This window comes from Dendrobium catenatum, unplaced genomic scaffold (assembly GCF_001605985.2).
Source record: "Dendrobium catenatum unplaced genomic scaffold, ASM160598v2 fragScaff_scaffold_1250, whole genome shotgun sequence".
In the NCBI taxonomy this organism is placed as follows: Eukaryota; Viridiplantae; Streptophyta; class Magnoliopsida; order Asparagales; family Orchidaceae; genus Dendrobium; species Dendrobium catenatum.
The window spans coordinates 179,351-251,439 of NW_021319712.1; the positions used below are offsets into that span (position 1 = coordinate 179,351).

At 34.2% G+C, this 72,089-nt stretch overlaps 3 protein-coding genes across 12 annotated transcripts in view; 2 read left to right on the forward strand and 1 right to left on the reverse strand.

The window, feature by feature from the left end:
- Nucleotides 1–9,337, forward strand: part of LOC110110715 (sorting and assembly machinery component 50 homolog) — a 14,099-nt gene extending 4,762 nt beyond the window's left edge. The window contains exons 2-4 of the mRNA XM_020842318.2: nt 4,786–5,271; nt 8,109–8,627; nt 8,959–9,337. Of these exons, the coding sequence (XP_020697977.2) occupies nt 4,786–5,271; nt 8,109–8,627; nt 8,959–9,042 (1,089 nt within the window). The 3' untranslated portion in view covers nt 9,043–9,337. The remainder of the gene's footprint in view (nt 1–4,785; nt 5,272–8,108; nt 8,628–8,958) is intronic.
- Nucleotides 9,338–15,018: 5,681 nt separating this feature from the next.
- LOC110110710 lies at nt 15,019–49,201 on the forward strand. 10 transcript variants are annotated; one of them, XM_028699333.1, is made up of 8 exons: nt 15,019–15,259; nt 15,679–15,811; nt 27,816–27,891; nt 29,915–29,976; nt 33,603–34,436; nt 46,982–47,275; nt 47,701–47,757; nt 48,865–49,201. In XM_028699333.1, exons 2-8 carry the CDS (start codon nt 15,707–15,709, stop codon nt 49,027–49,029), a joined length of 1,593 nt encoding a protein of 530 aa, XP_028555166.1. In that variant the 5' UTR covers nt 15,019–15,259; nt 15,679–15,706; the 3' UTR covers nt 49,030–49,201. The 10 variants fall into 10 exon arrangements, with proteins under 10 accessions (XP_028555166.1, XP_028555167.1, XP_028555165.1 ...); XM_028699334.1 differs by having other exon boundaries at nt 15,069–15,259; nt 15,687–15,811; nt 33,603–34,394; XM_028699332.1 differs by having other exon boundaries at nt 15,072–15,259; nt 15,659–15,811.
- Nucleotides 49,202–50,390: 1,189 nt separating this feature from the next.
- Nucleotides 50,391–64,266, reverse strand: LOC110110706 (transcription factor TT2-like). Its single transcript, XM_020842301.1, has 2 exons — nt 64,181–64,266; nt 50,391–50,919 (listed from the first exon to the last, which is right to left on the reverse strand). Exons 1-2 carry the CDS (start codon nt 64,264–64,266, stop codon nt 50,391–50,393), a joined length of 615 nt encoding a protein of 204 aa, XP_020697960.1.
- Nucleotides 64,267–72,089: the final 7,823 nt, after the last annotated feature.

Consider the following 72,089-nt stretch of genomic DNA (forward strand, 5'->3'; position numbering starts at 1 on the left):
GTTGATTTAGAAAGGTTATATGTTTGATAGTATAATAAAAAATGTGGTCGAGAAATTAGCTTTGAAAAATTTCTAATACCAAAAATAGAAATGCATAAGACACACTAAATAAATAAATAATATTAGAACTTAAACCACTTTGATTTAATGTTCCAATCATTATTTCAAAATGAAGGGCTGCTAGTACTAACGTGAGGTCTGATAGTAATATTGATCACTATTTTTTTACCTTATTTATCCCAACTTTCTACATTAATGAAGTTTCCCGTAATTGTTTAGAAGAGAATTAAATTCGAGTTCAGATCAATTTAATTTTTCATTATTAACTTTTTGTCCATTATTATCATTCTCTTCTCATTTTCAGAATTTATTTCCATCCTTTTCTTTTTAATATAGTTGATATTAAAATCGTCCTGATGTAAGATTGTCAACCTCCACCATAGCGCTCTTGGTTCAACCTAGCCATAATGGCATAGCGAGCTCAAATGGATTTCTACCACCGTAGGGTATGTTATCCAGCTCATAATCCATTTCACTCTAAACTCCCAGATGACCTCATATTACTAGGCCTAACTTATCATATTGATTATTTCATTTCAGCATGCACCACTATAACCCTACATTGGTAGACCAACATGATAGTATAGGTCATAAGATCATTGCCTCATAATCGCATGGCTTGTCAACCCATGCTCAAGCCATCTTGACCCCATACCTGGCTAACTATGCATCTAAGTATATCATTACATTATTCCGGGCATGTTTTTCTTTTTTATCTTGCTTATCATGTTATATCTATTCTTGTAATGCGTCCTCATATAACTAGCATGCTTACAAAAAAAATTCCATGACTAAGCATAATTAAGCATACCACCATTTCATCATAACATTAGGTTCATCAATCATAGAAATATTCATGCTTTATCATGACGTCTTATCATTTGTATCACTATAGCATAATATATGAAGTCCTAAGAAAAAGTTAAGCTGGTAGCATGATTCATGTTATTGCATGTACTAACTCATGATAGCATACAAAGGCAAGCAAAGTTATAAATAAAGGATAAATTATCTACTTTGTGGCATAAGGGTTTTATAAGCCAAGGTCATATAATATACATAATAGATCATCCTAATGTTATGATCTCTGGATTATCTTTCTACCACAAAATTCCATACATGTTCGTTAAGCTACATATTACTTGCACATGACATGTGGCATTTTCCATATGAAATATTAAGAGCCTCCTACCTCAAGCCTTTAAAGAACTTAACTTGAATTCCACACTTAACTTTCTAACTCAGCCCTACTCCATTCTTTTATCACCAACACTTATATTAAATAATTAAATTCAGGTTAAATTTTAATCATAAACCGTAACTTCTTAGGCCCTCATGTCAATAACCCAATCATGCCCTTAGGGATACAGAACACTTAGTCAAACTGTACATAACCCTTAGGTTAATAGATTTCTTTAACAATTATGTTGTTAACCCTTAGTCTTATAAATCTCCTTTCTTATGACACAAGATTAATTAATCAACATAAATTTAATTCAGGTTCTTATGCTAATGATTATGCCTTTTAGAAGCATCAATCAGAACTTTGCTTTTCACAAATTGTTCTTGAATGGAATCTTAATATTCTAGCTGATGCAATACAAAAGTCTCCTTATTTGGAAGGGTGCAGATGCCATGTTAAATAATTTTCCACCCAAAGATAGGTGGATGATGCTATCAATCAGTTTAAAAAGGTTTGATGTCGCAAATGTCAAGGCAAGGTTGTCAAAGGTTGTTTGGGGTGCAAACAACAAAAGCATGAGTGATGCTAGGTGAATGGTATATGATTTTGCAGGGATAATAATTGAATGTACTCAAAACATTAATACAATATGGAAATGCAAGGTAGAAATCACAGCAGAGGCATGTGGAAGAAAGATAGGACTTCATGTGGAACTTATCTGTAGATATTAGGCCTCTAATACTAAATTGGTGCAACGTGCAAGTAGGAGGAATCACAATGATGATATAAATGTAATTGGGTATTGTTTTTAGGTTTTGGCAATGTTAAAAATGGGCAATTTTCATGTAACAAAGAGTGAAATGAGGCTTGAACTACATCAATATAGCCGACCAAAATTAGATGTGTACTTCAGATTTTTGAATTATGGTTTATCAGTATTGGTGGGAGTTTTATGTGAAGGAAAAGAAGAGAATTTGCATGAATTAGAATATAGTAAGAGGGGGAGCGATGAGATAGAAGAAGATGGGAGAGAATAAAGTCTAGAGAGAAGTAGAGTGGGAAGAAAGTTATGAGAGAGAAATTATGAGAGGGACAAAAGGTGATATAGAGCACTAAAGAGAGCGGGGAGATGAGCGATAGAGGGAAGAGTAGATAGAAATTGCATAAGAGATGGAGCTTTGTGAGTGGCATAATTCAAGAGAGGTGATACGGGAGGGAGTTTGAGTAAGATCGAGAGTGTCAAAGAATTCTTAAAGAAACTTGTAAAGGACATGAAAACAATCCAATATGCATCCTATCCATCATAATAAATTTAAGAATCCTTTTTGTTACTGAACAAAGGGCTCTAGCACTACATAAAATTTCCCTAGTCAAGGTAAGTTTTGAATAATTTAAATGATGAACAATTTTAGGAAAATATTTACATGACCTTAAAAACATAAACTAAATGTTTTTTTTATCACATCAACTAATTAAACCAAAACTATAATCAATCATGGTGGAATCACCGCACCTTGATTGTGACCATCTGATTCAAATGCATGTGCAGTGCAGTGATTCCAACATGTGAAAGTAATTTTATTCAAGCTCTTAAAGATCCATAGTATGCCTCTTTTGTTATGTTTGCAGAATTTAATTTAATTCATTCTTATTTTTTACCAAAAGCTTTTAATGAAACAAATATTTATAATAGAATAATCCAAAGGCCAATACTATTTGGCTACAAATTCTAACCTTAGAAAATATTCAAATACATTACTGTTACCTTGGTTAAAATTTTAAATTACTAATGTAGTTGGTCTCTATAATTGAAGAATGTAAAATATTATTCTTTTAAGTACATGTTTTATATCAAATATTGCAGAATGTCTTAGGTCTAGGGTTCTCTAATGTAGAGTTACAATGAGATGCACAAAATCATATATATAAATTAAATTAATAGTTCATAAATTCTTAATTTTTATCAGTAAAATTAGAAGATAAGATCAACAGCCACATTCCAAGTTGGTAAGAATCATTGAAATTTAATAAAAGGTAATCATTGTAGAAAGCCAATTGTTGCAAGTCTAATCACAACATCAAAGTCCATATAAGTCAAACATAGATTTTCATTATTAAATCTAATATTGTATTATAGATTCATCATCAGATACTTACACATAGAGACACTAAATCTTTGGGACTTTTATGTTAACATCCAAAAACATGTGGAAGTCTAATAATGCTTCCAAATACACATATTTTATTGAATAAATTTGTATAATGTAGAAGCCAAAAAATATCGTAACACCTCTATCTTCAATACATATTATATTACTCTACTGCTATACTCTTCTACAACACTTTTAACAGCTTTGAAGTAACAAATGCAAATACATATTTTGGTGAGCAATAAGCCAAGTAGAACATCAATACTTTAGCATAGTATTCATATATACGCAAGCAAAGTAGCATGCATGCCAAGGAACCATATTCACTCACTCTTATCACATGATATAGGCAAAGTATAAATTGATGAATTATAAGTAGAGTGTCATTGGTGTTATTTATTGTACTATGATATGCCATGTTATGTCATCTCAGTCTTGGTATTATATCACTATGATAATGCCATGCTTGATTTTTCTTTCACAATCACAAGTTCATTCATTTAAATCATATAATATTTACATATCAAAATTATGTAATCATTTTAGCTCATGTAGCCGTCCAAGTATGGCATGTAAGGGAATTTATATTAACTCATAAATTCTCGTTCATTCCATTTGCATTTATGAATTATTTCATTTAATATTTGAATATCAAATAGCATATGGTCATTAGTCATTCATATCATTTAATGCCCATCAACCCATTTTATTTGCAAAATTTGAACCAAAATCATCATTGCGGTGCCCGTCAGCCACTCTCTCCTAGAAAAAGTGCAATTATATAATTCATATTTAAGCACCCTCTCTAAAAAGAGAGCTTAATTTCTTTGAACCACCCTCCCTTAAAAGAGAAGTTGATCATATCTTATCATATGACCATGCATGATACTATACTATAAATGCTCTTGCCACTTGTGTTTTCTCTCTCAATCACTTAAGATCATCAACTTCCCTCGTTTAGAGCATTTCAAATTCAACACCCTCAGACTCCACTTATGGATACGCATATAGCTTTCTTTCCATATATAGTGGAGAACATGACCACAAGAGCCCCCAGCATTATACATGGAGCCAATTGGAGTCTTGACGCTTGAACTGGGTGAATTTCTTTGGGAGGTCTAGAAGCTTTCTTTGGGAGATGCTTGTAAGATGCAACTCTAATAACATAGAAAGATTCCCTAATTATCATCTTCATCAACCAATCCACCTATACAGAGCCACCTTTTTACCATCTGGTTAACATTCCACATAAAGTGTGAGCTATTTTAACTTCGAAAAAGTCTATATATTAAATCTTATATTTTAATTAATTAATATTTACATAAGGAGTGGTTTGGCTTATTCTGGATGTGTTTTACTATCTGAATTTGTTTAGTTGATATGATTTTGCAGACAAGAGGTTGGTCAATTGAAGGATTACTTAAGTTAAGGAACGTGTTTGGCTATGGTGACATCTGGAATGCTGCAGGTGCATACAGTTTGGACCATACAACTGAGATGAGTGCTGGGCTGTCCTTACCCAGATTTAAGGCACTATCTACTCCTATAACTGCCCGTGTGACACTCCTTACTCAAGATTGGTTGAAGTTTTCATCCTATAAAGAGCGTCTGCTTGGCCTTTCATTTGGGTTGGTTTCTACAATACGTCATGAATTGGCTTATAATCTCACATGGCGTCACTTAACGGACCCCTTACGCATGTCATCTGTATCAGTAAGAAGGCAGCTAGGACATAGTCTTCTTTCCTCGCTAAAGTATTCATATAAGCTCGACAGGAGAAATTCAAGTATCAGGCCTATGAAAGGATATGCTTTTCTCTCTACATCCCAAATTGGCGGTCTTGGACATGATAGTAATCTTTTGAGGTTTATAAGACAGGTATGACCACTTTCTAGTTGGCATGTGCTTGACTCTTTATTCTGTAAAAGCAGTTTAAATGTGTTTTTTATTTCAATAACCCCTTACGTTGCAGTAAAAAAAGAGCTTACTATGATAGCATTAATTTTGATAATGGAGAGCTGAGGAGCTTTCGAAACATATATGTTTTGTTACTAATTTTTCTTTATATTCTGTGATGTCTTAAATTTAGAAACTACTTATGATACTTTATGTCCTGATAACTCTACTAAAATTTTAACCTATTGTTCCTTAAATATTAGACTGCTTAGAGTTCTCTGAATAGTTTTATAATGATGAAAGGAAGTGCTTTTTATTAAAAAAATTGTTGAGTAGCCTTAGCAAGGGTTGTATATGAAGTTAATGATGATGAATGACAAGAGACTTTGATATCCAACAAATGCAAGGTTTTCGGAGAAAATGTTACTGAATGGAATGTGACAGAATAGCATTCTACAAATGAACCTTGACTTCTGTAAAGTCTTTTTCAAAGGCTGATATATAACGCCAGTTTTTAGGCCCATCCACCTCCTCACTTGAATGTTGTGGAATCTTCTTCAAAGGCATGCTGTAGAATTGTATTTGGTCAGGCTTCCTCCCATTGAATAACTGGCCTGTGGTTGGCAGCATGTTGAGCCACAACCCTGGTCAGAAGCCCCCAAACTCCTTTTGTCAACGCCTGGTAGAATTTTCTATGTGATAACTTTATGGGCTTTATGCATACCTGATCATAAGAAAATATATATGACGTATAGGTTTTATGAGTTCTAATGATTAAGTGCCCTAACTCATCTGATTTGCACCACACTGTATACTATCGGTTTTTACAGTTAGGAACAATTGGCATTAAAAATAATCAAACATTTAATTTCAAGCTATTTTGGATAAATACATGTCTTATGGGATTAATGTAATAATATTCAGTTTTTGTTAGTAGGTGTATGTAAGTTAGTGGCCTTACACCATACTTATTCTTAAAGTCTCAGTTTTAATTCTAACAATAATACTGCTTTTAGTTTTATCCTTAATCATACTGAGTTTAAGAAATTTTATCCATCTTCCTATTTGGGTCTTTTAAGTTTATGGAATACATATATATGAGTGGACATTTTCCTCCTATGAACATAGTCACCATTCTCCTCCTAATTTTATTGGTACATGTTTCACTCCATGTGCTCTTCAAACACATGATCACATTCTATATTGTTACCTGTAACATAAAATTACTTAGAAATTTAGCTTCATTAATTTTCATAATAGTTTAATCATTCATCAACAACAACAACAACAACATCAAGCCTTTGTCCCACTATGTGCGGTCGGCTACATGAGTTCTTTTTCTCCATTGTGTCCTGTTAAAAGTCAAATTCTCGTTTAAATTTAATAAAGAAAGATCATTTCTAATATTTTCCAACCAAGTCTTTTTAGGTCTACCTCTGCTTTTTTTAACATAAGTCAAATCTAATACCTCTACTTTCCTAATCGTGTCATCGGAAGGCCGCCGTTTTATGTGACCAAATCATCTAAGGCGACTCTCTCTAATCTTATTCCATCAAACTGTGAATAAAATGATTGGATGACGTATATATCCGCTTGTGCAAAAGTTTAGTTTTATCTTATATTTCACAAATTAAAATCATCAGAAGCACTCAAAGTATTGCCAACGACCCACATATTTAGTTATAAGAATGGAATTCTATGCTTTAAAATCTCATTTATCTTCTCATGCAATCATGAACTTTTTAATGCATTCAATTGTATATTAGAGGGAAGGAGAGAGGGAGATGCTTTGGATCAGTGTTAAGGAAAAGACCATTAAATGTGTTGGTTTTCTTAAAATATTTTTTATGCTTCACATCTGAATTAATATCAAAACTTGAACCAAAATATATATGATTCTATAGTTTTTTTATCATTGTTCAAGCATGCTCGTATTTTTCATTGGAGATCGTTTATGCAATCTAAGTAGTTGTGGTGCTACCATATTTCATATTTCGTATCAAGTTACTTATATTGAACTAAATTTTCATGTTCACTTGAAATACGAGTTCTTGGCATCCTTTGAGTGAGTCATTATTTTCTTTAGCCTAAGATCCAACTAAAAACCATCATATTTTAGAAAGTTACGTTCTCCATTTTTTATGTTGTAGATGAAAATGATAGGAAACACTTGTAGATCTCAAATATTTCCTATCAATCTTCGGAAAAGAGCGAGAATTCTCCACAAAAATCCACACCAAAACAGGAAAAACAGTAGATATTTTGTATTATTTGATGAAATAGAAACGGGAAATAGCAAGATAAAGTTGATCCTCAATTTGAGAGGAGGACCGATCTCTCCCAAATCTCTAGACGCCGATAGAGCCCAAAAGAAAACCTAAAACTTAGAGATCTCAAAATTCAGCCAAATTCAAGATGTCCTAACCCTAGGGAAACAAACTATTTAATGCATACAAATCAAAATGAAATCTCTAAACAATCCCTACATTCAAATTTCCCTCCTAACTCCTTCAAGAAATCTCTCTAAAACAGCCTACGCACGTCGTGCGTGCGTTCGGTGCCTACAGGAGGCGGAGAAACCCGCCTCTGTGTTCGCATATGCCGGTCCCGTCGGACTGGCTGGACCGGTGTAACAGAAAATCAATAGTTGATAATATTTTATGGCCAAATTAAATTCTTATCGGGTGGAAAAGAAACTTTGAAATTCTGATAGGATTGAACCATATGCGCCATATGCCTATATGCATTCAAATCTATATATTTGTCCGTCTGTACCTTAAGAAGCTAATTTATTCTGCCGTGCTGTCCATTTCTAACAGGAGTTCGATCTCCGTGCTGCTATTCCCTTGGGATTCTTTCATACTGCTCTAAATATTGGAGTTGCTGCTGGTGTAATAATGCCATGGGGGAATGGATTCATGACCTTGCCCACGCCTTTGACAGAGAGGTTCCATATCGGTGGAAACTCTTCTCCCCTGTGTTTGTTGGGCAGCCCCACTTCATTGTTAGGCTTCAATATGAGAGGGCTTGGCCCCACTGACTTACGGAGGATGATTCCAAGCCGAACTGATCAGACCAGTGATCCCCCAGCAAGCCCTGGATGGGATGCACTAGGGGGAGACTTAGCTGTAACTGCGTTTGCTGATATTTCTTTCAACTTGCCTCTCAAGGTGCTTAGAGATTCTGGGATTTATGGTCACGCATTCATTTCTGCCGGGAATCTGGCAAAACTATCAGAGGGTTCTATCAAAGATTTTTCAATTCGCCAGTTCGCTAAGAACTTTCGGAGCTCTGCTGGGATTGGTGTAATAGTTCCTACCAAGCTTTTCCGCATGGAGGTCTTCTCAACCTACTTCTCTGCAATTTCCTTTTCTAATATATGAAAATGTGTATCTTTGATAGCCATCGTAATGACTACGATTTAGGCCTCATTTGGGATGACTTTCTTACTGCTTCTTAAAGCAGTTTTTTAGTACTATAAAGTTGTTTTAAGAAGCAGTAAGAAAGTCATCCCAACACAGCTCACCTTGGCCTGTCGGTTGTGAGCTTAGGCTTCTAGTTAAGAGGTTTTGGATTCGAGTCTCTGTATATGCTTTGTGTGTAAGTTTGCCTTAAATGACCTAAATGTCCCAAAAGAAGCCTTATTTTGACATGTGTTTCTTGTTTCAGGTAAACTATTGTTACATCCTGCGGCAATTTGAGCATGACAGAGCAAAGACAGGTATTCAGTTCAGCATCTCTGCTCTAACCTAGAGGCTCTATCCGAGTGTTTTTTAGATAGAATCATTTCTTGGTTGATGAGATCAGCAAAATAACTTCTATTTCTTAGAAAAAAAAACCTGCACATATGTGCTTGAAAATAGCCTGGAGCAGTAAACTATTCAGTTTTTGTTCAAAATTCTCGTGGATATTTTTTTTTCCACCTATTGTACCGGTGATTGTTGATCTAAGCTGCTTCTGTTTCACCAATTATATTGGCGTTACTAGAAGCTTGGAGAGATTATTAATAACACGGTTATTATTTTTTAATTTTTAAGAAAATTTGTAACTTTTTTGCGGAACGAGTATCCACCTTCTACCATTCTCAAAAGGGTGCTTGGCGGTGTGACTAATCATCGGCCGACCTAGAAGACGTGCCCATCTCAGAAATCTCTTGGCCCGCACTTGATTGGGCCCCATTGAAGAGGCTGCCGCGAATCGTACTCGCCCACCAACCAAGCTAAGCAATGATGGGTAATTTGTAAAATTTTAAATCAATATTAACCTATAATTATAATTTAAAGGTTTAATAAATTTAGCTCTTTCAAATTATGATTTTATTTTCAAGAAATTGAATGAGCGACCAAATAGATTTAAAAAGTGTTTTCAATATGAAAAGCTTCAAACATTCTTAATATTTTAAAATGGTATCAAAATACAGAGTTATGGCTTTAACGCTTATAGCATCTCAGAACCTCAAATTAATAATAAAATTCATTACGGAGCTAATCAGGTTATATGAACTTATAAAGCTCTTGAACATGAATTGCTCTAATACCACCAATTAGTTATGCACTTGCTTAATCGCAATTGCAGAAGCCATTTTATATTGGACTGCTCCTTACTTTCATAAGACAGCTTGTTTCCCGTTCTTTACTTCATATTTTACCCCTTAGTTCTGTGGTTTTCATCCTCTGAAGGATGTAGGAATTCAACATGGTATCAGAGTGCTCAGGTTGATTTTTTTTTTTCTTTTTTATCTCTGTATGGCATCATGGTTGGCTCTTCTTCAACTACTTCGATTCAAACCCTTATCGAAAAATATATAATAGAATGCAAAGCTTATAATTTTTATTTAATGATTATAATGCAATATAAGTATTTGTTTAGAATTTTATCTTATATATTGTTATTTTCTTATGTGTTTGGCCTTCAAGGAACCCAAATCAACCCGTTGAAGCATATTTAAAAGTTTCAAGGCATTTATTAGACCAAACAATATCCAAATCTAAATCAAACATTTGAAGCATATTTAAAAGTTTCAAGGTATTAATTAGACCAAACGATCTCCGAATATCGCATGTTTACAATCAAATAGTGGCTTTATGAGATAAGTCTAACAAGCCTAAGATCATTTGATAATGATATTATTAAGACACTCAATTATTGGACAAATAATAGACGATGGAGGATATCAATAGATATCATTTGATAGAGTATTTTGGATTACAAGAAAATTTATCAAAATAGTAGCTCCTCTCATGAAAAAATTAATTAGGGCTCCATTTTCTACTTGAGGGGGAATTTGATAGTTGAAAGAGCTAAATAACTCTATTATATTTCCTAGCGATCACCATCAATAATCACTGTTATTGTCTCCTGACTTACATCATCATACTCTTACCACGTATACTAACATATAACTACGTTATTGGACTTCCATTGTCTTCATGTGGACATTCCATTTATAAAATCCTTACAACAAAAATAAGAGAATTATTTTTAATTTGTGCAAGCTCGTGTTCTTCAATTATGGAGAAGACTAGATTCTTATTCCTATAATTATATAGTGGATTATTACAACTAGGTCAGACCCTCTGATTTTTCCATGAATTTTCCACATAAAAAAAATTATTGTCTTTAAAACTTCTAATGTGTGAATGTTTCCATTCATTTAAAAAACCTATTATAAACACAAGATATATCCATATTCTATAATTGTAAGAAACACTATATATAGAATTTATTATGAATGTGTTCTAACAAATTACAACTATAAATAACAAACCGAAAAAAATATTACCAATCTTAAACACTTAAATCAATCTATCCCACCTATTATAAATTCCATATGGAAAAGTAAAACACTAAAAATTAATCTATAAATTATAAAATTTTGACCCAAAAGCCAAAACACTTTAATAAAAAAGATGCTTTGCAATACCCTAATTAGAAATATATGAATTTACTTTATTTTAATTTTTTAATTAAGTGGCCTAGCGTCACAACGCTTAGAACTAGTGCCATAGTGTTGCATGTTAAATACATAATTTCTATAGAATAGAGACTCAAGCGTCACAACAGTATTTTCTGGTGCCACTGTGCTACAGAGCACAGTGCCACTATATTATAGTTCAAACAATAATTCAATTTTTTAACACCTTTGATATTTTTGTGTTGTTACACTTAGTTTAGTAAATCTTAACCCAATTTTAATCTAATAAGCTTTAGGGTACACCACTAAATCTTTTTCAAAACAAAATTGGGAATGCCATAAATCATTTCACCTAAATTACACTATGAACCTCATAGTTTAGTAAGTCAGTGAACTCACACATTTCCCTTACATAGCCCAATTGGTTAAGTTTTTTGTCTTCATAGTGTGCCTTTAGATGGTTTCACATTACACTACCCTTAACTAAGCCCTATGACAATTCAAGATGACTTTGGAGAACCCAAGGGAAAATGATCTTACTTTGACCAATTAGGTATTTATGTCTATAATATTCTTATAATACAATATATACATTATTATACTAATTTCATATCATTTGTTTGTTCAAACCTAAAATGACCTCCAATAATTTAAAGTTTGATGGGATAATGCAAATTTTATCTTATCTTCAACAAATATCAAATAATTTTAATGGTTTCAATATCAATATTGGTACTTTGTACTATCAATATTAACATTATACATTAATATAAAGCTGAAAGCCTAACTTTATGGTTTGAAGTACTTTCATCAATAGCATTTTTACATCATTACCGTTGTAATAAATTTTGATAATAATTACCTCCCCATAGAAACAGAATTGGAGTTTCAAAATAAGGTTAAAATTTTTTAGTCATATTCTCTTGAAATAGAGATAGTCAACCCTCTTTAAAGACCAAGATCATAGCTCCATCATAAAAATTGAAAATCTTGGGTCTTACCCACAACTCTACCTATAAGATAATTCGATACTAATGACAAAAAGATACTAATGCTTGTAAATAAAAGACTATTTTGCCCATGCATGACAATGTTGAATCTCTTTTAGGAGGTGAAACCAAAACTTATAAAAAAGAATTTGAGATATATGAAATTTTTCCACAAATCAGAAGGAAAAAATTCATTACTCTTGGGGGAGGAACACTATAACATGTATGAGGGATATGCAACATATATCATGGATATTATTTTGCTAGAGACACTGAAGGGAAAATTACACAATATATACAATATCAATATAGTAAAAAACCTCTCATAAAAGAAAGAATTGGAGCTTACAAAGAGGAGAGGATAAAAAAAGTTTTCCCCTATGAGGGGCATTTATATTTGAAAGGAAGAGAGAGGAAAGTTACAAATTTTTGTGATTTTTCTACAAAAAAAAGGGAGAAAAAACATTCAAAAACATGAAAAACTATAAAAAAAATGTTTTAAAAAATGTAAAAACATTCTAAACTTTATTTTTTATAAGAAAAGAGTCATGTGCCTATGAAAGAGGTGCAAATGACACCTTTGTTTATGAGGCAATGCACCCTTTATGCCAACAGGGGCTTGCGAGTTTGGTGTCACTAATAAATGATGGTTGGTCGTTCAAGCTAGCTCGGCCTAATATTAGCCAAATTTTGGGCTTGAATAAGTTTATTTAAATATTTTTGGGGTCCTTGAGACTAGTTTTTGGCATCTTAGACTAAATTTAAATACTTTTGGATCTTAAACAAATGTCTTTACGATAAATATTAAACAGATTTGAAGAATTCAGAAGTTAAAATTTTCAATAATTTTTGCTCCAGTAGACATACCAGTTTCTTGAATTGTTGAAGTTATAATTAATGAGATTTTACATAATTTATATCATCAAAGAGAGGTTCATGTTGATGTTTAGAGAGTGATTGGGTTTCATGATTTTTTCGAAATGATACTTTTGGGCTGTAATGTTTTCCGAATATTTAAGAATTAAAATCATGAACATCCAAACTTTGATTTCAACAAACTTATAGTTAATGTAAATGTCTCGGCAAAACAAACATATCGACACCTTGAGTGATCCAATTTGAGTTCAAATGAACTCAAATCAAGCATTTGAAGCATATTTAAAAGTTTCAAGGCATTAATTAGACCAAACGATATCCAAATCTAAATCAAAGCATTTGAAGCATATTTAGAAGTTTCAAGGCATCAATTAGACCAAACGATCTCCAAATCTCACATGCTTATAATTAAATAGTGGCTTGATGAAACAAGCCTAACAAGCCTCAGATCATTTGATTATCATATTATTAAGAGACTCAAATATTGGATAAATTATATACAATGGAGGAGATCAATGTATATACTTTGATAGAGTATTTTGGGTTATAAGAAAATTTATCAAAAATTTATCAAAATACTCCTCTCAACAAAAAAATAATTAGGGCTTCATTTTCTACTTGAGGGAGAATTTGATAGTTGATATCGCCAAAGAGCTCTATTATATTTTGTAGCAATCACCATCAATAATCACAGCTATTGTCTCCAGGCTTCCTTCATTCTACTATTGTCACTTGACTACTAACATATAACCACATATTGGACTTTCATTGTCTTCCCACGGACATTCAATTTATATAATTCCTACAACAAAAATAATAGAATTATTTTTAATTTGTGCAAGCTCGTGTTCTTCAATTATGGAGAAGACTAGATTCTTTTACCTATAATTATATAGTGGATTATTACAACTAGGCCAGACCCTATGATTTCTCCCCTTCTTAGATTTTCCACGTAAAAAAATTGTCTTTAATTAAAATTTCTAAATGTGTGCATGTTTCCATTCATTAAAAAAACCTATATAAACACAAGATTGATGACCTCTAATATCCATATTCTATAAATGGTAAGAAACACTATATATAGATTCTATTATGAAGGTGATCTATCAAATTGCTACTATAAATAACAAAACAAAAAAAATTATTACCAATCTTAAACACTTAAATCAATCTATCCCACCTATTATAAATTCCATATGGTAAATTAAAACACTAAAAATTAATCTATAAATTATAAAATTTTGACCCAAAAGCCAAAATACTTTAATAAAAAAGATGCTTTACTTTTGCAATAACCTAATTAGAAACTTATGAATTTATTTTATTTTAAAATAATTAATTAAACCAAACAATTTTTTGTAAAATAGAAAAGTTTGAAAATAAAAAATAAAATAAAATAAAGTAGTATATTCAATTCAATATTAGCATGAATTAATATTTAATTCACAATTAATCTATTCAAGTCGATATTAGCCTAACAACATATTATTTAAACACCAATTATTCTATGATTATATGTTAACTTCTTAGGTTAAATATAATATATATGATATATATAATTGATCAAAATCATATTTAGTTAATATTTGAAATCATAATGATCTTAGTTTGAAATTATAATTAATAATTTAGTAAACATAATAAATACATATCCTTAATTTAATATGCTTAATTAAATGATAATTTAAATATTAATGATAATCATGAATGGTCATAATTAAATCTTAATTACTTTTGCATTGGCCATTTATCAATTAATTATCATTTTAATACTAAGAATTATAAGTAAATATTAAATGAATGATTTTTTTTTAAATGAAGAATAAAAATTCTATTTTGTTAAAATATGATTTTACTATTCACTTATTATTATTGATTAACTAAAAAACATAGAACAACTATCTGCTTGTGGAAATATTGGGATATCATTTCATCATGTCCGTCCAATTATCCCAAAATGTGATATCCACCGTCGAAGCCTGGTCTTTCGTCCCTTGCTTTTCCGTTTCCGAACGAGCTCATTTAGTCCCTTCATCTCCCACTCTTCGCAATCCGTTCAAATCAAATCCAGCTCTCTTCTTTTTCCATTCTTTTTGCTCCTCTCGTCAGTTTCTGCCTCTCCGCTTCATTCGATTCTTCGAGCAGCCGTGGAATGCGGGAGTAGTCAGATTTTAATCTACTTATTTTCATGGTGAGTTTGACAATGAATTCTCCAATACCTTTACATTTGATGAATATTTTCTCCAGGGTAATCATGATATGTGTCATTCTAAAGTTTTCTATGTTGAATCTGACTTTGCGAATTAAGTTCAAGTTGGATGAGAGTGATTGCTCTGGGGAATGGAATTAGGGTTTCTCTTTATAATAAAGTGTTTGACCTACTGACTCTTTTGGCGATTTTGACAATGAATTCTCAACTGCGTTTCCTTTTTCTTATGATTCTGTCGTGGTTCTTCTCTTCTTGGGAAATCTATTTTCATTTTGAAGTTGCGAATCGATTTCAAGTTGGTTGAGTGCGGATTGTTCTGGGGAGAGGTTGTAAGTTTTCTTTTTCGTAGATATTATTATAGTAGAACTAACCTTGCCCTTGGTTTTTTGACATGTCCATTGGTGGGAAGTGCTGGTACTGGACTTGTGGATGGGAGCGCTAGTTGATGAGGATGGGGTGGGTAGGAGGTCAACTGAGAATGGTGAGCCGGACGGCATTGTAGCTTCCAATCCTGTGGTTTACCAGCTTGTTCGGGTAAGTTGTTGCTTAAATTGCTTAGCTTGGTTTATCTTTGTTTAGTTTACTTAGGGATAGTTCACCTCATCACCTGCAATTTGGTTTTACTGTTCTTGCTTGAAAACAATGATGGAGTTTGTGAGGACACCTTACATATTGATTCTTCAAGCCGTGCTGTAATTGAAAGTTTTTTTAAACACAGCAATTATAACTACTTAAGGTGATTTTATTGCTGGAGTATTTGATAGAAACTACGATTTAGAACTTCTAATTAATTACTCAGATGAGCATTGATGGCTACTGTGTTAGCTTATTTCACTTATTAGTTTGTTTTGTGTGGTTCATGCATGTTATGGTAGTCAGAAACATAAAATTTTGAATGCTGGTGTGAACTGTCCCTATTGTGTCAATATTGTGATTTCAATGTTAGGCTTCTGGTCTGTTTTTGGGAGTTTGATCGAGTCTGATAAGAAAGGTTTTTTAAACCCAAGCTAGAGATAATACTAGTCTGACACTAAACCCATCCAAATGCAATTTCATCTCACTTCGATTCCAATAACTTCTTGTCGTATACCCTTCATTTGCAGCTGCTCTCAATTACTTGCATTCTTATCAATTTCTTGTTGGGATGCCCTCAATTACTCTATTCGATGTCACTAAAGGTGTAAACGAGTCGAGTCGAGTCGAGTCTTGTTTAGTTCTCACTGAGCTCGAGCTCAACTCGAGCTAGTTTATTAAGGTCGAGCTTAACTCTTTAAAAAATTTACAAGCTTGAGCTAGGCTTGATTGCTTGAGCTCTTTTGGAAAGCTCGAGATTGACTCGATTTTTGAGCTCAATTTCTTAATTTTAAATAAAAAAATAAATTTTTTAAAGATTTTTTTTAAATATTAAAATATGTTATATAATATTAATTTAAACTAATTTTTAAATATATTTTAATTTAATTGACCAACTTAATGAGCTTTTGAGTTGAGCTAGATTGAGCTCGAGCTCGAGCTCGTTTAATATACGATCTCAAGTATAGGCTCGAATTTGAACTCATGATTCGATAAGCTCGACTCATGAGCTCGTTAATGAGTTGAGCTCGAGTCGGCTAGAGATCCGGCTCGGCTTACACCCCTGTATGCTACTATATTGCTTGTCTTCCTTGAACTCATTTATCTCCATTATTCTTATCTCGTGTGTCACACCTCTGGTTTGGAAGGCGGTACAGCACAACAACACGAGATGTGATGAAGAGATATGAAACTCGTTTTGTGCTCAACAACAACAACAACAACAACAAGCCTTTATCCCACTACGTGGGGTCGGCTACATGAATCCTTTTTTGTTTTGAACTCACAAAAAGAAAATTCAAATACAAATAATATAAGCAAAATGCATAAGAGAACATAAAGTAATCTCATATTTTATTGCATTAATATAAATTATAACAAGAGTACACAATGAAGTGGGAACAATAACATTTGAAAAGAGAAATTGAAAGAAACAATTGCAAAACCAAAACTATCCAAACCTAATGGAAATAAAGTAGACTATTGTAAAAGTTTAAAATACTAAATTAGATTTTATTGTTGATAAGCCTACTTTTGTGGCGATGGTCCACTATGCACTCCTGTAGATTCCATGTAAGAAAGATTCACAAATGTATAAATTAAACATGCCATATGTTTTAGGACTAATTTTAATATGATGATGTTCATGACAAGCGTGTATGACAAACTGGAGTCAATATAAATCTATTCTAATATACTCACATACAACCTTACTAGGTATCATTATAACTCTCAAAATATAGCACATCAATGATCAATCATTAATCATGTTTAATTTATATTTGCTTATATATTTATAGTAGGTTATCATGACAACTTGAAATCGAATAGGAAAATACCAACGTCAGGAAATTCAATAATTTTCTAAAGAGTCATAGGCTGGCTAGTATCTAATAGAGTTTTATTAAGCTAAAAAATACTGCACATAGGCATGCAATCTATATGTTTTTCATAAGCAAGTTACAATAGATATTATATGGTAATGTGACAATTGTTAGGTTTATGATCAATATGATTTGTAGAAATAAGATTAAGACTTATTGCTTTTAGTAGAAATTTGTGCATGAAAAATATATCTATATAGACTATATTATATGAATCAATTCAATCTACAGAAGTTTATGCAATAATAAATCAAGGTAAATCTATTCATGTAAATATATTATTTTTACGAGCATATGCATAATAAATAACTAGAGTAAAAAGGAAGGATTGATAATCCTATAAAATATTTAGGAATCTATTACAAAAATCAATGATAGTGCCCCTAATATAGAAGGATATGTTTATCTTCAAATATACAATAGTTGCTTACTTCTAAGCGAGCAGTATGAAACTCTGAGTCTATTTGAATGATGCCAAGTGAAACTCAACTTGAATGCCTATAAAATATTTAGGAATCTATAACAAAAATCAATGATAACGTGCCCTAATATAGAAGGGTATATTTATCTTGAAATATATATTAGTTGCATTTCTAAGCGAGCAGCATGAGGATCCGAGTCTGTTTGAATGATGCCGGGTGAAACTCAACTCGAATGCCTTATACAAAGTGTACTTCAATTGATTACTTAAAATGCAAATAAAGACATTAGAAACTTAGTGTAAGTGGATCAGGCACATCCTAAATAATTATAATTATCCCACTATTGAGCTTAATAAATTATTGTTATTGCAAGGATTTGATTTATCTTATGAACTAAAACGTGATTTCTTCCAATCTATTATACAACATCTAAATAATATTAACATCTAGGTTGACTAAAATTATAACTTAGTCTACAAAAAATTACCTAGAAGTCAAACATAAATAGCTATGATTATCAAGGGATGAAACCATTAATATTAAACTTAATATATAATAACCCATCCTAAAGTTTATTAATAAGGTATAAATTTAATATTAGCATTATTAGTTGTAAATATAAAATTTCAATTGGAGTTACAATAAAAGAATAATAAAAGAAGGAAAAAATACCATAAGCTTTTCAATGCTTGATGATGATGAACCAAAGGAGTTCCTATGGAGAGAAAAGTGCTCTTCTGAGAATGTTGCGCTAAAAAGTGCATTATAAACTCATAAGACACGGAAGATTGAGAACATAAAGAACGAAAATGAGGAAAACTTGCTGTTGGCTTATTATTAAAATAAGAAGATGAAGATTAGCTTATTCAGATGGAGGATGGAAGCCTTCGATTAGCCTACAAGTTAGTGTTCTCCATTGGTATCTATGAGGGAGAAATTGGTAGGAAAGAGCTTGGTGGCTGTGAAGGAAGAAACGGGAGAAGAGTTACGATGCCCTATCCTATGCTCATAAATATGAATCTATGGTGGTGAAGAGGTTCGAGATTTTGAACAAAGATTGTGGTTATGGTAGGAGTAATGATTGCACAAATTGTGCATCGGAATGGGCGAGACCTCATGTGAAGTTTTTGAGCGATTAGGGGGTTGAGGTTTTAAAGTTGCTACATGGAGGTATGAGGTTGTGTGGTTTGATTCGATTTGAGGTTGGGTTCGGTTCATAGTCATTACAATTTACATACTACCCGTTAAAAGAATTTAATCACTAGATTCATATCTTACTTTTCATATAACGGCGCTTAATTTTTGATAATTTCTTCTTCAATCTCCCAAGTTGCTTTTCAGTCTAACTGGTACTTTCAAAGTTCTTTGACTGTTGAACCTCATGCTCTAAAATGCGTTCCTTTTCTTCTTCATAACTTAACTCTTCTTAAATCAATAATATCTCAAATTAAATAATATGAGAATCATAATGAACACAGCGTTGAAGAAAAGAGACGTAAAAAATACTGTGCATTCATGCACATCTCAAAGCAGGGGGCCTATCAATATGAAACTCTGTTAACTCTCTCTTGATCACCTCGAATGGTCTAATGAAGCGGGGCTGAAGCTTTCCAACTCAACTTATGGTCGAAATCTTGAGAAAATATGATCTCCATTTTTTTTCTTTGGGAACTGGGGTATCTACCCGCTGCCACCTTCCATAGGAGGCGTATGGTGGCCTAACTAATCCCTTGGCGAGCCTACCAACAGGCAGCCTCATAGGTGCAAGACCTGCAGTTATTTTCTCCCCATTTAAGAGGTTGCGCCGCATGAGAGGTGAATCGAACATGGGTTGGGGGGGTTCCCAACCATGCTCACCCACCAACCCAGCTAAGCCTGATGGGGTTTGATCTCCAACTTTGAATTCAATTTCTTTATGTTTAGGGTCAATGTATCTTCTCTAACACTCAAGATTTGAACGTAATTTTTCTTGAATTTGATGAATCATCTCGGTAACTTGATCAATAGTTCATGCCTTAGAGTTTCCTCTCACGCACCTCAAACCAATGCATAATAGGTCTGCATTTCTTTCCATAAAGAGCCTCATATGGTGCTATGTTGATGGTAGCTTGAAAAATATTGTTGGAGATAAACCCTACAAGGGAAATGTATGCCTCCCAGCTGCCTCTAATGTCAAGAATATAAGCTTTCAATAAGTTTTCTATTATCTAAATGGCACACGTTGACTAACCGTCTATTTGGCGATGAAATACAGTGCTAAAATTTATCTCGTACCCTAAGATTCTTGTATTTTTTCTACAATCTTGAAATGAATCTTCCATCTCGATTTGACATGATAACACTTCAAATTTCATGCAATTGAATAATTTTATCCATGTAGATCTTTGCTGGTTTCTGCGCCAAATAATTCTATTTGATTGGTAGAAAATGAATGGTTTTAATTAGTTTATCAATTACAATCCAAGTTGCATTGTGATCTTCTTTTGATTTTGGCAAGCCAATGGTAAAATCTATTGCAATCTTCGCCTACTTTCATTCTGGAGTAGAAAGAGGCTGCAACAGATCTATAGGTCTATTATGTTCAACCTTAACCATATGATGAGTCAAACACTTGGTTTGAAATCTGCCACATCATTCTTCTTACCATGTCACAAGAAAGGTTTCGTGAGATCTTGATATATTTTTGCTCCCAAGATGAATATAATACATGTAGAGTGTGTTTTCTAAAGTATCTACTATTGAAGTCCCATATGATCTGGACTACATGGTTGATTTTTAAATTTCAATGGACCTATTTGATTAATAATGAACTTGGGTTTCAATTCATATTGAACTTGCTCTCTAAGCATTGCAAGTCAATGTCTTCCATCTAAGATGCACAAATTTGATCAACAATTATGGGATGTATAGTCATCTAATATATAATATAATTACCTCATGGAGGTATTATACTATTATATCAACTTGCACAAGTCAAAGATTTTTTTCTTAAATCATTTGCAACCATATTAGCTTTATTTGGTGGTATTAAATCTATAAATCATAGTCCTTCACTAGCTTAAGCCAATATCCTATCTCAAGTTCAACTCCTCTTGAGTAAAAAGATACTTCAAACTCTTATGATAAGTGAAAATGCCATAATAAACACCGTAAAGGCAGTGTTTCAGAAGTTTCATTTAAAAATAAATGCGGCTAGATTTCTATACGTATCTGATTGACGACTATCCTTAATTGAAAGTTCTCTCTTGTGAACGGGAGGGGTAATTAACTATAAGGGCTTGCGCCTATAGGAAACCAGAACTCAGATCATAAAGTCCTCGCAAAATGAGGGCGAAATCTCTGGGTAGTGTCTTATCTACAAACCCATTTGTCTTCCAAAATTTACCTCGAAACTTATTCAGTTAAAACTCTCTCGCCGAATAAAAGAAAAGCGGGCGGAGGCCAGGGCCGAATTTTTGGAGCCCACATGTGCCTTGAGCTATTTATAAGAATAATCTATCACTCTTCCATGATGAAGCATCACTATAAATTTGAAATCCATCCATGCCAGGATGAATGGTAAGGATAGCAGTCAACACCAAACAATTTTTGAACTTTTGAAGACTATTCAAAAGCATCAAACCATATAAATTAATGGACTTTTGAGATCAGCAATATAGCAATATTTGAAAAGTCTTCCACAAATTGTCTATATTAGTCAACTAGTTCAAGAAAATTACGAATCTCTGTGACTCTGCTTGGCTTCGGCCAATCCATTATTGCTTTTACCTTGGTAGGTTCCAGTGGACCTGTTCAGCCAATACAAGCCAGATTGGCTTACGAACAACAGAGGCGAAACGCTCCGCCTCCTGCATGTAGATCAAACTGCCAATTCAAAAAGAGTAGTTTTGGTAGGATTTTTGATAAATTTTAGGAGGGAAATTGAATGTAGGGATTGTTAAGATATTTCCTTTTGAAATGCTTGCATTATTTATTTATTTTTTAAATTTTTTAAATTTTTCTTTCTATTTTTTTTAATTGTATGCATTAAATAGTTTGTTTTCTTAGGTTAGGGCATCTTGAATTTGACTGAAATTTGATATATCTTAGATTTATGTTTTTTTTTGGGCTCAAGCGGCGTCTAGAGATTTGGGAGAGATAGATCCTCCTCTCGAATAGAGGATCAATTGTATCTTGTTATTTTTCGTTTCCCTTTCATCAAATAATACAAATTATCTAATGTTTTCATGATTTTGTGCGGATTTTTGTGGAGAATTCTCGCTGTTTTCCGAAGACTGATAGGAAATACTTTAGATCTATAAGTGTTTTCTATCAAATTGGCATCAGAGCAGATTTTGGGACTGTTTTGGGCATTTTTTCTGTGAAAACCAGCAACTGTTTTTCAGCCATAAAAAGGGCTATTTGCTATTTGCAAGGGTCGAATTCCATATTTTTGAGTCTATAAAGATCCGAATATTGATGGAGGTCAGGAAACTGCATGCGTGGGAGGAACGCCTCGAAGTGGAGATCGGACAAATGAAATATGAAATTTTAGATCTACAAAGTTAAGTTTCAGATTTAATGAAAGACATTTCAGCCATCCACGAGAAGATAGATGAGAATTTTTTCAGCTTGGGGGAGATGCTAAAGAAAGTCCTCGAGGGCCAAACCAAAATATCGCCGTCGGAGGGTAGGGAAGGTGCCAACAACGAGGGAGATGGGAAAATCCCTAAGCCAATCAGGCAAATGAGACATCAGGAGGTGGAGACTTGAAAGGGAGAAGAGAGAATATCTCTCATAGAGCTTATTCTTAGGGAGGAGATAGGTAGAGGATATGAGGAGAGTCATAAGGAGGTAGGGCAAGAATGAAGATGTGCTGTTTTGGAGAGGAGAGGGACAAGTTTGGAAAGAAAAATGGGTAATTATGACCAAGGGGGGTTGAATTTGAAAGGGGAGGGGTTTGTTATGATCCAAGGGGTGCTGAATTTGAGAAGAGAAGATGAGAATTTGATGAAAAGCTGGGGTATGAACGAAGAAGAGACTATTTGGATACTTGGGGGGAACCACCCCCGGGGAAGGGTAAATTATGAAGGGAACAAAGGGAACGAAGACGATCTGAGGGTGAGGAAACTGAAGATGTCTATCTTTGAGGGAGAAGATGCACATGGGTGGATCTGCAAGGTGGAAATGTACTTTATTGTCAATAGGTTGACGGAGGAGGAAAAGCTGATGATAGCCGGGATGTGCTTGGAAGGGAAAGCTTTAGCATGACACCAATAGAGGGATACGAGATGACCAATAAGGACCTAGAGGGAGTTTAAGGACTACCTATTGGAACATTTTCAAACCAGCAGGGGAGGAGACTTCTACGAGCAGTTTCTTCACCTTGATACTGGATGGTTTAGTGGAGTATTGGGAGAGATTCGAGTACCTTATTAGTCGATTGGACCGCATTCCTGAGACAGTGCTAAAGGCAAATTTCATGAAGGGACTAACGTCAGAGATCCGGGCAGCGGTTAGAGTAATGAGGCCTCGTGATTTGGGAGAGGCTATGGATCTTGCTCAATTTGTAGAGGATCAGAGACACCTGGAGAGAGATACGGGAGGCAACAACTCATGAGGTCCAAACAAAAGGCCCACCACCTTTCTTGCACCAAAGGAGCTGACATTGGGTACTCTTCAGGAGACTTTGAAGGAGAAGACTGTAGGAGTAAGACCGGGTGACAACTTTAAGAAGTTCACAGAAACGAAATTGCAGGAGAAAAAGGGCGAAGTGGCTCTGTTTCAAATGTGATGAGAGGTATACGCCAGGGGCACATGTGTAATGACAAAATTCTTTAGGTTCTTACCGTTTGTGATGAAAAAGCAATGGAGGAGGGTGCCGTCTTTCCACCTTGCGGACAAGATGAATCTTTGGGTGGGGAGTATTGTTAGACCGGTCCATTAGTTCGGTTCAGCAGGTCCATACCAGACCAGCTTATGACAACAAAGGCAGAACTCTCCGCCTCTTGCATGCCGATCAAATCACCAAATCAAAAAGAGCAGTTTTGGAAGGATTTTTGATGAAGTTTAGGAGGCAAATTGAATGTAGGGACTGTTTAGAGATTTCCTTTTGAATTGTATGCATTAAATAGTTTGTTTTCCTAGAGTTAGGGCATCTTGAATTTGGCTGAAATTTGAGATATCTTAGATTTAGGTTTTCTTTTGGGCTCTAGCAGCGTCTAAAGATTTGGGAGCGGTAGATCCACCTCTCGAATAGAGGATCAATTGTATATTGCTATTTTCCGTTTCCCTTTCTTCAAAAAATACAAATTATCTACTGTTTTCATGGTTTTGTGCTGATTTTTGTGGAGAATTCTTGCTATTTTCCGAAGACTGATAGGAAATGCTTTAGATCTACAAGAGTTTCCTATCAAAATTTCAACCAATTGATAATATATCCAAGAAATGCCACCTTCCAAAATAAAAAATTACACTTAGAGTATTTTGCATAGAGCTTTGTCTCTAGGAGGGTGTTCAATGCCTCTTTAAGATGTTGGGCATGCTCTTCTTTGCTCTTGGCGTAGATCAAAATGTCATAAATGTATATGATCATGGAATTCTCTGAACAAGATTTGAAATCTCTATTCTTTAGATTCATGAAAGTGATAGAAGCATTAGTTAAACTAAATGATATTACTAAAAATTTAGAATGATTATATTGAGATTGAAAGACAATCTTAGACATATTATCATTCTTTAGTTTTAATTGTTGGTATCTAAAATGAGCGTGGATCTTGGTAAACACAGAAGAACTATGTAAGTGGTAAAACAAATCATCTATGTGTTAGATGATACTTGTTCTTCACTGTTACCTTGTTCAACTTTCTGTAGTCGATATACAATCTCATACTTCTACCTCTATCAATTATTTGAAAGAGTTCCACCGATCTACAAGCCACTGCACACATACATACAATTTACATATATTTTAATTAGGAAGTTATAACAGTATTATATGGTCAATATGATAGTTAGTTTTATAATAAATATTATTTGTAGAAATAGAAATAACGTGCATGAAAAATAGATCTTATATTATAGGCATCAATTCAGTATATAGTAATTTGTGCGATAATAAATCAAGATAAATCTATTTATTCTACTAATTGTTTCATTTTGAGCATAAAAGGTGTCATTATGAGCTTATGCATGATAAATAATTAGAGTATAAAGACAGGATTGACAACCTTACAAAATATTTAGGAATTTATTACAAAAATCAAGGATAATGCTCCTAACAAAGAAGCGTAAGTTTGCCCTTCAATAAATAATAATTACTTACCTCTAAGTGAGTAGCACGAAACTCTAAGTCTATTTGAGATTTAATCAATGGTGCCAAGTAGAACTGAACTTGAATGCCCTATACAATATGGAATTCAATTGATTATCATAATGCAAATAAAAGCATATAAAACTAAGTGTCAGTAGATTGGATGCATCTTAAAAATTATAACTTATCCCACCATTGAGCTTAATCAATTAGTATTATTGCAATGATTCAATCTATCTTATGAACCAAATCATGATTTCTTCTGAACTATTATCAAACACCTAAATAACATCTAGGCTAACTAAAAAGTATAAGTTAGTCAGCAAAAAAATAACTCCCGAGTCAAACAGAAATAATTATGATTGTCAAAGGATGAAACCATTTATATTAAAGTTATTTTATAACCTATCCCAAAGTTTATTAAAATAAGTTCTAAATTTAATATTAACATTAGCTAGTCGTAAATATAAATTTTTGGTTTTAAGTTACTAGAAAGAATAGATAATGAGTAAGAAGTTATCACAAGCTCTCAAATGTTTGACGATGATGAACCTAATAAGTCCTAAGGAGAGGAAAGTGCTCTTTTGAGGATGCTGCTAATACAAAGAGCATTAGAGACTTAAAAGACAAGGAAGATAAAGAAAAGAAAAAAAGGGAGGAGGAAAACTTGTGTGTTTGGCTTATTATTGAAAGAAAAGGAAGAAATGTTTGCTACGAGGAAGGAAGGAAGGAAGGAAGGAAGCCCTTATTTAACCCTTGATTAAGAAGGAAGAAATGATCAGTTGGTCTCCTCTACAATTTCTATGAGGGAGAACCTGAGAGGAAGACATTGGTAGGAAAGAGCTTGGCGGCTACTAAGGAAGAAACATGAGAACAATTGCGATGCCTTAGCATTTGCTCTTCATAAATAAAAATATTGGTGGTGTAGAGGTGGGAGATTTCGAATGGAGATTGTGACTTTGACGGTTGCGGTGATTGTGCAAATGATAAGAGGGAGAGGGCAAGATCTTGTGCAAATTTTTCGATTTTTCGATTGGTGGGAGTTCAAAGTTTTCAAATCGTGATATCGTGATATGGATGGATGAGGTTGTGTGGTTTGGTTTGATTTGAGGCTGGGTTCGGTTCACAGTCATTATATCATGTCTCAAAGTGCTAGTTGTATCTTATTATCTACAATATTCTATTATATTATATCATTCTTTTTATTCCTCAATATGTTCTTTCTCTTAGGGTTAGGACCTTCTCTAAATTCCCATTTTATCTGCCATTCCTCTTCCATCCTTTACTTGATGCAGACATCTTTTCCTCCTTTATTTGCACCCACCCATCTTTTTCTCCTGTATTTGCACCCACCCATCTTTTCTTCGATATGTTGCCAATATCCCCATTTCACATAAACCTGGTGATTTCGGTAAATTTACCTAGCTCTTTTGTTTTTTTGGAGGTTTTTTTTTTGTGCATGCAATTGATAGTTTTTTACTGTTTTGTGCGCCTGGTGTCTTCCAATTAACTTTGTCTCTAGCAATTATATTTTATAATTTTCCGTTTGTTTTGCGCTATTCATGATAGCAGCTGGCTATTGATGTTACTAGTTTGGTTCCATGTGTTTTAAGCTTCAGGAGAAAAGTGAAACTCATGGAGTTTTCTTGCTGCTAAGTGCAAATTGCGAATGAGTGATGCTTCAATAAAGCCGTAGCCCCACTTTATATAATTTTACCTGTTTTGTTGTTAATTCAGAACCTTTTCTTTTTGTTAGATACTCGATTTAATATGATAAATTACATGCATAACTACTAAGAGGAATTATTTAGATAAATCATCAATGAATTTTTTGAAAATTAAGTATGAAGTTAATAAAACAAAATGTACACCAAATAAACGTACCTGAAAGTCTTAGCCGACTTATTTACTTTGTTACTACTGGAAGGAGAAAAAATGGGAGCAGCATTAATTTTTCAAATTCCTAACAATAGAAATTGTAATAAGCTTTAGTATGGATGAACTGTAACAGGATTTTAGGAGAAAAACAACAAAATACCAACCATACTGAAACTTAATTGCTAGAAAAAACTAGAAGAAAGAAAATGAGCAGTGCTATTATTCAAAAACATAGTGAAGAGGAAACAACGGACTTGAAGTGCACTTTTTAGGCTCTTATGCTCTAGGAGCAAAGCACATGCTTTGCAACTCCAGAGCACGCTCTTGCTCCAAACAAGGCTTTTTGATAATCGTTTCTCCCGTTGCAATGATGATGCTGATTTTCTCTGGAAGATTGAACATTGCTAAAGGAATATCCTTTTTGAAGTTAATATTACCTTTTCATAATTCTCATGTTTATTCTGATTAGTGAAGCTTGTTTACTTTCTTAGGTTGATGGCGATGGAAGGCTGATTCCTGCCACAGATGATGAGCTCATTGAGGTTAAGCATTTTGTCGAGGAAGATGGTAAACTAGTTTACACTCAATCTGTCAACAACCTGAACTTTGTATCTCAAGTGAAAAAGATGATGACACAAGTTTATTTATGTCACATATCAGTTTTCTTTATTTGATATCTACATGCGCTTATCAACTTATATAGCTGATCATGTGATCAAAGTGCCTGATTTCTGTTTATATTTTAATATCTTATGTGTGCATATCACATTATCTGTGCTTTTTCAAAATCTGTGGCATGTGTTTGTCCAAAATAAAAGGGCGCAAACGGTGCATGAAACTCTCGCTAGTTGTGGGTTTGTGGGTCTACTGACATGCATGCCTTACCTCAATATTTAAAGAGGTTTTTTGGCTCAAACCTATGACCTCGAGATCACGATTGGGACATCTTAATCACTTTTCTAGTCTGATCCTATATTTTTATCTCATAATTGTTAACCCTAAATCTCTTGAATTCAGAACCTTTTTGATGCAACCTAAGTTTCTAAATATTTTATAGAGAACATTTATGAAATCAATTAGAGAACTTCCTTTCAGTAAAGCATAAACATCCACATATAAAACTAAAAGTAGAAACAAGTTCTAGAAACAGCTTACAAAATCCGTAAACATAAATAAATGACAACAAAACTACCCTCAGAACAACCAACAAGCAGTAAACTCACATGTAAAGCTCGAAATATAAAGGATAGGTGATCAAAGGATAGATCTAACCCGGAATCCACCATTGAAACGATATGGTACAAGCCACACTCCTCCGGCAAATACCAACCAAAACGTGGCAGTAGACACCACCAAGTTCACAAGAGAAGAATGATACAGATGGGGTGGGAACTGTGGATAGAGAAGAAGATGTAGAAGACCGAGACGAAGTAATAAAGGGGAAGGGGAGAGGAGGCTAGCTCGCAACATAGAAAAACCTGCATGTTTGTATGCAAATTCTTCACCAAAAACTGTCCAAAACAAGTGGGAAAACAACCCCTATTTATAGGGAAGAAAAGGGGAAAGAGCAATAAATGTGGGTAGGTAAAACACCACATATCCAACCAATCAAAACTCATTAAAACTAAAGCAAATAGGGTGCCAAGGGGGAAAAATGAAGCATAAACATAGCATAAAAGGGGGGGGGGGAACCGAGGCAACAACACAGCTTCGAAGGAGGGGGAAACCGAAACACCAAGGGGGGAAAATTGAAGCATCCATATAGCAACCAAGGGACAGTTGCCGAGGGGGAAAAACGAGGTCAAAAGAGAAGGAAAGGGAGATACAAACCTAAGAGCACCAAACTAGCATGTTCATCGGTTGTCTTCCATCATAGGGTAACCAAAATAAAAATTACAATACATAATCAACCAAATTATAAAAGAGTACATAAATATTTGACTAATCACTTTGCCAGCCCAAACTTTTTAATTCAGGCAGAAATTTTATCAGTCACAAATCCATTTGGAAGATTTATTTACTTTGTCTCCTTTTTTTGTGTTGCTCAGTAACCGTAGACAATACGAAGTTGCAATCTTACCTGAAAACAAGCAAGCGCTATTTCATGCCTTCTATTTAACTTATGCTTTAAAAAATACATCTTTGTGGAAAGCTGTAGAATTTAAGTTATATTTTGTTTAACTTTATTTTCTTTGAGGAAACTTTTTTTTTTTCAAGGAAAAAAGATGTGTTGTGTGTTGGAATTTAATTGGTAATCGAACCGAGGTAAGATTAGAGGAACACTGTCTACAATGATGGAGGACATTTTACTTGGATGTACATCCTCAACTCATCAAAGTGTGACGCAACGGTAATTGTGGCTATGCATTCTACACGTTTTAAAAATGATTTTCACAATCCATGGTACCTGAATGCACTTTTTAACTGAGAAGTTTTTGTTATAGCACAAAATAGCCAGTGTCATTTGTCAACTGTGAATGCTCAATTCATTCATGTTAGGTTACTTTATTTGGGAGAATTCAGTTCTGAACATTTTTTGAGGTTTTATTAAGCGTTTTCTGTTTCATTTCATTATCTGATGACTAATTAGGTATAATTTCAGGGACCAGGCAATCTGAAAATGAGGTTGATACCAAAAAAGTTATGTTTAAGGTATGTTGATTACTTCACTTGTATGGCATGTTGTTTCTTTAATTTCAAGCCTACAGAATGCAATTTATTCTTGGACGAATTTTAAAAAGAAGCATGTCTAATGCATCATTAAGCAAAATACGCATGATTATTAAATAATTTAAAAAGGAGCAAAAATGCCAAATTATTTGACGTTTTCTATAGAAAATGCTAAATTATTTGGAGTTTTCTAGAAAATGCCAAAACTCCAAATAATTTGGCATTTTGCTTTAATTTGGGAAGAGAGAGAGCCTAGGGGAGAGAAAGGGACATAAAGAGGGATGGTGGGATGGGAAGAGAGAGAGACGAGGTGAGGGAAGAGAGAGAGAGAGGATAATACAAGTTAATTTATTAATTTTTTAGATAACTTTATAACTTAATTTAATTAAAACTTAATAACTTAATTTAACTGTAATTTATAACTGATGAATTATTATTTATAATTGAATCTAACTATAAATTAAAATTAGTAACTTTATAACTTAATTTAACTTTATAACTTATAACTTATAAATTATAATGTATAAATTAATATAATTATAAATTAAAATTAATAACTTTATAACTTAATTTAATTAAAATTTGCAACATAAAATTATAATTATATTAAGTTATAAAGATATTAATTTTAATTAAATTAAGTTATAAACTTTAATTAAATTAAGTTATACAACAACAACAAGCCTTTGGCTCACTACATGGGGTTGGCTACATGAATCATTTTTCTCCATTGTGTCACGTTAACAATCAAATTCTCGTTTAAATCTAATAAAGAAAGATCATTTCTAATATTTTCTAACCAAGTCTTTTTAGGTCTACATCTACTTTTCTTAATATAAGTCAAATCTAATACTTCTACTTTCCTAACCGAGTCATCGGAAGGCCGTCGTTTTATGTGACCCAACCATCTAAGACGACTCTCTCTAATCTTATTATCCACTGGAGCTACTCCAACATTTTCACGTATATGCTCATTTTGTATCCCGTCTCTAAGGGTAAATCCACTCATCCAACTGAGTATCCCGATCTTTTCAGCAATGCAATCAATAAAAAGGGGAAGAAAACAGAACAAAAGAAAAAACTTATTCTCATTATGTTCAGTTACCTTGCTTCGTTAATCTCCCACAATCCTTCAAAACTCCAATCCAGCCCTCCGCCTCTTCTTTGCATGAAATACCTGTAACTATAAGCCAACTATCTCATACTGTTTTGACTCAAGCCCGTCTTCTTCCAATTTAGCAAATCCTGACGCAATTCAGTCGAACACCTTCAATCGGCCACCCTCCCGCTCCAACCTACCTTTACGCGCATGACGACCCACGCTCGAACCGATTCCACTGAACCTGCTCTATCTGTGCTGATCGAACTCGATCGAAAGGCCAGACCCGCCTCCCGTTGGTGTGAAGCCTCCTCTTGCCTGGACATCAGTCCCGAAATTGCTTTTGCCTTTGTCAATCAGACTGGTCTCCAAGCCTCACTTGCAGGAATAGTTTGTTTGTGAATCCCTTCACGCGAACGTCTCCGCCCAGAACCCCTTGCCGATCACACATCTTATGCATGCCCTTTCTTGTTCGTGTGTAAGCCGCCTAGCAAACGATGCCTATGACTTGTCGTTTGGCTGCCCAAATCGAATGCACCACACCTGCTTATGACCTCTCTCACAGGTTTAATTCTCTAATTTGTTTCATGAGTATTCCGTCACTTATAACAATTCAAATTACTTGTCTCCTACATCAAGCACTCATGACTACTCCAATCCAATTATATGGATTCATGAATTTATAGTAAAATAATTTTTTTTATTCTTGAAAACAAGTAGACATTTTTATTTCACAATATGAAGTCTCGCAACGTTGATTTTAAATCCGGCCAGGATGATTTTAAATTCAGGACCTTAAGCCATCGATTTTAGATCTGGTTTGGATGGTTTCCAATCAAAACCCTTGCATCGTTGATTTTAAATCAAGTCGAGAAGAATTAAATTGAAGACCTCGTGTCGTCGACCTTAGGTTCGGCCGAGATGGTTTTAAATTCAAGGCCTTGTGCCGGCGACCTTAGGTCCGGTCAGGAAGAAAATCGAGGCAAATGCCGTCCCAATTTATCCTGGTGGGGAGCCGACGTCGGGAGGTTGCCGAAATTGCCCGAGAAACTACCAACGTTCAGTAATTATTGGAGAGCGATTATTGACTAATTAAATTCCTAATTTAATTAACTTAATATTTTAATTAATTAAAACATAACTTAATTAAAAGTATACAAATAATTTGAAATTTAAAACATTAACCTAATTAACTAAATCATTTAATTAAAACATAATTAAATAAAAAAACACAAGTCTGATTTAAATTTAAAAGAATCAAAACATAAAACTTTAATTAACTAATTGAACAATTAGTTAATCACTTTAAAATAAATTTAAAATTTAACCCTTACTCAACCAATTTAAAAATCTCAAACAATTTAATTAGAGTAACACTTCATTCATTAATAAAACAAAATTTAAAACAATTTACTTTAAAATTTGATTAATTAAAATTAAAATTTAATTAATTAACTAACTAATTTAAAATGTACCAACCAATTTAAAATTCACTCAACCAATTTAAAATAAATCCAATCAATCAACCAATTAATCGACTAATTTAAAATTCAAATAATCAATTTTAAAAATTCATTTAACTAATTTTGAACTCTAAACTAATTAACTTAAATTTAGAATCTAATTAAATTAAGTTAAAACTTGAAATCAACCAGCCAACTAAATTAAAATCCAATCAACCAATTAAATTAAAATACTAAATGAAATAAAAAGCATAAAATCAACAATGTTCATACTAACAAAATCAACAACTCAAATAACTCTCTTAAAATAAATCAACTAAAACAAACTCTCAACAACAAACATAACTTTCAACAAACACAACTCTCAACTCTGCTTTCCAAACCCTGTAGAAACAACTCTCAAATTCTCCGACTCACAAACACTTTTCTCTCCAAAATCCTGTACAAAACTCTCCACAACACACTGCAAGCTCTCCATAGTCTTTCATGTATGAGCTACTGTAACATGCAAATAAAATTTATTAGCATCGAAATTAAAATTAATATCAAAATAAATGTTAAAGTAGGAAAAATAACAAATGCTATACTAAGCTACAAATAGAAAGTAGAACAAATTGAAAGTAGAATAAGTTAATGGTAAAGTAACTACTAGTACAGTCTACGAAACTGAAAAGAAAAAAGAGCAAACTACAGTAGCAGATTTTGAAGTTAAGTTCATGAAATGAAATAAAATACTTGTATTCGTTGGTTCATTATGAATCTGCAGCTACTTGAGATTTTGAATCCTCTTTCATGCCACTTAAATTTTCCAGCATCCAAGAAGAACCTTTTAAGTAAAACCATATGGTCCAATATAAACCATTTTAGCTCTTTTTCACAGAATCAACGAAAATTATGCAAACTGAAACCATGGAAATACTTCTAGAAGTCCTCTTTCCTCTTCTGCCTCTCCGTTTTTACTAACCCCTTCTAGTTTATGGATGTCATGTGGGAAAATGGTCAAAAAAAGAATAATTTTTTATTTTTCAAATTGATGTCCTTAACAGATGGATGTAGATGGTCCGTCGTTTGGCCAGCCAAATATATCCGATACCCTTGCTAAAAACCAATCTACTGAAGCTTGCTCAGAAATTAGAAAGAATGCAGTAAATGAAGCTGCTGAAGGATCTTTCTCTAAAAAATTTTCAAGTTTGAAGCCTGACTTTTCTCTGCTAGAGGGAGAGATCTGTCTGGATAATTTCTCAATCAGAGAGCTTCAAGAGGCTTTCAGAGCCACCTTTGGGCGTTATACTTCTGTTAAGGATAAATTGTGGCTTAAGCGACGTATTGCAATGGGCTTAACAAACTCTTGCAATATTCCATCTGCAAATTTCATTATCAAGGACAACAAAATAGTTCTCTGTAATGTGCAAGAAGAGACAACAAGCAGAACACAGCGCAACATGTCTTATCCTGGGTATATAATGATGAACAATTCCACTGATCCGCTAAATGAGACTTTGCAGAGAACCTTGAATGATACAAGCAGCGGAATTGTGGAACAGAAAGCATCATTTACTAAGGCACTTGATAAATCACTCGAAAAATGCAATGTGGAGAATTTGAATACTCAAATGGAGCAATGTGGGGCCAAAAGGATTAGAAGACCTACAAAACGTTACATAGAAGAGCACACAGAAGTTGAGGTCATGGCGTATAGTGGAAGGGTAGCTTCTTTGGGTAAAACTGCAATGCATGATCAACATTGCCTTAAATCGAAGGTTAGGACACCTTGTTTGGTTGATACCAGCCAAGACTTGCTTGGAGGATATGATGCACGGATACCATCTGTTCTTAGGGTGAGAAGACGACCACCTAGGAAGAATTTTTTGACGTTAGTGGTATGCATTGTCATCAGTTTACTTTCACTCTATTTAAACGGAATTACTTATTTTATAAATACAGCATCATCTTATCATTTGTTTGTCAAGGCTTTTTACATGGTACAAAATCAACTATTTTGTGCATGCATTTTTCAAACAACTTTGGCAAGAGTGTTGTACGTTCTCAGAACCTCTTCTACCTGTTATACCCTTTGTGTGCTCATTATTCTCTTTGTTGTAATTTTTTTACTGGACTTTTCCATGCTTTGATCATGATAACAGATATTCTTATATGCTCGTTAGCATGCTTTTGATTTGATTAAAGTATAAAAAACGTCAATGTTAACATTCTTAGTTTCACCAGAATTACATTCTGCTGTTATTTTTATATTGTAAATGTATGAGATAAGTATATATGCCAGCTCCTCAGAACTTCAAATATTTTTATGACTTAGTCACATGCATCTCTTGCTATAAAAGCATTTTTCTTCTATTTTGTTTGTTAATGATTATGTTCATTTTTGGTGAAGCATTACTCGATGAAAATCTAGAGGTCTAACATCAAGAAAGAAGAGAGAATGAGAAGTAAAATGCAGGCAACTTTTACGGTTATTAAAGTCCTATTGTCGACAATGCAAACTCCCCAAAAGTATATTTGCAGTACAACATCTTTTGTTAAGTCGTAAATTATCACGGAATCAAGGTTTGAAATCACTTAAACGAATATTTAGGCATTTTCTATTTGTGGGCGAGGCGTAAGCCTCAAAATTAAATCATTAAGTTAATAAAAAATATTAAATAATAACTAATGTAGTAACATTAAAGTAAGATATCAAAGTAAGATCATAACAATTAAAAGTAAGATCATGAAAATAAGTCACACTATTCTCAGTTTAACACAAACAAATAGTTGGAGTTATTAAGATCATAATTTATGAATTCAAAAGTCTCTCATACTCATTATTTATAGTCTTTATTAGAATTATCATTTTATTATTTACTTTCTCTCATCCTTTTTCCTATGTTGTGTCAACATCCTCCTAGTCCTTATCTTTAATCTCAGCCATCTTCCTTTTCCGTAATCAATAAAAATTAATTAGAAAATTAATTAAATTTTAAAATAATGATTATATTGATGATTAGAATTCTATTAAAATAAATTCTATTATTAGACATTGATGTAAGCAAACTAGAAAGAAAAGCCAAGTTGGAGAACACAAGGACACTAAAACCAAACTCGATTCACTTTAACTTGCAAACATCCAAACAAACTTCTAGATAAACGAAAAGTCAAATCAAACGAAACAAAATTATAATATAAAAATGCTATCCTCAGAACAACCGACAAGCGGTTTCCTCACATGCAACAAGAGTAGGAAAATATATGAAAATAGTGCTTAGGCTTGCAAACCGAGAGTCCACCATTGCAAAAGGGTCCAACGTCCTACCAAACTCCTCTAGCAAATGTCTCCAAAAATCAGCCAACAAACAACTTCCAAGAGCTCAAGAAGGATATAGGTGGAGTGGAACTTGCATAGAGAAGAAGAGATTAGAAGCCAAGATGAAATAGAGAGGAGGAAAGGGGGTGGAACAAGCTCTCAAGCTTTTCCAAGAGAAGAAACCCTAAGGTTTTTAGTAGAGACTTTGCTCAAATATTCAACAACCTTTTTTTATTTCAAAACATCTCCAATTTATAAGCAAAAGAAAGAAGCCAAACAACCATTCCACCTCCAACCAAAACCAATCAGGTTTGGGGAAATGAAATGCCAAAAGACACCACAACAGCCCCCAAATTCTTCACAGAAAACAGGAAGAAAGGCCACGGGAAACCCAGCCAGCAAGCTACGGGAAAGCAGCCAGAGAGGGACCCAAGGAGCCAACACAGGAAATGGGACAGAGGGGTCACGGGAAAGCAGCCAGGGAGAAGAAATGAAAAGACAACCAGCCCACAACATTTACTGACAAGGAAGAAACCAAAGAGACACATGAATAGGAAGAGACAAGCTCCACTCTACATACCTTTATGATTTTATGAGCTAGGAAGTGCAATTACTCCTCCAAATAATGAGCTGAACTTCAGCTCAAGCATTAATGAGCTAGCACCAAGTAGAACCCTACTTTTTAAGCTCAAAACCAAGCAGCCAAAGACCAACCTGATAGCAGCCAAGGCCCCAAACCGAGAACAGCAAGCAGCCCAAGGACAAGAAAGAACCAAATGCAAGCACAAACCCAAGACTTGCCATGCCCAAACACTTCCCACCATGATTATTGGATGCTTTCCATCATTGGATAGCTTAAAAAAACATTAAACATAACTAATATTGTTTAAATTACATCAAAATAAAATAAACTAAAATATAAATGCATCAGACATCTACAGAAGGATGTACCTTGGTGTATGATTTTTGCTGATGTTATTCTTCTTGTTGATAAGACTAGAGAGGGAGTTGAAGAAAAATCTGAATTATGGAGGTCAATCTTAGATTCTAAAGATTTTTGTTTGAGTAGATCTAAAATCGAATACATGGAGCATAATTTTAGTAGTAATAAATGTAGTGGTGGGATTGTGATATTGGATGATCAAGTCATTAAAAAGAGTGCACGTTTTAGATATATCTGGTTTATTATTCAAAACGATGGTGAAATAGATGAGGATATTATTAGTAGAATTCAAGTTGGATGGTTGAAGTGGAGGAATGCATCGGGCCTATTGTGTGATAGAAAAATACCTCTCAAACTTGAGGGAAAATTTTATAAGATGGTGCTGAGACTTGCAATGCTTTATGGCGTAAAATGTTGGCCGTTAAAAAGAAGCATAAAATTAATTGTTGTAGAGATGAGAATGCTTAGGTGGATGAGCATATTTGTATTTAGAGGTAGAATGTGAAACGAGTATATATGTGATAAGGTTGGAGTAGCTCCAGTGATAGATAAAATTAGAGAGAGTTGCTATAGATGGTTTGTTCACATAAAGCATTGGCCTTCCGATGATCCGATAGGAGAATAGATGTATTAGATCCGACCTATGTTAAGAAAGATAGATGTCGATATAAAAAGATTTGGTTTGAAAGTATTAGAAATGTTCTATTTTTATTAGATTTAAATGAGAATTTGACTTTTAATAAGACATAATGGAAAAAAAAGAATTCATGTAGCTGACCTAATATAGTATGATAAATGTTTGTTGTTGTTGTAAAGTTTATATGAACCTTTTTTGTTAATTTCTTGTTGTCTTGTATTGGTATTGTTCCTTCCTCCATCAAACATGTCTACATTTGAGATCCCTCCTTGCAATTGTGTTGGTGCTATTTTATTTTCATCCTCCATTAATCATTTATCATTTGATAACTTACCATTACAAACTAATGGACCATTATCATTCAAAACTATACTCTTCAAATCTCTATCTTTTAATCTCTTATTGTATATGATGCAAACTAAAGAGTTCATCCTTAAGGTAGTTGTTGACAACAACAACAACATCAAGCTTTTATCCCACTACGTGGGGTCGGCTACATGAATCCCCTATTAAAAGTCAAATTCTCGCTTAAATCTAATAAAGAAAGGTCATTCCTAATATTTTCTAACCAAGTCTTTTTAGGTCTACCCCTACCTTTCTTAACACAAATCAAATCTAATACCTCTTCTCTCCTAAGCGGGTCATCGGAAGGCCGCCTTTTTATGTGATCAAACCATCTAAGGAGACTCTCTCTAATCTTATCTTCTACTGGAGCTACTCCAACCTTTTCACATATATGCTCATTTCGTATCCTATCTCTAAGGGTAAAGCCACTCATCCACCTGAGCATCCTCATCTCTGCCACACTTAACTTAGTATTATGCTTCTCTTTTAATGGCCAACATTCGGCACCATAAAGCATTGCAGGCCTCACTACCATCTTATAGAATTTCACCTTAAGGTAGTTGTTGACGAATTAAAAAAAAAAAAAAACTTTAGGAAGCAAGAGTTAAACGAGTAGAGCTGATGCTCCATGAAACAATCCATTTGACATAATATAGTTATGCGATCAAACAAACTGAAAAAAAGGTGCATCTCTTTGGGAAGCAATCGACATATTGTCGATCTGGCCCCACCTTGCCAAATGAAGTCTCTTTTCATCTCAATAACTACCTTCAATAATTCAATCAATAAAAGGGATATAAAACTGAATAAAGACACAGATACTTACGTTCTGTTTCTTGAATTTACCAAATCCTGTTCAATCCCTCAACTCGTTGACTATAGTCCCATCTGTGAGCCCATTTCCCTTCCCAGTTCACTACTATTGTTCTTCCCCACACAAGTAATGTTTTATATATGCACAAGTCTCTATTCCTACTCTTCTTGTACTGATCGAGCTTGCTCGTGCCCTTGTCTGGCACGCTCAAATCCCTACACTGTCGCCTCTAATCAGTCTGCACGACCCGACCACTCCGACAAGTTGCCGCTTCCGTCTGCCTCTTCCGTTAGCAGGCAAACCAAAGAGACACATGAATAGGAAGAGACAAGCTCCACTCTACACACCTTTATGATTTTATGAGCTAGGAAGTGCAATTACTCCTCCAAATAATGAGCTGAACTTCAGCTCAAGCATTAATGAGCTAGCACCAAGTAGAACCCTACTTTTTAAGCTCAAACCAAGCAGCCAAAGACCAACCCGATAGCAGCCAAGGCCACAAACCCAAGACTTGCCATGCCCAAACACTTCCTACCATGATTATTGGATGCTTTTCATCATTGGATAGCTTAAAAATAGTTATGAGTGTAGGAGGACACGGAGTGATTCCATGGAAAACCCAAGACTTGCGTCTCCTATACGCGAACACCATACCTTCACATCAATTCCGGCTCTTGCATGCAAGAGCCACAAACAACACATGGAATCACTCCGTGTCCTCCTACACTCAGAACAAGTCACGCGACCCAAGCCTCATTGGCTTTTAATTTCCTCAAGTGGATACCCAAATGCACATTCAGCCTATGCCGACTAAATAATTGCAACCTATTTATTTTACTTTCCATGATAAACATATATGCCTTCTTTTAAACGACAATCATGACTCATGAGTAATTTTTCTCAGAGGTTACAAATTACTTAAAGAGAACAAATGCCTTGCCTAATTTATTTTATGATAGTTTATATATATATATATATATATATATTTAAATTATTAATTCATTTAGTAATTTATTAATTAATTGAACTCTTATATAATTACTTAAATTAATTAATCAGATTTAAAATTCATTTAATTAATTGATCAACAAGTATAAAGCTTTTTAAAATGAAATAAAATGCATAATAAAAATATTCGCACTGATCTACCATAAAGTACAAGTTATATTGAAATCACACTCCTAAATCTATGCCTCAAAGAAAAGAAGAAAAACATCTCCAATGCTCCTGCAAGCTCTCTAACTGTCATGTGCAGGCTCCAAAACAACACGAGTTTCTGGAACAAGAAAATGTAATTCATTAGCATCGAAATTTAATTAATATCAAAATAAATGTTAAACCAGGAAAAAGAAAAAGTGCTACGCTAAGCTACAGAAAAAAAGTAGAATATGGTGGCGAAAGTAGAACATGCTACCGGTAAAATAACCACTAGTAGAGTTTACAACATTGAGAAGAGAAAAGAAAAATTATTGTAGCAAAAAATATTAGTGTCACACAACAACAATTACTAGCTAGTAAGTGTCGAGCTAGTAAACAACTGAAACTACAGTCTAATGTCAAGCTAACAAACAACTGTTGTTCACTCAAACAAATATATAAAATTAACGGACATCTTAATCTAAAAGATCAGGTTGGAAGATCCAATTTTAGACAACTTACAAAGGGAAGCTGTAAGACCTACCTAAACAATTTAATTCACGGGTAGCCTTGTTGTAAAACTAGGTTATAAGACTCATCTTTGGACAACTCATAAGTAAACCCGTAAGTCCCACTCCAAATTAAACTTACAGACTACTTCTAAAGGAGTCATTAGATCTCTCAACCAAATTCAAAATTAATAGACAACTTAGCCTATATGGCTAGGTTGTAAGACCTACTAATGAACTACTTCTAATCAAAGCTATAAGATCCGCCTTACAGGCTACTTTTAATGAAAGCCGTAAATCTCGACCCAAATTCAAAGACTCGGGCTACTTCCATGAGAAGCCGTAAGACTCGCTTCAATTCAAAATTATGGGGTAACTTCTAAATAAAGTCATAAATTTCAAATCAAACAAACTACTGGGTATTCTAATAGATGTAAATTCCAAAAGTCCAATAAAACTAAAACCCACATCTAACCACCTCAGTATATTCAAGATTCCTGAGAGGAGACAACCCATGACTATTACTCAGATTCCTTGGACACTACGGTCAATGATTGTTAGTGTTGGTAGACTCAAACCTAAGGTATACTCAGAAAGACGGAACCATGAGATCTTGATCGGGTTTACCTTCATTTTTTCTATAATTGAGACTAGAACATCTAAAAATTATTTATCCTTAATCGAGAGTTCTCTATTACGTGTTAAGAGGGGTAATTTACTATAAGTGATTGCGCTCATGGGAAGTAAAGACCCAGATCTAATTAAACCCTGATACTACCCTCAGAAAAAATCTGATTAATTATAATCTGAATTAAGGGGAATGGTATCATATGTCTGCAAAGCGGGATTCGTGCTGACGCACCGTTTTTCTTGAGCTAACAGTAGTCAAACAATTTCTCCTTGGTATGAATTTGGTAGCAACGTTAGGTGCCATTGCATGATGTGGTTGGGATTCGAGCTGTTTGTGGTTCTCATTTCTGTTTGTTTTACATTGTGTTGAGAAATAATAAAATTGGATTAATTTTATATGTTAAATTTATAAATTAAAAGTTTTAAATTATCTCACAAAATTTATATTCTTTCACATCCTACAAATTTCATAGAGATGCACTTGGAGACGTACTTCTCATCATGCCAAGATGGGCATAGGCCTCAAAATTGCATTGAGAATTGCTTTTAATTGTACAATTTTAAACAATTTAATTGTACAATGTTTATGTTCACTATCATACGCAACTACTTTCATGGAAAAAATTTAAGAAGTGAATGAGAGAAATCACTTATAGCTATATTAAATTGAGTGAACTTCTAAACTCACTTGGATGATTATAATGGAGAAATTTCTCATCTGTACTGTAGAATGAAAAAATACCTTGAAGATTAAATGATGAATTTTATAAAATTGCTGGTGGGTTACTATATATGTGGATCACTTATGGGCAATGAAATTCACCTAGACTGGTTACAATTCGAAAATATGTGAATGTTAAGATGGATGCCAGGTAAAAATTGGAAGGATGGTCTGAGAATTAATTATTTAAGAGAGATAGTAGAAGCAATACATTGAAGATAAAGAGGTGAAAAATAGGGGTCTGTTTGGGCATGTACAATAATGGCCAAAAAAATGCACCAATAAGATAGATAGAATTGAAGTGGAAAGATTATGATTGAAAAATGGGTAGCCAAATATAACATAAAGTAGTGCAAAAAGATTTTCACAAGATATTGTTAACATCTCATGTTGTACTCAATAAGAATGAACAAAGGATGATTCATAAACCCAACTCCAAATAGTTGCACCATAGAAACATAGCCCATTTAGTAAAAAAAATGGGTTCGTTTGCGTTGTAAATACGAGTGTTTGGTGGATTTCCTGCGTAGATTTGTCCATTTTCCGGAAAAAATCCTCAAAATTGATTTCAAACAATGCAACATCCATCATCAAACTTTGGACATGTGCGATCAAAATGCTTTCATACTTATATTTTTTATAAACTTATATGGTAAGTTAAAATTATAGGCATGTATAATTCAAAATACAAAAAGAACTATTAAAAATTCAAAGAAAAACTCATTTTATGGTTTGCTCAGTGTAACACAAATTTTTTGCACTCTCGATGACCACTTTGAGATTCTCCTCACGTGGAGATGCCTTAGAGGTGGAGCTAAATCAAATTAGATCCATCTCAATTCTTGGGTTCTTGGTTTCTAGCTTCAAATCAGGACATGTTTGTATAAAAATTGAATTTGAGAAAGTTATTCGACTAAGCCAAAATTAATCATACTTGACTGGTGTTATAGTCTATCTCAGAACATGCACCATCTTGATATCCATGTTACAAAGGACACTTTAAATTATTTTTCTTTAGTTTTGATGAAGAGTTGTTACCTTTTTTTTGGGAGCACCTTTGTTTAACTAGAATCTTATAAATTTGATTGATTATATTAAGAATTATGCTTCCTTTGAAGAACTTGCTTGAGCCACACTCAATCCTAATTTTTAATGAAAAAAGATGGTAATGATGGATAAGACATAAGGTTCTTAAAGTTCAAGTATTGACTGACTCTCTGCATCATTCTTTTTCAAGGAAAAAATTCTTCAATTTTGATTACAAGAATAAGAAATTCGAAGTCTTCTTGTTGTTGATCATGCAACACATAGTGGAATGCTTGAAGTATCCCATGATTTAAGAATATGATCAACGGGCATCACAATAGATGTAACTTTTTCCCCCTTGCTTCAGCTATATTTGATATCTTCCTAGTCAGGAGCCATTTGTCTTAGCCTAATTTCAACATTGCAATTCTCATTATGAGGGAGGCTCCAATAAAGAAAATAATGAATGAGAAAATACTTTCATGATGAACCCCTTCCCCATGCAATTATCAAGAAATCTTGTTGCTATAAGAAATAAATTTTCTATGATTCAAGTCAAAGAAAGTCGTACTGCTCTATAAATATCATCTGTATTTGGTGCTACATTAACCATGCATGCCTCTTTTGATAAGAAAGTTCTTTACAATACCATATTGAGAAAAAGTCCAAAAAAGTTACCCGACTATTAGTAGGTGCCCAATTTAGTCTATGAGTTTCACATCGCTTCAATATAGTCCCTCGCCTATTGAAAACTGATCCAATTTAGTTCCAGGGTTGGAAATGAAAGTTAAAGATAGCACCAAAGTTGAATGTGGAGGTATTTTAGATAGTTTAGGTGCATGCGAAAATGTATTTATGTTGCTCTATTTTGTCATGTAATGAATAATAAAAAATAGAAACACGAAAGAAAGTTAAGCTACTAAATAATTATGGTGAATAATTGGTAAAAGAAATATTTGTTAGGAGTATCAAGCAAATAAGTTACTATAACACAAATTATAAGACAATTCTTATTTACCTCTTAGAAAATTTAACTGGCAATTATATAACCCCCTAAAATTTGAAAAAATAATTAAATATTTTCCTTATGTTATATTATTTTGTATTTGACATCTATTAATTAAAGTAAATTATGTATTCTAATTATTGGTATGGGTAAGCAGTTTTGGTAAATGAGTTTAACCAAATATAAATTATAAAGTTTTTACTAAAATATCCTCCTCAAATTATGAAGTAGCAGGATAGCATCGACACCTTCTATCAATTTGGACAGTTTTGTTAACCGTGGGATCAAATTGGATCTATTTATAGTTGAGAGACTAAATTGGGCAACATAAAATTATGGGATTAACACATACTAATAATTGGGAGATTATTTTGGACATTTTCTTGTACCATATTCAACTTGACTATTGATAATAAACTCACTTCTTATTCAAGCTAATTGTGTATTAACATCTTTCCTTATTTTGTTCATAGAATAATAATAAAAAGCAAAAAAATGTTTTATTAAATTAAAATTAATTTTATTTTAACTGTCTTTATCTTGCCCAGTGGCGGATAAGATTAGAGAGAGTCGTCTTAGATGGTTTGGTCTTATAAAACCTTGGCCTTCTGATGATCCGATTAGGAGAGTAGATGTATTAGATTTGACCTATGTTAAGAGAGGTAGAGGTAGACATAATAAGACTTGGTTAGAAAATATTTGAAATATCCGTTCTTTATTAGATTTGAGAAGTTGATCCTTAACAAGACACAGTGGAAACAAAAGATTCATGTATCTGACCCCACGTAGTGGGATAAAGGCTTGTTATTTTTGTTGTTGTTGTTTTCTTTGTCTTGTTCATCCTTCAAAGTCACATTAAGTCATTGATAGTATGTCATTTAAAACTTGAAGTACTTTATTTTATTTTGAGACTTTGAATTACACCTATTACTTTGAGTATAGAAGGGATCTTAGTATGTTTTTTGTTGACTTGAAAATGCTTTTAATCAAGTACATCAACAATTGAATTAGTGTGCATAAGGATAATGGTGCACTGAAGTTATGAAAAATATATATGATGGAGCTTTGGTTAGTATTAGTAGTTGTAAAGTGATCTAGGAGGTTTTAGTCACAGTAGAGTTACATAAAAAATCGACATACTTTATCACTTTTTGAATTTGTTATATGGATTCTTACAAATGATATTGAAAGTAAGGTTTAGGGATGTAATTGTGTAAAGCTGGCTCGTGAGCCGGCTTGAGCTCAACTCGATAAAGCCGTGGGTCAAGCTCGATGAGCTAATGAGCTAAGCTTGTGCTGGTCTCGATTGGACTCATTTTTTCGCAAGCCAAATTGTTTAATAATAGTAATATCAATAAATATTAAATTTCAAAGGTTTATTGTAAAGGTTTTAAAAAAATAAAAAATCATAGTTATATTCATTATTTTAATAGATTTCTTATTATTTCTATTTTAATTTTATCATTAGTTTTTATGGTTTCATTACCGCAACTCATTATATTGTCATCATCTTTTATTTTTCCTATTAAGCAAATGTGTTAGAATTTCATTAAATTATGCTTGAGCTCGAATTCAAACTCAATTAATTAGTCAAGCTCAAGCTCAAATTGAGGTGGCTTGAGCATGAGCTTAACTTTCTTACACTCTAGTGATGTTCCATAATGCATATTTTTTTTGCAAATGACAATTTTAATCAATGAGGCATCTCTTGAAAAGCTTGAAAGGTTTGAATAGAAAAGAAAATATTGATGGGTTTATTATTAAGTTGAAGAAAGCCTAAGTATATGATATGCACTTTTAGTGGGTGTAATACTAAATCTTAATAATCAATATTACTAGATAAATTGATATCAAGTGTGATAGGTTAAGTATTTTGGATTTCTAAATAAATAAGGAGGGTATGAATAGTAAGGATATAACTTTGGACTTAAAGTTGGGTGATTAAAATGACAGTATTTAGAGTATTATGTAAGAAAATACCAGGCTTAAAGGTTAATATCAGAAAAAAATGAAAGTAAGCTAATTATATTGTATTGATCAGAGTGTTGGTAAATTCAACAAAAGTTAAGTTGAGCCTGACATAAATGAGAATTTTAATTTGAATGTATGGATGGATTTGGGATTGATTATATTAGGTAGACAGTAGAATTAGGATATATGGAAGATAAGGTAGTAGGAAATAGATTTAGCTGGTTTGGATATATACAATAAATAGTAGAAAATACACCCATATAGTAGATAAATAAAATTAGTGTTAAAAGATTTGGAAGGAAAAGGGGCCAAAACAAATATGGATAGAAATTGTGCAAAAATATTTGCATAGAATAGTGTTAATAGCTCATGCAACTGGCAACATAAATGAGTGAAGAATGAGGATTTATAAAGCCAATCCTAAAAATTTTGGATAGGGCTAATGATGAAGATGAGCTAGATCTATGAAATCTAAACTTTGTTTGATGATGCAGTGCTTATCTTACTATTTTTTGCAAAACAACCGTTTCAAAATTGGGTTATTTGTGGTGCACAAAGGAAACTCCTTCCTGACACGTGCACTTTCCATAGTATTGTGACAACAAAGAATGCAATCTTGGAGCAACTCGTGTATCTCTTTTTAGTGGAGTGACTTTATTTTGCAAACATAAAAAGTACCTGTTTAATTTGATTTTTTTTAATATTTTTTTATGGTTTAATCAAGTATATAAAATTTATGGTGTATGCGACAAAAATTTTTCGTTCCTCCACAAAATTATATATTCTCTTTAGTTTTAGCTATTACTCTGTTTAGCTAAAAACATTTAAGAATTCTTTATCATATTCCTCCTGCTATAGAACTTAGTGTAAAATAGGCGTAATTCATGAGTGGATTTGAATACTTTAGTTTGAATTCAACAGCCTTTAATGCTTACAGAAATAGATTTGTTTCAAGTTGATTTCGTTGGAACCAAGAACTGGCTTTGAAAGATAAGTTGCATTAATTATTTTAGTGGCTCTCCTTGTAGACTTGTATTTGTGGTTGTGAAAATTGGATTAGACTGCCTGATGGTGAACCTTTTTCCAAACCGATTAGTTTTGATTAAAAAATCACCTCAACTGTTTCAAATGTCGGATCTGATTCAAAAATCACTGCTTGTAGCGATTCGTTAATGTAAATCCAAAATAATTCAGAGATTGGAGTAGCTAAAACTAGAAATTTGGTCAACTTTTGTTTGTTTATCAATTCTGGATTATCTATGGGCTAATCTTTCGGAGCTGTAGCTTTGACAATTAAATCCCTGCCAGCAAAGTTTGTTTGTTTCAATTTAGCTAATGATTAAAATTGCTCCTAGCGTTTTTTTTTGTTTTGATTGTACTCGTAGAACTTTGTCCACACGGAAAGAGAAAAAATGAACCCAGAAGTGTTGAATAGTGAACAGTCGCCACACCAAAAGCATGAAAAGTTTATTTCTTCCGTTGGTGCTGCATTTCATGAAAAATCTGATACTGTACATCCAGTGGAAGCTAGTGTTAAGAGGAAGCATCACCGGGCCTGGACTCTTGGTGAGGTCCTGAAGCTGGTTGAAGGAGTGTCCAGGTATGGAGCTGGAAGGTGGTCTCAAATCAGACAAGTAGCTTTTGCATCAGGTTCTCATCGAACATCCGTTGATCTCAAGGTACGCTTTTTGCTGAAGCTTAATAACCTACGTGCTTGCTTGCATGTTGAGTTATCATTTCCAGTTTACTTATAAGATGAGCTAGATTTTGGTCTATGATTTCGTATTTTCCCAAATCAAGTTGACTTTGGGAGTCATCATCTGCTTCATAGAGCAAAACCTAGTAGTTGAAATTTGTTTCTAGATCACCTTGCTTCTGCAAGTTACTACAGTTTCTGATTTTTTTTCAAAATTTTCCCCGGTAGATTGTTGTAAATTGAAGCTAGCAGTGACTTCAATTTAGTATTTATAAGAATAAAATTTAGGGTAGCGTCCTCCAAAATATTCTAGAAGTTGATGACTACTTTGTGAGGTGGATTTGTAGTTGCATTCTTCATTTCCCAGCTTTCTTTATACTATGTTGCCTGAGTCTTCTTCATCCTCAGGATAAATGGCGAAATCTGTTGAAAGCTAGCTTTGCACAAGTGCCAACTGATAAAGGGGTAAGAAACAGCAGCCTTGCTTTTCTTTATTTTCTCAAGTAAATTTATAACCCTTTTTGTTCATTGAGACAGATTCATCGCTCCCATTTGAGTAGAATGCTATATTATCATTTCCATTGAGATAAGATTGTCACCTGCGTCATTAGATGACCAATAATCTCAACTAGGAAGACACTAGAGCTCAAATAAAATCTGTCCGCCAACATGATTGGCAACTAGTTGATTCCTATCCCTCTTGAATTAGTTTATCCATTTCTTAAAAATCCTTGGTTATTTTCGACTTTTTTAGCAGGCAATCACTTGGTTAATCTTGTTAGTGCCATCGATAATTTTGAAGCTGCTTCTAATGCTCTTGTTAAACGGTCAAGAAATAGTTTAATTCCTTCTGCAACACCCAGTATAAATGAATAGAAAAGATGTTCATAAAGTTGGTCTCAAATAGATGGGATAAAAGTAATGTTGATGGTGATGAGTAATAAAAAAAGTGCAATATGCACTTCCCCAGAAAACCACTTGTGCAGCTTTTTTTATTTTTATTTTTTGGGATATTTAGGCCAATTAAAGCAGACTCACACACATATCGCATACACAAGCCTTAAATCCAAGATCTCTTAGTTGGTAGTATAAGCTCCCAACCAATAGACCAATGTAAGCTGTGTACCACTTGTAGCTCAAACCGGAATCTTGAAAACCGCTTTTTTGACAATTGCACTGTTGGAAGCAATTTGAAAAGGTTGGGGCAGCTCCCGTGGAAGGTAAGATTAGAGAGTCGCCTTAGATGATTTGGACACATAAAACGGCGGCCTTCTGAAGACCCGGTTAGAAAAATAGAGGTATTAGATTTAACTTGTGTTAAGAAAGGTAGATGTAGACTTAAAAAGACTTGGTTAAAAAATATTAGAAATTATATTTCTTTATTAGATTTAAGCGAGAATTTGACTTTTAACATAACACACTAGAGAAAAAAGATTCATGTAGTCTACCCCGCATAGTAGGACAAAGACTTGCTGTTGTTGTTGTTGCACTGTTGGAAGCAATATTATCGAGCTTTCACATGCCAATTCGGTCTTGAAGATTTTTCTGATTCTCTTGCTATTTCGGTTGCAGATTGGGAACTCCAGGAAACCAGCTTCCTTGCCGATTCCCACGCCAATATTGCTGCGGGTGAGGGAATTAGCGGACAAACGTTCAGATTCCGAAATAGAGTTTGGTTCCAGTCAGTTTGTAGGCCATGGTGGAATTGTACAGGAAAAGGAGACGGGGTTCTTGTGAATAATCGCTGTATGTACTGTAAAAAAAATAAAATTAATAATAAATAAATGAAATTAACTAGTTTATGTAGAAATATATCTGCTGATCCCGCATCATTTTGGTACATTAATGCATTTGATCTTTTGTTTCAAATTTTGACATTAATATTAATGGTTCATGCGTTTACTTGTGATTGATTGTTTGCTTTTCTTTGTTTCTAGGTTGAATTAATTAAATGTGATAAATTCCTTTTGCATTTGAAGTTTATTTGTGCTTAAAATCATACTGATCTTTATACCAATTATCAAGGTTGCGAAAATTGTAATAGACATTAAACCGGAGGAAAGATTCAGGGTTCAATGATTTGATTATGATTGAAATGGATGTAGTAATAAATAGTAAAATTATTAGTAATGTAATAAATTTATTTATTTAAATAATCAGGCAATTGAACTAGCTAGTTCAAAGGAATTGGGATTGGTTCGAGGGTTGAACCGACGGGTCTGACCAATTTGATGCACAAGCGGTTTTCAGAGTGGCCTTGATCGGTTTTGTGATTGGTTCATGTTTAACCGGTAGGCTTGCTCATTGTCCTTCCTTTCAAGCACATACCATCTTCTCTTGATGTATTAATGCATCAAAAGCCTCACTTGAGGATGCACATGAAGGCTTTCTACCTCTCAATTTGAGCTCATTAGCTGAGCAGAACCATCCAATTCGGCCAAGCCAAATATTTGACATCATTATCATTGGAGTATTTTTTTTTTAGTGCATAAATAAAAAAATTATTCTAAATAAAAATTGATAATAGCTTTGATGGAATATCTATTATTGTAGGCTCATTTAAAATATAATATATTTTTCCAATAAAAGCTTGAATGAGCACTATTTTCATACATATACTACTATTTGACCTCCATTCATCAAATTCTTACTCAAATATTGAAATTCAGAACATAGCCCAAACTTATAAATTTTCTTTTATTAAATTCGATAGTTTGTATTCCTATGCTTGATGTTTGATTTGTCAACATAATTTTTTTTTTGTGGCATGTATATAATTCTTCATAAAAAAATAAGATAGAAATTCATTCAACTAAATATAAATAAATTAAAATCAATTTGTATATGTTCAAACTTATTAAAATTGGAATCATGAATTTACTGTCAATCAGCCCATTTCACACAACTTGTTGGAATGCCTAAGCTAGACTGTTTAAACATTTTCATACACCAGTGTAATTAGTTCCAAAAAGTCTTAGTAAGATCAATTTTAATGGAGGGTCTAATGTTTTTTGAAAATTATGTCTCTACTGAGCACTTAACATCCATATTGTCACATAAAAGATTGGTAAACAGACATCAGATGAGAGTAGTTGTTCTTAGAATCCACCTCCCATACCGAATAAAGAGGTTAACATTTGCATTTGATCATCATCAGGAAGGTAATCTTCTTCTTCATCATTAAACACCCAGCTGTCAAAGTCCTGCAATCCTTCAAATTCCATTACAGCCTGATCTTCAAACTCCATATTCTCCTCCACCGCCTGAAACAGTTCTTCTTCTTCAGGCATCTCACTAGTCACCTTAGCCATTGACTCTTCTGCTAATTGCATGGTTGGGGGACTCTGCTTGCTTGCTGAAGAAGATGGAAGCGATAATGGAAAGACTAATTTACTGCATCTCATGGCCATTGTTTGGTTCAAAGTAGTATTGTTTTTGGTTTGTGGAGGTGGTGGCGATGATGATGGCAGTAGATGATTAGAAGCTTTTGGCCTTCGAATGTTGCTTGGCTTATGTATGTGTTGAATTTGACGTTGAAAGCTCGCTTTCTTGCCTAATGTTGTGTTCCAATAGTTCTTTATTTCATTATCAGTTCGGCCTGGTAGTCTTCCAGCAATCAGAGACCATCTATAAATTCATCAGACAAACATATTAGTAAAGTTTGAAGAGAGTTCGCAGAAAGCATTCGGCCTTGTAGTTTTCCAGCAATCAGGTGGCTCTTATTTTTTGCATCAGGTGGCTCAAACTTAGCGGATTCAGCAACCTAAGACAATATTCTACCACTTGTATTGTTCAAAGCAATCCCTGAAACGGGTTGATTAGTTACCAACACAAACTTGCTATTTGGTTTGTTTTGTCTGCATTTAGGAGATAATTTTTTTTTTTTGATGAAAATGAAGCTTCCTCGTGATTCAAATTTGGTTTAAAATATCAAATTAAATCGGCTGATTTAACCAGCCAAACTATGAGTATTATTGATCGCTTCAATTAGTTCAAAAACTGCCTTGCAGCCAAGTAGGACAGAACTGGAAAAATAATCCATCGAACCGTTGGTGAGTAAATTGAATTTTCTTGCTCAATTTGACTGCTTCCTTCTTTTATTTACTTCTATATATTTTTAGTTGATATATACTTGAGGCTTTATTTGGGACGACTTTATTACTGCTTGTTAAAGAATTTTTTTAGCACAAAAATATTAAAATAAATTTTTTGTACTTATTAATTGTGTCCTAAAATATTCGCGGCGGTAGAGAAATATATAATTTAATGTCTTAGCGTTGTAACAAACATATAAGAGAGAGGGTGTAGCATTCATAAGAGACACCAGCGTTTTTACGTGGAAGCCCCTGAATATGGGGAAAAACCACGGGGACTGGCCTAGTTTGAATGAATCCACTAGTATTTGCAGTCGATTACAAATGAGGCCCTTCCTTGGGAGAAGGCCTTGGCTTGATGGTACAAATGTACATTATATAGAGTGCATTACATGGTGGGAGTTATAATAATCAACATTGATATGTTTGTTTGGTCAGCAGGACCATAGTTGATAAGATAGAGGTCGGAAAGACCATAGTTGGCAGGAGATCGGGGTCAGAAAGATCGTTGTCTGGTGAAGGAGGTCGGAACGACCGTAGTATGGGACGGAGGTCAGAAGGACCGTAGTCGATAGGAGACATGAGCCTGAAAGATCATAGTTGGCAGGAGGCCGGGGTCTGAAAGACCGTTGTCTGATGATGGAGGATGAAACGATCATAGTAGGCGACAGAGGTTGGAAGGATCATAGTCAACATGAGACTGGGGTCTGAAGGACCGTTGGTGTATGGCGGTACTCTGGTAGAATTCTAAGCATCAGTTGATGACCTTATAGAAGTTCAGGCCTAACGTGTTGGTCCGGCAAAAGTCCGGGCCTCAGGTGTTGCTCCGGAAGAAGTTCGGGCCTCAGGTGGTGGTCCGAAAGAAGTTCGAGCCTCAGGTGGTGGTCTGGCGGAAGTCCGTGCCTCAAGTAGTGGTCCGGTGGAAGTTCGTGCCTCAAGTGGTGGTCTGGCGGAGCAACGATGTCACGCGGTGGTCCGATAGAAGTTCGTGCCTTAGGTGGTGGCCTAGTGGAGCACAGGACCTTAAGTGGTGGTCTGGTGGAGCAACGACGTCAAGAGCGGTGGTCCGGCGGAGCAACGATGTCAGGCGGTGGTCCGGCAGAGGTGAGGGCCTCAAGTGGTGGCTTGGTGGAGCACAGGGCCTTAAGTGGTGGTCCAATGGAGAAACGACGTCAGACGGTGGTCCAGCGGAGGTGAGGACCTTAAATGGTGGTCCGACGGAGAACCGATATCAGGCGGTGGTCCGATAGAGGTGAGGGCCTCAAGTGGTGACCTAGTGGAGCACAGAGCCTTAAGTGGTGGTTTGGCAGAGCAACGATGTCAGGCGGTGGTCCGACGGAGGTGAGGGCCTCAAGTGGTGGTGCGACAGAGCAACGATGTCAGGCGGTGGTTCGGCAGAGGTGAGAGCCTCAAGTGGTGGCCTGGTGGAGCACAGGGCCTCAAGTGATGGTCCAGCGGAGAGCCGACGTCAGGCGGTGATCCCTTCGGAGGTGAGGGCCTCAAGTGGTGGTCCGGCAGAGCAACAACATCAGACTGTGGTCCGGCAGAGGTGAGAGCCTCAAGTGGTGGTCCGGCAAAGGCGAGGGGCTCAGGTGGTGGTCTGGCGAAGGTCCGACGATGATCGAGGAGGAGCTTCTTCCTACTCTTTTCTTCTTCTCTTATTTCTTTCATCTCTTTTCAAGAGAAATGAGAGGTTTATTTATAGATTTTTTGGAGTGGCATGACCCGTAAATAGGTGAGAGATCAGGGGTAAATGTGGAGTGGTTTGATGGACGGCCGATATTAAATCCCTTGATCATGGGCCGTTCGTCAGACATTTGGAGGTCTTAATGATTTTGGAATTCAGTGATCTTGGGCTCGTTGGATTTGACTCATCGAGCCGCTCGATTCGAATATAACCTTGTCAAGTTTGGAGACCATTTGGTAACAAAAATTGTGTTACGAACTTTCAAACAGAACTTCGGGTCCTTGATTTGGACTCATTTGGGCTCGGATTGAGTCGAATTTGGTGTCATTGGGTTCATATTTCCGAGACGTTCAGTTCGACTGTAAATGATGAAATCGGAGTTTAGATGGTCCCAATTTTAATTTTGGAAGTTTCCAACTTGATTTGCATCGAGATTCGTGCCCGATCAACATAATTTTTTGATGACGTATTAGTACTAAAACGTTGATTTAAAAAACGGTAAGAAAGCTGTTTCAAACGAAGTCTTAGTTGATACCGGATTTTCTCTTACTTTCTAAATTGACTCCTAAAACATCAAGTCTCTAATGGGGGAAATTTTCAATGAATTATTACTGCAAAAAAAAAAAAAATCATAAATTTTAAGATATAGAACTTCTATTTTTTATATATTTAAATTAATTATAAAAAGTGAGAATCTAAAATTATGTAGGTTAATTATTTCATGAGAAAGTTTTATATTTCATAATTTCTCTATATTTTTATGACATATCTACTTGCGTTATAATTATATCTTTTAAACAACTAAATTAACCTTCACTTAAATTAAGTTTTGCTCTGCTAGGATTTTCTTTGCATTGACACATTCGTTCTTTCTTCATGCTTTTTTCTCTTCCTTTTGTCTAATCTCTTCGTTTTTCTCCTAGTTTCCTTTACTGGTTTTCCTCTCATGTTATTGGTTTTTATTTTTGGTTTATTTTTCATCGTGGTGTGTTTTCCACGCTATATTAGACTCTTAAGTGGTCAGATCCAGGTTTCCTAGACTCGAAGAACCCTTTAGGTATTTCAAGGAAGCCTTGGCTTGGGGTTCTTTGTCACAAGCTTTACCTGATTTAGTGCTTTTCACACACAAGGGTTTACCGTCTCTTTAGATTTCCAAAGAGGAGATCCTGGCTTTAGCTGTGACGTTCGAATTTGCTTTGGTCAAAAAATTTCTGATCAGACGTCCTACTTTGGATAATATCTAGAAGTTCTTCTTTGCACTCAAACTTTCCAGTAAATTTTCTCTTACTTGTTGGATCCTAGACATGTGCTCATCAAACTTTCAAATGATATGAATTACAAAAAGATTTTCTCTAGAAGAGCTTATTATATGAATAATTATTTCATGAAATTGATTAAGTGGATACCGATGTTCGACATTTCTACTAAATCTCCTATTGTCCATGCATGGATTTCTTTCTCATATTTAAGCCATCATCTGTTTACTCACTGTATTTTGCATGGTTTAGATACTTTGTTTGGTCGCCCCTTATAAATCTATAATGCCACAACTTTAGGGTCTCCCACCTTCTGTGGCGTATATCTTAGTTGAGTTGGATATCACAAAACAATACCCTTATTCTATTTGGGTAGGGCTAGAGAAATATGGTAACATTCATAAAGTTGTCATGAGAGATTTTCCCTAGCTTTTTTGAACATTGTAAGGCTTTGGGACATAATAAGATGTAATGTTATCACTTGCATCCTCACTTAAGGAAACATAACATTATCAAAATGGCTAATTCTCTTGTCCCTATTTCATAGGATGTTTGACATTGATTAAGTGGATATCGATGTTTGACATTTCTACTGAATCTCCTATTGTCCTTGTATGGATTTCTTTCCCAGATTTAAGCCCTCATCTGTTTACTCACTGTATTTTGCATGATTTGGGTACTTTGCTTGCCCTTACAAACCTATAATGCCACAACTTTAGGGTCTCCACCTTTTGTGGCGAGTATCTTAGTTGAGTTGGATAAAACAAAACAATACCCTTATTTTTTTTGGGACATTTAGGTCATTTAAGGCAAACTCACACACACAACGCATACACAGAGACTTGAATCTTAGACCTCTTAGTTGGTAGCCTTAGCTCTCAACCAATAGGCCAAGGAGAGTTGTGTTACAATACCCTTATTCTATTTGGGTAGGGCTAGAGAAATATGGTAACATTCATAAAGTTGCCATGAGAGCGATTTTCCCTAGCTTTTGTGATCATTATAAAGCTTTGGGACATAATAAGATGGAATATTATCACTTACATCCTCACTTGAGGAAACATAACATTATCAAAATGGCTAATTCTCTTGTCCCTATTTCATAGGATGTTTCTGTTTCAAATGCTACAGTTCTGGATAACATGCCTACCAATGCTACTCGAGAAAAAATTCCCGATCCTGCTGAGGTTGTAGAATCAGCTGTTTAACCAAATTCAAATGCTGAAGCCCGTCCTAATATTCCTAATAATATTCTTCATGATCCTTGTTCTCCTCATGTTGAGGCTATGGTAAAGGTCATCTCGGGTAATATGCCCAACTTTCCTAATCCTATTTATGTTAATCCTAATATAAGCATTGATTCTACTTTCAAAGAAAACTCTGATCGCATTGATTACATGGTTGACTTACCTGCTACATCTAAAAATAAAAGGAAAAACATGAATATTATGGTGGATGCTAATTTTTTGAATATTGATTCGGTGGCTTATGGTAATTTTATTAATCCTTCACTTCCCCCCTTTACAGGAAAAGCGACGCGCTGTATGGCCTGAATACAGTGACAAGTGTGCAAGGGCCGCTGCACCGGCGCCCGGGTGTAGTGTTAAATAGGCAAGGGTTCCCACATCAAGGACGGATGTGGGCAAAGAAGCTAGTCCATGAAACTAAAATTAGGATAGGAACTTGGAATATAGGTTCCCTTACAGAAAAATTAATGGAATTAATAGATATTATGATTCATAGGAAGTTAAATATTTTGTGCATTCAGGAAACTAAGTGGGTTGGAGAGAAGGCTAAGGATATTGATAGTTTAGGATTTAAACTTTGGTATTCGGGTAGGAGTCATACTAGAAATGGTGTAGGTGTTATTATAGATAAGAGTTTAAAGGATAATGTTATAAAAACTAATAGGATTGGAGATAGAATTATAGCTTTAAAGATGGCTTTACCCTTAGAGATAGGATACGGAATGAGCATATACGTGAAAAGGTTGGAGTAGCTACAATAGAAGATAAGATTAGAGAAAGTCGTCTTAGATGGTTTGTTCACATAAAAAGGCGGCCTTTCGATGACCCGGTTAGGAGAGTAGAGGTATTAGATTTGACTTATGTTAAGAAAGGTAGAGACAGACTTAAAAAGACTTGGTTGGAAAATATTAGGAATGACCTTTCTTTTTTAGATTTAAACGAGAATTTGACTTTTAATGGGACACAATGGAGAAAAAGGATTCATGTAGCCGACCCCACGTAGTGGGATAAAGGCTTGATGTTGTTGTTGTTATTGTTCCCCCCTTTACTCATGTTCCATCATCTTTGGCTACAAAGGGTAAAAAAATGCTTCCAAATTTAGATAAGGAAAAAGAACTCTTCTATAAACTCGATGTTTCTAATGATTTGGTTGAATCCTCTAATGTCGAATCTCATTTATATTGGAAAGATGGAGAATTGCATTATGAAGAGGAGGTACATTCTAAATTGAAAAATGTTTCAAAATTTAAAGCAAGACATAGTTCTTTTGATGATTTCAAAAGAGGTACTGATAAGAAAAAGAAAAGGAATGCAAATCAAAATAAATTCAATGTGCTAGCTTATCACTCTAGGTATACTAGATCTAAAGTGGCTCCTAAAACTATTTTTTATGATTAAGTTCATTATTTGGAATGTTAGAGGGGTGTGCAATATCATTTCTCTCTCTCTCTCTCTCTCTCTCTCTTGTATTCGAAACTTGTTTAGAATTCATAACATCCCCTTTTTAGCTATTTAGAACCTCTAGTTCATTCTTCCCATGAAAGATTTTAAGAATGTGATTTTGGATTGTGGGTTGGTTGATATTGATTTCTCTGGCTCTGAGTATACATGGTCTAACAATCACCTATGACAAAGACTGAACATATTTTTATTTAATGTCGAGTGGGTCTCTCTAATTTTAACACTACTTTTCATCATCTTAGTAGAACTATTTCTAATCATGTCTTGTTATTAATTTCTATAGATACTCATATTAAAAAAGGACATCTCTCCCTTTCATTTTCAAAATATGTGGTTGCATTCTCTTGATTTCTATAAGGTGGTTGAGATAAATTGGCGGTTTCCTTTACCTTACTATGATGGTAATAATGATATTACTTTATTCTCTCTCAAATGCAAGCAGCTTAAATAAGTTTTAAGATGGTGGAACAAAAATGTGTTCGGTAATATTTTAGAGAATATTACTAAAGATGAAAATAAAGTTATCTTGATTGAGGATAACTTCATCCTTAATAGATCTAATGAGAATAAGACTACTTTGATTAATTCTATGAAAACTCTTTTGGATCTACAATTATTGGAAGAGGAATATTGGCGCCAAAAAGTTATTTCTAAATCCCTAACTGATGGAGATCAAAATATTATGTATTTCCATGCTAAAAAAAGTATTTCTATGCTCGTGCTAAGAGTAGGAAAGCTAAATGTTATATTCACATACAATACTAAACTGGATGATGGTACTTATTTGGAGAATGAGGAGGATGTTGCTAACTTTGTTATTGATTATTTTAAGAATATTCTTGGTGTTTCAAAAATTGTGGAACCTCTATCTATTCCTTCTATAATTAATGATGTTGATAATCTTATGCTTAATATATAAGTGCCCGAATTAAATTGAGATTCATTATATCCTTATGGATATGAACAAGGAAGCTATGCTGGTCTTGATGGCTTTACTATTTCTTTTTATCAAAATTGCTGGAATATTATTAAAGATGACTTTTGTAGAACTGTCATTGGTTTTTTTAATGGTATGACTATTCCTAATATTTTACTAGCATGTCTATAGTTCTTATTCCTAAATGTGATAACCCTAACTCTTGTTCTGACTATAGAAGCATTAATCTATGCTCTATTTTTAATAAGATCATTTAAAAAATTCTTGCTTCTCATATGACTAACATTCTCCTCAAAATTAACTCTCAGCTTAAAACTAGTTTTGTTAAAGGGAGGGGTATTGTGGATAATGTTCTGTTAGCTAAATAACTTATTGATGATGTTAATGTGAATGTCTCATGTAGAAACATGGTTATCAAGTTTGATATATCCAAAGCTTATGATTATATAAACTGGTATTTTATTTATAAAGTATGCAGCTTTTTGGTTTTAATGATACTTGTATTGATTTAATTTCAAATATAATTAAAAATGTCTAGTATTCCATTATTATTAATGGTAATAGTAAATATTTCTTTTAAGTTCATCAAGGGATTAGGTAGGGTGATCCTCTCTCACTTACTATTTTTATTATCGTTTTTGATATTTATTTAGAGGTTTGCATACATTATTCTCTCAATATAAAAGTTAGATTTACATTAATAAGGGTGGTATGCTTATTTCTCATTTATGTTTTTCCAATGACTTTGTTATCTTTTACAATGGCCATATTAAAAATGTTAAGATGGTTTACAATTTTCTTTTGAGGTTTAGTCAAGAAAGTGAGTTAAATTTTAACCTAAAGAAGTGCTCCTTCCTTCAGGGGAAAGGTATGATCCAAAGAAATATTAATCACATCTCTCATTATATTGGATTTTCTATGTAGAATCTCCCCATATTTTACTTATGCACTCTAATCTATAAAGGTCTCAATAAAAGTTTATTTTTTGATAAGATTTTTTAATCTATTAATGCAAAACTGACCTCTTGGGAATTTAAATTTCTCTCCATGGATGGATGTATGGTTTTAATTAAGATTGTTTACTCTTCCTTACCATTATACCTTTTTCAAACTATTAACCTCCATTCGGAGGTTTGTATCAGAATGAAGAAAATTTTCAATAAGTTTTTTTGATGTTCCTCCTCTGATTTTAAAAGGATCCACTTGAGATGATGTAACTATTGTACCAGTCCTATTTGGTAGGGGGGCTTAGGTGCAAGTCCATTAAAGATATGGTTAAATGTTTCTATATAAAACTTTGGTTGAAATTCAGACAAAATAATTCACTTTGGGCTAACTTTATAAACTTAAAATATTACAAATTCAATCATTCATCCCGCTATTTTCTTAAAATGATCAATCCTAGGTTTGACACATATTATGTAGTATCAAGTGACTGGGTGAATCTTTCTTGCATTGGGGTATTGGGAATGGAAATTCTTTCTTTTGGCAAGACAACTAGATGGGTTCTAGCTCCTTAGATTCTAGTTATTTCCATACGCATTCTACCTCGAATTTAAAAGTTTTTGAATTTGTATGCAATGGTGAAAGTTTGATAAGGATGTTAAACATAAGTGAACTTGTCCCTAAGCACACTAATATGAAAGTAATATTTTAACTTTGATGTAAAAACTGACTAACTCGTATATAATTATAATAATGGTGATTATATTATAATCATCACAAAAAATATTAATAAAAAATTTTCACCACATAGTAATTACATAAATAAAATGCAAAAAAATAAAGTATGGAAAATAAAAATTAGAACAAACACACCAGAATTTATATTGGTTTGATCAAACCATGACCTGCGTCCACTCCCCGAAGTTCTCTTCTCTAGGTATCATACTATCACTATAGTTTATCTCTTTTAACTCCCACAGCTAGGCAGAGAAGTCCTTATAAAATCTCTTCCACCAACCAAGTGTGGTAGAGGATTGTAATCTTTTTCACCCTCTTAGTGAGATAGAGAACTTGGAATACTTTTCATCCTCTTTGTGAGGCAGAGAATTTAGATCCTTTTCACCCTCGTGGTAAAGCAGAGAACCTTGGAATCACTTTTACCTTCCTCGGTGCGACGGAGTAACCAGGTTCTTTGTAGCCAAAGCGATCCTTCCCAAAACTTACCTCAAGACAAACCTTGATGTATGGAGGAACTCAGGAGCAAGTTCATCATAACAACAATGTGGAACTCCCTCTCACTCTCCCTTGAATCTATAAGAAATTTCTCCCTCTCTCAAATTGTACCATTTCTCTCCCAAGCTCTAGGCTCTCTCTTCAAACTTTTAAAAGAAATAACTCAATGAATGAAAAAAATACTCAAACAAAGTCTTATGAGAAAGCATAAATAGAGAGATCAGAAAAACCTAAAAAAGTCAATTATGTCATCTCTGATCGTATAGTACGATCCTTGATTGTATAGTATAATTATTTTGAATATATCCTTATTAGTATTATAGGAAAAGTAAGAAGTTGTATGACTTGTTCAAGTATTTGAGCTAATCATCCAGTACGATATAATCATCATCTAGTATGATTAGTACAATCAAATTGGATTATCATCATGTATGATTTGTGATAATAAATTATCATCCCATACAAGGATCTGATTATGTAGTACGATTTGTCCAATCATACAGTACAATCTTACTGGGCAAATTAATCCAAATTTGATCCCTAATTGCAGGCTTAATTTATGTAAGATTTAATTACATCAAATAGTATGATACCTATAATTCCATACAATTATCACATAATTTGTATTTTAAACTATTACCTAAATAATGATTAGCGACTAAATTTATGATTTCAACTAATTATCCTATACGATCAAGATAGTCTAGTATGATTAGTTCAAATAACATTAAATACATAATTAGTCGATTTAATAATTTTATGAGTAGCTGATTATACAGTATGATACCTATCATATAGTATGATTAGTTCAAAAAATTACTCTTTTTATTTTTCTCTCTATCTCATTCCCATGAGTGTGTGTGCACAATCACCAGGCTAGCATACAACTTTACAGTACTTGACTTAAGAAATTGAAAAAAATACATAAATGAATTTTACAAACTCTTTTAGCATATCTTACTATACCCAATCTTAAGCCCTGAATATTTATTGACTTGTACATGATAAACCTAAAATGGCAGTACACACAATAACAAATAGGTAGTACAAATATTTAGAAACATAAAGATACAATCAATAATATTTGTTATCATCAAAACAATAAACTCAGAAGCCTGAATAGTAATAATCTCCCCCATTTTGATGATGACAATTTTTTTTTGGTTGAATTTGTAAGCTAATATTAGTTTATCCTAATCTCTCCCTCACTAAGAGAATTATATTAAAAATAGGGGAAAATTGATTTTTTATATTAATTTTAAAAATTAAAACTAAATAACAAATGCAACCAAATACCTTCTCCCCCTTTTGACATCATAAAAAAGGAGAGAAAATATAACATCTAAAATTGAATTATATGCAGAAATAAGTTATAACATATAATCATACATAAAAATAATTGACAAACCAAAAATTGGATAAACAAACACAAAAAAAGACAAACAAACACACAAATGGATAAAAAAAATACACAAATAGATAAACAAATACACAAATAGAGAAACAAACTTTATACCTGATTGGAATTACCAATCGAATCCTTGACTTTTCATTATAAGTTTGTTATCTCATTATCTTCTTCCTGTTCTGATGAGTCAGAAGCTAAGTCTGCTTAGGAGATTTTTTGTTTCTTTTTATTTCCGCTTATTACAATTAGCTTATCTTCACTTTTTTCTTTTACATGGTGTTTCTTAAAATTGGGGCATTCATATTTTAGATGCTCAGATTTCCCACACCCAAAGTAGATAATGTTAGAAGCATACTTGTCATAACCAAATATTAATCACAAATTTTAACCATGTAGTAATCACAGAAATAATGTGTCAAAAATTAAAATACATAAAATAAAAGCTAGAACAAACACACCAAAATTTATAGTGGTTCGATCAAATCATGACCTACATCTTCTCTCTGGAGTCCTCCTCCCTAGGTATTACACTATCACTATAGTGTTTCTCCTTAAGCTCCCACAGTTAGGTGGAGAAGTTCTTACAAAATATCTTTCACCAACTTGGTGCAACAGAGGATTGTAATCCTTTTTATCCTTCTGGTGAGGCAAATAACCTATAATTCTTTTTTGCCCTCCTCGTGAGGTAGAGAACTGATTGAAAGTTTTTGTAGGTTATTAGACCTTATAGAACTATCCCAAGGCTAACCAAGAGTGAAATGAATTGGTTGTTTTTAAATTTTTTTGGATTTTTGAAAATCATTTCTAGAAAATTTAAGCAATGATCCTTGAATATACATTTGTTTAGATATTATTCTCACAAAAGATTTTTCAACCATAAAACATTAAAGTGTAAACAAAACAAAAAAATAAAAAAATTAAAGTGAATAAAAGAACACTAAAATTTTATAGTGATTCAGTTCAAACTTGACATACATCCACTCCCTGGAGACTCCTTCTCCAGGTATTGCACTAAATCAAAGTGACTCAACTTTTGCCCCCATAGGAAGGCAGAGAAGCCCTTATAAAAGTCTCTTCGACCAACCTAATACGGTAGAGAATTGGCTCCTTTTACACCCTCCAAGTGATGGCAGCATACCGTCATATCCTTTTTCACCCTCCTAGTGAAGGCAGAGAACCGTCACATTTTTTTTACCCTCCTGGTGAAGGCAGAGAACTATCACATTTTTTTTTCACACTCCTGGTGAAGGAAGAGAATCTTGACATAATATTGAAAATATTCTCTCAAATGTTTCCAGAGGAGTTAAGAAGAAATTTTAAGAAGATAAAGAGATCCTTGCATTGGGTAACCTTGTGAATCCCTTACAACTTCTGCTCACTAGATCTCTCACACTTCACTCTCATAATCTCTCCCAAACACTCACACTCAATGGACACTCTCAAGAAAAATTCACAGCAAAGGTCTTGAGTGTTAGTTTTTAGGACTTCTTATATAGAAAATATAAGAAAAAATCTTCAAAAATTGAAAATTACTAGTGAACTGACTGTTGACCTCGTTTTTTGCTCGAGTACCCTCGAGCACCTCCGATCGATTTAATCGAACATCGTCGAGTCCAATTTGAGCTCGAATTGACGCGACTCGAGCTGGATCAGACTCGGATGTGTTCAATTAGACTCGATTAGTTTGATTTCGTCACGTCGTACTTGATTTGATATAAATTGATTATTGTTTTGAACCCATTTTTGTATGATTAATTTTGTTGCGCCGGCTCGAGCCCGAATTTGTTCGAATCGAGTCAAATTAGGACCCGAGTCCAACTCGATCTTAGCCAAATTTAACCTGATTCAGCCAAATTTAATCCTATTAAATGCCATTTGACTTTCTAAATTATTTGAATTAATTCCCTAAATCTAGTAATCGAATCGACGGCTACGATTGAGTGAAATCTTTGTTTCGGCCGAAATCCCGCATTTCAACGATCTTCTGCGATTCGAGCAAACATTGAGCAGTGAGCGGGGTCGTTTAAGGAAATTTTCGGAAGTAGAAGCCAGAGAAGATGATGCGCGGGCTTCCTCTTTCGGTAAGGGATTTGATTTACGCAGAACAGAGAGCCTCGGCTTAAGGGGGGACTCTCATTCTCTCTTCTCTCACGCATTCTCCCCCTCCCGCTCTCTCTCTCAATCCCGATCTCCCTCTCAGGACATTTGCTCCTCGCGCTCTCTCCCTCTCTCTCTCTCTCTCGATTTCGCATAGCTCACCCGCTCCCCCTCCTCTAGCCTTGCTCTCTCTCATTCGCAGAAGCTCCGACGAGCCAGGTCTGGCAGCCGCACGACCCCCACGCTCCCTCTCCTGTTCGTGACCCCTTCGGCGAGCCCAAGCCCGAAGCCCCTGGCCGACCTCCTCCCCAGTTCGTGGATCCCGAACCCGACGACACCCCGAGCTCCTTGCTCCCTCTCCAGTTCGCGACTGCAACCCCGGCCAGGCCGGTGGCTCTTCCTCTCACCCTCAGCTCCACACGTCTAGGCCGAACCCAAAGGGCTTTCTCCCGACCTCACACGTCTGGACCGAGCTCTGTCGCTGGGATCCCTGTCTTGGCCGACTGATCCCCTCCAAACCTACAGCAGCTCAGGAGGATCCAACGCCTCCCCCATTCCCGTCCGACCTTCAGCCGTCCTGACGCCCGGACCAACTGAACTCGAAGCCATCGACTCGCCTTAGCCGCTCCTTTGCAAGGTGAGTATCTCTCTCTCTCTCTCTCTCTCTCTCTCTCTCTCCTTCTCTTACTTCTTCTTCTCCCTTTCCTTTTCCCTTTGCCTTGATCTTCTTCCTCTACTCTAGCTACCATGTTTTCCTCTCATTTTAATCTAAAATCATGTGGATGATTTTAGTTGGCAGCAAGTTACACCTAGGAGGAGTTTTATTTTGGTTTAGATTGAAGTGTGGATTGAGCTCTTATGGTGTGTATGTCATCACACCTCTAATCCTTTTTTATTCTTAGTGAATGCTTTTGTTCTTTGTGTAATTGATTTCATGGTAACCTGTATAGTTAATTTTGGAACTATGTGTTGATCTTCTATGCTTCTCCCATGTGTTGATTTGAATTTGGTTGACAATGGGAAGTCATGTCATTTTGATTCATACTACATGATTTAGGGCTTTAGGTGTGAACTAGAAAATGTATAAGGTACCATTTTAGTCTTCTAGCAAGACATGCATATAAGGTGTTTGGTGGAATTCCCTTTAAAGAATTCTTGTATGATTTTGTGAGTAACTCATGAAGCTTGAGATGTTATTTTGATCTTCTATCAAGGTGTGTATATGAAGCGTTTGTTCTAATGCTTAGCATAGTATAATAAGCTCTTATGGAATGAATCTATAATACAAGTCTCATTTTGATATTATTCCCTAAAAGTGAAGCTATGAGAATCCCTAGTTTCCTTTCGTTGTCGTTGAATGTTTTCTTTTATGAGGCTAAGTTTCATTTTTGACACTCAATGTTATTCACATATTTGAAACAACGGCCTTTACACTTTTAAGATTGATATCATGTTTGACCTAAAATAGGCATTGTTTTGTCATGATATATGGAATTGGTGTTATGGATGCCAAAAATGTTGGTTTCATATCCTTCTTTGCCTAGGTTTTTTGTAGGTTAATTATTTGATGGATTACCTCAATGAAGCTTTTCTTGTGTCGAAGTTTTATTTTAAGAAAGTTTGAATAGTTGGGTTTACCTTGATTGTGATAAGTTTGAGATGGCTCTTGTGATAGCAAGCTAAAAGAATGTTCTCTCGTTGGGAATATAAAAAAGGATGGGTATGAAATTTGGTCACTTTCCTTTACATACACTTTTGGCCACTTGCTATGCCTCGTCGAATTTAAAGAGCCTTCGTGGACTTCATGATCCATTCGAGTTTGCAAGTCAATTTGACATAAGGGCTACATGCTTTATGTTGGGTGGTTTTCTTTGAGCAAAACATGAAATTTATATTAGAAAGCCTTAATATTTTCTTATAGTAGAATTAGTTTTCTATCAAAATATTCGTTCTCTTATCATTATTTAGCTTTAAAGTTGGTTGGGAAGCCATCATGAGTCTCTTAGTTTCACAACTTATATCATGGGAAGCATGCTTAGTTGCAAGGTTGATGGATGGCGAGATAGCTCTATGCTTATTTGAAGCATGTTTCTTCATCACTTGTTGGATATTTATGTGAAAGACATGATTGGCAAGTATCACTTCTTTGTGAAAATTCCTACAGCTTTTTATAGATCTCTTCTTTTACTTTTCTTTTTTATGGGAAATGAGTGCAGATTTCGAGCGCTTTCTCACTGTTTTTTGTACAATAATACCTATGGCACTCAAATGAATCTTTTATGGCTATTCCATGGAAGTTTCTACAACCTTTTATAAAACTTTTTCCACTGTTTTTGGCAAGGAGTAAGTGCAGATTTTGCTTGTTTTGGGGTTCCAAACTGCTGTTAGAAACTATTAAGTGCAGATTTTGCTTGTTTTGAGTTTCCAAATTGCTGTTGGAAACAAGTATATTCAGTTTTTCATTGGTTTTGAGATGCCGAACTGTTTTGGTAGCATGTCTTATGTAGCTTTCCTTATTGTTTTGAGTTCCAAATTGTTTGAGGGCGAATTACATGTAGATTTCTCGCTGTTTTGTGCTTTGTTATTTAAAAAAAAAATGAGATATTGACATCCTTAGCACCATTAGCAAGTGATAGAACAATAGTAACTACTCATCCCCCTTTTGCAAAGTAATGTTTATAGAGGTGTTAGAAGCTTTCATGAGTTATAAAATTGAGTTGTTGTTCTTGTAGATTCATATTCTATCTTTGTTTTATGGCAATTTTATTCATTAAAATGGTCATTTGAGTATGAGGTGGTTAGTTTATATTGAAGGTTTCATAACCTTGTTTTGGGAAGTTATGCGGCATATTTAAGAGCATTTACATGCCTTTTCTCTTAAGGTTGGACATTCTTAGTTATCATATGACATGTCTTTGAGAGTGTTTATGAATGATTTTATGGTCGAAAGCTTTCTTTATAAGTCGATTTGTGTATAGTAGCTTTAGATTTGTTTTTTTTTAAAAGGGTTTTTATACGACGAATTTTGTGAAGGCTTTATAACGAGAGGTTGTATACAACTTTCTTGTTAGAAAGCTTTATGAATTTCATACCCCACTCCAAATGAAGGAAAAGGCACTTGATTGTGGGTCTTTTTGTAGGATTTTGGGGCTAACGAAAAGAAGAGATTTTGGTAGATCATTTGTGTAGGATTTTGTGTGGCATTCAATCTAGAGATTTTCATAGAGTATTTTGAGACTTATAATTTGGTGATTTGCTTGGTGTAGAAAAGTCCTTTAGTAGTTTTCTCTTTAGAATAAGCTAATGCTTAGTACATGGATTGCTTCCTTATTGAATCACATTAGTTTTCTAAAAGACGAGATTTAGGATTTGGAGCTTTAGGAGCTTGGTGTTAGAGGGCCTTTTAGTGTCTTTTTGGAGCAAGATAGTCCTTGCTCACTTGTTTTTTTTCTTCTTTTAGTGTTAGCTTCTAAAGTTAAAAATTTGGGATTTCGGATAAATATAAAACAAAAGATAATCTTGTTTTAAGTTTAATGTTAGGAATTTGTTTCCTTTAGTTATTTTGGGCTTTGTTTAAAGGGTAGTTAGATTATTTGAGTTGAGTCTTATATCAAGTGTCTTATTTGGATTGTGGGAACAATAAAGGGCATTGAATGTTGCTTTAGGATACACTTGACTTTAAAGAAGTGTGTCCAAAACAACAATGCCTACATCTCTTTTATATACGATTTTCATTCTTTTTCTTTTTATTGCATCTAGTTGCCTTTTGCTTTATCTTTTGCTTTATTTATCGTTTCTTTCGTGCTTTAATACTAAACACTTGCAAAATGAGGAGAGCCCAAAACACAAGTAGTCCAATCGGTGTACAAAAGGTACGTTCTAGTTTTTTTTTATTGCATTTCCATTTCTTTATATTATTATTTGCTTATAGAACATGCTTTGATCCCTCTTTCTTCTATGACATGCGAGGTACCTTTTGGAAAGCAATGGACAAGGAGCGTGGGAGCATTTGGAGAAGGAGCTAGGACAATTGGATCTGAGCATCAGTCGCCCCAATTCATTCCGGTAGGGGCGCTACGGGCAGAACCACCGGGTCGTAGGCCCCGGTGCTGTAAGCTTTCTTAAGAAACTTAGAATATCTTTAGGGGCCTAGATGTTTGTACGCCTCCCACCCTTAGGGCCTTATAGAAACTTCAATTATATTTTGAACTACTTTTACCTTTCTTTCTAGATCCCTAAAACACTGTGACATATGTATAGAAGTCTTAGGAATTAGAAAACAACACCACTTTTGATCCTACAACACTAGTAACATCTAAGGACAAAAACTAAGGACTGAGTCATAGAAAATATAGACTTAGGTTGCATGTTCCCTGTAGGATAGAAACATTAAAACAAACAAAAATCTAGTGACACGCTTTCATAAATTTAGATTTTTATTTTCTTAATTCACTAATAATCAACCAATCAATCTTAATCTAATTCCTAAAATATGTTAAAACACCCAATTCTTAATTAAACTTTTTTTAACATTATATTACCATTAAACTTTAAAATCTAAAATACAAATCTAAACCAATTCCAACTAATTTAATAATTAACTCCTAACCAACCAAAAATTTTAAAAAAGTAGACTTAATTAGGAGATCAAATTATAAACCAAAAATTCATTAGGATGAAAATACTTCTAAATATCAAATCCTAGAATAATCTTTAAAATAAATCAACAAATCTCCTTTTAATAAAATACATAATCTATCTTTTCCTTTTCTTTTCATAACAAATTAAAATAACCTAACAAAGTTAATTATCACTGGGTAACCCAGGCCTACGAGGCTATTAAATTAGCCCCAAGGAGGGTGAAATAAACCTCACGGCTTCGGTGTGAAACAAAGGTGATAATTAATCAAATACTAAAAATAAAATATTTAAAATTAATCTTAAAATACTAAGATTTGAATTTTAACCAAAATTCCCTTTTGCCCCTCTTAACAAACAAGAATGCAAAAATAATTTTAATTAAACTATCCAATATAGGACCTACCAAAACCACACAGCTTACACACACTTAGATGAGTTTGCTAGGACACGACTATTAGCTTTAGGTTAGGTTGTTGTTCTGCTTTTCTTTTATGTGCTGTGCTGTGACGCTTTGCATGTGACTTGAGTGCTGGTTGTTTTTGCTACCTGTTGTAGCTTTTCTGTGATACTTTTTTGTGACACTTTTTCTGCTCTTTTCTTTTCTGCACTGTTATTGTGATCGTTAGAATACCCATAGGTTAGGCACGCTTTTTCATACTAATGCTGTCTTCCTATAGGTGGCCGTGCTTACACACCGCTAAAAAGGGGGATAAAATTAATAATGTCATTTATAATTACTTTAGGTACCTGCTTCAGCTGCTTAGCCCCCAATAATTAGAGCACGGCCAAGTGATTGATTTAAGCACTTTTCATTTACATATATAACTGCGTGGATGATTTTTGTTTTATTATAACTGTTTAGGATAACCCCTGCAGGGGAGTCTAGATTTTCTTTTTTTCCAGTGATGTAATGTATTTGGTAAATGTTGTGAAAATCATTAAAATAAGGCATTTTAGAGATGTAGGAGTCCAAAGGGAAAAGAAAACCCTTATAGAGGGTTTCCTTTTTTATTTGGGCATCTTTTTGGAGCATTCACTATAAGGAGCCCAAAGGATTGAAGACGATCCAAAGACGAATCAAGAAAGTGGAAGAGAAGACTGAAGATGTAAAGTGCCTTATTTTAAGATTTGCATCGTTCCCGGGTTGTTGTCGGTGGAGCCCGGCCACCCTTACTTTTCTGTACTCTGTGATGTAATATTGTATGGCACTTGCCATGGACACTCTTTTTCGTGGGATTTTATTGTTTGCTATTGTTTGTTTACTTTGTTTGTGCAGTAGAACCAGCATGCTTTTTATAGGTTTCTTTCTTGCATGTGCTTATGCCTGATCGTTAGGCTCTTTAGGGATAAAATTTTTTCTACTCGTGATTATTAAATAAAATTTTAAGAATTAACTCACATAGAAACATAACGATTTAGGGAATAGCCGGAATCGTCCGGGGGCGCATGCACGCATTCTCTATTCTTTTAGACTAACTTCCTCGCCTGCGGGTAGAGTCCGGATAATCTGGCCTATAAGGATGAAGTGCCGGACCTGGGGAAGTTTAGTAATTCTCAAAAATTATTTTTATAAACCTTTTTAAAATTTCATGCATTTCTGATTTGGAGACTTTGACCAGCATAAATTGCATTAGCAACCAATTAAAATTAAAATTTAATTGCATTAGTTTTAGGTGCATAATACCACTCATAAGTGTGGGATAACTTAGGAATTTTTCTAGTTGTCGATCCCAAATTCTAATGTCTAAACTATCCTCCCATCTTTCTATGGACTAGACAACATGGATTTTATACGTTTAGGTGATTTTAGCTAACTTCCTTTTTCAGGCAAGGAATAAGTCCAGATTGCATTAGCTAGGTCGTAGGTGTTAATATCGTATGTATGATATTACATCTTCTATAGATTTAGGGTCTAAGGTGAGTGGTACAGGTGTACCACTATATACCTTATTGGTGGGTAAGCTTTCCATCCTTTCGGAAGCTATAAATCCTACCCATCCGCGTCACACAGATGACGCCACCTCCCTCTTTCTCTCATCCTTGCTTGAGATGCATGACCTCTTTCTTTTCTACTGTTTTTCTCTTCTTCAGACCGGATGATGACTGAACCACGTGTGATTGATTGAGCCAAAATTGAGACATTCTTCCTCCTTGATTAGGAAAGCCTAGAATTTGCCCTTGCACTAAACCCATTAAGAAGATAATCTAACGTCCTTAATTAAGAGTTTTATTAGATCGAGGTCTAAGATGTAATTAACTATGGGGGCTTGCGCCCGTAGGAAACCGATCCCCACAATCAAATAAACCCTATTCAAGTTGATGTATCGAATAGGGGAAATCTCGTGAATTTAGGGTTATATATATTATTATCCATCGAAGTGTGTAGGTGAAAGCCGCTACCCTCCATGGCTAATCGTATATATAACTCAATCTGCTCTTCCATTGGCCTGCTTGTGTCGGGTGTCAAGGCCTACGACCATTTTGTCCTACGGGACAGTGTGGTTGTACCCTTTGCATTTGAATCACATGAGCAGAATCCTTTCGGAGACCCACACTGACTTCATATCATACAGTACGATCGTGGATTGTCTGTACAAAATGTTTAAAAATCCTAGTATGAATATGTACAAACCTAATTTCATACACTATCAATCATCTGTACGAACTAAAATCATACTGCATGAATAGTTCAAAAATAAATATGTTTGTTTGGTATGATCCTGTATAAACCTAATTTCATATACTATCAATTGTCAGTACGAAATGACATTGTACGCTACAGATAGTTAAGCAAATCAAGCTTTCTTTTGTCAATCTTGGATGAACCCATTTTCGTACTCTATCAGTCGTCTGTATCATTTGACATCGTATAATACGAATAATTTAAAAGTACAAGCCATGATTTGATTAACTATATTTTAGAGTAAAAACATGGCAAATTATACAGTACGATTAGAAGTCATACAATACGATTTGTTTTACAATTTTAAGTTTTGACTCTCTTTCTCTGTGTGTATGTGCACGGTTACCCAATTACAATCACACTTTCTCAAACTGAAGAAAATAAAAATAAAGATTTATAAACTTTATTATATGAAATTCTATTCTACTATGTCGTGAAGTCTTCAACAGTCTGAATTATGATTTTTCTAAAATGTTAGTACATATAAAAAAATGAATAGAAATATCTAGTATATGTCAGGAGAAATCATAATATTTTGCTATCATCAAAAATCACAATCTTAATCTTAATTCCTGAGTTGCAATACTGATAATCCTTTTTATCCTCCTAGTGAGATAAAGAACCTTAGAATCACCTCCACCTTCCCCAGTGTAGTGGAGTAGCTGGATCCTTTATTGCCAAAGAGATGGTTTTCCTAAAACTTCTCTCAAGATAAACCTTGATATATGGAGGAACTTGGGAGCAAGTTTGCTAGAGCAACTATGTGAAACTCCCTTTCACACTCCTTTAAACCTACAAGGATGATCTTATCCCTCTCTCATACTCTACCTTTTTTCTCCCAAGCTCTAGACTCTCTCTTCAAACTTTCAAAAAAAAGAAAAGAAAAAAAAAAAACATCCAACTTCGTTGATTTCTAATATCCATAACCTATAAATAAGAGTAAAAAATTAATGGATTTATATATTTCTAATATCCATAATCTAAAATTATGTTACACTTATTAATGAAATGATTGCTCAAAGTCACAATCCCCTCACTAGGTCTACTAACCACTAAAGCAAAAAGATATGGAGTAATGCTGATCTCCATAATCCAACTTTACCTTCAA

What these genes read in the sequence shown, in the direction of transcription:
- LOC110110706 (XM_020842301.1), bottom strand. Translation starts at nt 64,266, where the DNA reads ATGGCTTCGAGTTCAGTTGGTCCGGGCGTCAGGACGGCTGAAGGTCGG. An exon ending in TTGGATCCTCCTGAGCTGCT is followed by an intron (nt 50,920 to 64,180) that starts GTAGGTTTGGAG and finishes ATGAATTTATAG; the next exon opens with ATGGTCTCTGATTGCTGGAA.
- LOC110110710 (XM_028699333.1), top strand. Translation starts at nt 15,707, where the DNA reads ATGGGAGCGCTAGTTGATGAGGATGGGGTGGGTAGGAGGTCAACTGAG. An exon ending in GCATTTTGTCGAGGAAGATG is followed by an intron (nt 27,892 to 29,914) that starts GTAAACTAGTTT and finishes ATGACTAATTAG; the next exon opens with GTATAATTTCAGGGACCAGG. An exon ending in CCAAAAAAGTTATGTTTAAG is followed by an intron (nt 29,977 to 33,602) that starts GTATGTTGATTA and finishes TGTCCTTAACAG; the next exon opens with ATGGATGTAGATGGTCCGTC.